Source organism: Hibiscus syriacus, unplaced genomic scaffold (assembly GCF_006381635.1).
Source record: "Hibiscus syriacus cultivar Baekdansim isolate YM2019G1 unplaced genomic scaffold, ASM638163v2 tig00111092_pilon, whole genome shotgun sequence".
Classification (NCBI taxonomy): domain Eukaryota; kingdom Viridiplantae; phylum Streptophyta; class Magnoliopsida; order Malvales; family Malvaceae; genus Hibiscus; species Hibiscus syriacus.
In genome coordinates this window covers 756573-828509 of record NW_024062979.1, presented here as the reverse complement: position 1 = coordinate 828509, position 71937 = coordinate 756573, and the positions used below count along the sequence as shown (strand labels likewise).

At 35.3% G+C, this 71937-nt stretch overlaps 3 protein-coding genes and 1 pseudogene across 6 annotated transcripts; 2 read left to right on the top strand and 2 right to left on the bottom strand.

The window, feature by feature from the left end:
• The first annotated feature begins 2543 nt into the window (after window positions 1–2543).
• On the top strand, window positions 2544–16105 carry LOC120152498 (kinesin-like protein KIN-12C). Its single transcript, XM_039164709.1, has 34 exons — window positions 2544–3082; window positions 3566–3721; window positions 3831–3914; window positions 4241–4360; window positions 4445–4558; window positions 4647–4739; window positions 4853–5013; window positions 5088–5162; window positions 5965–6052; window positions 6142–6200; window positions 6305–6368; window positions 6472–6537; window positions 6613–6774; window positions 6862–6966; window positions 7106–7341; window positions 7411–7480; window positions 7558–7611; window positions 7710–7768; window positions 8051–8117; window positions 8206–8265; window positions 8787–10716; window positions 10804–10865; window positions 11010–12323; window positions 12401–12508; window positions 12762–12922; window positions 13008–13095; window positions 13223–13297; window positions 14004–14243; window positions 14519–14617; window positions 14705–14779; window positions 14867–14925; window positions 15114–15225; window positions 15650–15754; window positions 15837–16105. The coding sequence occupies exons 1-34, from the start codon at window positions 2579–2581 to the stop codon at window positions 15948–15950; spliced, it is 6939 nt and encodes a 2312-aa protein (XP_039020640.1). The 5' UTR covers window positions 2544–2578; the 3' UTR covers window positions 15951–16105.
• A 5336-nt stretch (window positions 16106–21441) lies between these two features.
• On the top strand, window positions 21442–41822 carry LOC120152492 (protein GFS12-like). 2 transcript variants are annotated; one of them, XM_039164698.1, is made up of 16 exons: window positions 21442–21771; window positions 21889–23961; window positions 24130–24457; window positions 24542–24757; window positions 24873–24945; window positions 25036–25241; window positions 25334–25396; window positions 32920–33128; window positions 33212–33323; window positions 33450–33971; window positions 34453–34763; window positions 39974–40217; window positions 40302–40375; window positions 40502–40634; window positions 41289–41631; window positions 41731–41822. In XM_039164698.1, exons 1-15 carry the CDS (start codon window positions 21548–21550, stop codon window positions 41436–41438), a joined length of 4938 nt encoding a protein of 1645 aa, XP_039020629.1. In that variant the 5' UTR covers window positions 21442–21547; the 3' UTR covers window positions 41439–41631; window positions 41731–41822. The 2 variants fall into 2 exon arrangements, with proteins under 2 accessions (XP_039020629.1, XP_039020630.1); XM_039164699.1 differs by having other exon boundaries at window positions 21443–21771; window positions 21892–23961.
• Window positions 41823–42391: 569 nt separating this feature from the next.
• LOC120152493 (CBL-interacting serine/threonine-protein kinase 1-like) lies at window positions 42392–69696 on the bottom strand. 3 transcript variants are annotated; one of them, XM_039164700.1, is made up of 14 exons: window positions 69683–69696; window positions 54201–54210; window positions 49494–49709; window positions 49299–49361; window positions 44903–44974; window positions 44700–44807; window positions 44447–44527; window positions 44174–44353; window positions 43866–44081; window positions 43668–43769; window positions 43372–43488; window positions 42723–42785; window positions 42567–42641; window positions 42392–42486 (listed from the first exon to the last, which is right to left on the bottom strand). In XM_039164700.1, exons 3-14 carry the CDS (start codon window positions 49692–49694, stop codon window positions 42418–42420), a joined length of 1347 nt encoding a protein of 448 aa, XP_039020631.1. In that variant the 5' UTR covers window positions 49695–49709; window positions 54201–54210; window positions 69683–69696; the 3' UTR covers window positions 42392–42417. The 3 variants fall into 3 exon arrangements, with proteins under 3 accessions (XP_039020631.1, XP_039020632.1, XP_039020633.1); XM_039164701.1 differs by lacking the exon at window positions 44700–44807 and having other exon boundaries at window positions 42393–42486; XM_039164702.1 differs by lacking the exons at window positions 44700–44807; window positions 44903–44974 and having other exon boundaries at window positions 42393–42486.
• Window positions 50013–71624, bottom strand: LOC120152521 (annotated as a pseudogene).
• Window positions 71625–71937: the final 313 nt, after the last annotated feature.

The window sequence follows — 71937 nt, the reverse complement described above, 5'->3', positions numbered from 1 at the left end:
CAAAGAAATAATTTGTTCCTTACAACCCATAAAATGAAAAATGAAATAAAAGCACAAGGATAGAGAAAACTCCTAACACGTGTTCTACTGCGATCTCTCTTGGGCCACCGTGAACCACCTTAGCAAGCTAGCTTCTCTCGAACGCTTAGCTTGCTACCCCCTTGAAGCTTTTATATAGAGGACACAACGAAGAAGATGAAAAGGGGAAGAAAAATGAATGCTTTGATAGCTGTTTTTCACTCTTGCCTTCTTTACCCTTTTCCCAAAAAGACTTTCTCTTAATTCTAGGATATCCTTATCTATTTATACTAGGGGAATGACCTAGGGTTTTGTGCCAAAATTCCCTTTATACCCTAGTGTTATTCCCTTCACGAGAGGGGGTGTAATGATGATTGTGGTCCTCAAACGTAGCTGGCAGGAGGGGACCATGTGTAGGCTGGCTTTTCATAAAAAAATCTTCAGCTCTCTTTTATCCTTTTTTGCTTACAGAAATGCTATCCAGACTGCTACAACAATTTTTCGATGCTTCATCAATCCAATATGCTACAGAAAATCCCTTTGCTCTCCTCTGCTTTCAATCACCTACACATCAACAAACAAACACAACCTTCCCCATTAAATATCACAAAATAAAATGATGCATCATAATAGTTGTACCACATGCAATTATATGATCCTAAATGCATCTATATGAACCTAAATGAGTCTTAAGACAACCAGTAACCTAAGTGAAAAGGCATATAATATAGTCTTTTTAATGGGGTTATCATAATTCATTAAACACCCTTAGTTATAAAAGATATCTTTTAAACCCCCTTAAAGGTTAGCAAATGGAATATTGTCATAAGACCCATAAAACGTATTCATATTGAACATGTACATTACATGTAGATCATACTAGATATTTATAAATATATAGAGTTCATACAAAACCTTTTAATACTTAATATGTCTTGGTCAAATAGTTTGGAGGCTATAGTATTTTTTAAAAAAATTGAAGTTCAATTAAAAGTTTCAAAAGAATGAGGATTTAATTAATTATAAAAAATTGAAAGTTTTAATGAGAATTTAGAAAAATAGGAGATTTGATTACAAATATCAAAACATTTTGAAGGGCATATTATAAATTTTCCAAATTCTTGAGGACGGGACCTAATCCTTATTAGGCTCCGCCCGTAGATGATGATGGGATGACCCACTTGTTTCATCTAACAAAATAACCTCTGTTAATTAATTTAAATCCTTTATGAGTTTAATGCCGTAAATTAACTCAATATTAATTTAGATTAGAAAACTAAATAAACAAAGTATATTATAGGTATTTATGCCTTCATTTTTAAGGTAACATTAACGGCTAACAGAATTCGACTTGACTCAGAAAAATTATTTTTTTAACTCGATATTAATAATTCCAGTTGGGTTGTAAAATATAACTCGAGTAACTCAACTTTTTTTAATAATTAGTTGATTGATTATCAAATTCGAATCGAGTTCCTCACTATGTATGATATATATATATCACATATGAAGAAATATATATGTATATCGTATGTAGTTATAGAAAATCATTTAAATTGAAATCAAATAGTATCATAACATTATAAATATTAAAATTAAATTTAAACAGAAACTCGAATGATTCAAATCGACTAAAAAAATTAAATAAAGTATGAGCTATAAAGTAAAACTTGTCAACTCGAATAACTCAAAATTTATTTATTCAACTTTACTTGACCAAATTGTACAATTCTTTTATCACTTGACTCGAATAGCTAAATTTTTTTAAAAATAAAGCTTGAACTATAAAAAAACTACTTAAAATTATACAATTATTTACTGTAACTATATATTTTCAAAAGATAACTTTTAGCACTTTGAATTTTACAATATTTTTTAACTTGATCCCTATTTTGTTTTGTTAATGCTAATACTTATATTTTTGATTCAATTTTAATTGTTTTAATGATGTGTGTAATATAGCATTACTTTGAAGTTTCGAGGACTAACATGAGAATAACTACCAAAATCACATATAATAGGATTATAACAAAGTTTATAGATTAAATCGAAGAAATGAAGTTAAAAGACTTGTTTCACCTAAAAAAAACTTCGATTTTTGACATCACTACTTGTAAAGAATTATTTTTTAGTATCTAATTACACTAAATCAAAGAATAAGGATTAAATTGTAAGATTTAGTATAGTATAGGGACACTAATTAGAGCGTTTGATTTTGATGATGAGAGGGTGGCCCATATGGACCCATTAGGCACAAATAAACAATGTTTGAATCCAAAGCCCACCAAAGTCTTTTTCAGAATCCATAAATTTTGAAACTTTGATTTTGTTTTTATCTGTCATTTCCCGAAGAAGAAGGTATTTTTTTTTCCAATTTCAAAAACGAGCGGGCCTTATTTTAAGCTCAGGCGGAGAAGCGTAGTCTCATTCAAACCCAGAGCTGTCAATTCTTCTTCTTCTTCTTCTTCTTCTTCTTCTTCTTCTTCTTCTTCTTTTTCCCCTTTTTGAGTGATTAAATCCTTTTTTTTAATTGGGTCTTCCACGTTTCAACATTCTAGCAATGTCCAGAGAGATTTCCAGCTTTGGGTTCGTCTCCAAAAACGCAAACGAGAACGAGTTCGAGACCTCCTCGAGTTCAGCTCATTTCCCTCCTCCCAGAACCCCGCTGAACTCAATCCCAGATCCATCTCAATACCAGAAAGAATCCCGGAATCAATATGAACACGATGTTGTCGATTCCAGGGACAAATCGGATACCACCAGAGCACTTCTTAGAACCCCCAAGCTTACGACTCTCCGTGGGAAGCTGCATTCAGAGTCTAACTCCGCTCAGAATACTCCAGCAAGGGCTACTCATCGGTTTTCGCTCGGTGGCGCCGGAGCTGGACCTTGTGTTGCAGGTAAAGCTAGTCAACTTCTGGGAGGAAGAAGTGGATTGAGCTCCACTTCATCTTTAAAGGTTCAGAGAGGGGTTTCGATGACCGATGATTCTAGTCTCTCGGTTGAAGCTCCGCATTTCGAGCTCATCGAGGATCCTTCCTTTTGGAGAGATCGCAATGTGCAGGTATTTGTGCATGCATTTAAGGCTGAGTAAGGAAACTGAGAAAACCCAAAAATTGATTTGAACAACATTGTGTAATTCAATTCGGTTTAGATTTTTCATTTTGTTGTTCGATTTCTGTTCGGTTTAAACATTAATTTTATAATTCAGTTCAATTTCAGTTTTATTTTTATTTTTTTATATATATTTCAACTTGTATGGTTACACTTGATTGAAGTATGTTTTATGGATGTTGACTGTTGAGTTTGAAAAATAGTGATAGTTAATAACCATAAAATTGAATCGAAACGAAATGAATATTATGATTTTTATGCCATTCGGTTTCGGTTTCAATTTTAGAAATATCTCACAGGATAGTTCCGTTCATTTTTTTATCAAAAAACCAAACCGAACCAACTGAATACACCCCTACATGCAATCATGCATTTAATTGTCGTTCTATTTGGGAGTTACAATTCCCATTTCTTTACTGATCTCGACTTTCAGGTGTTGATAAGGATTCGGCCACTGAGTACGACGGAGATGGTTTCACAAGGGTACGGCCGGTGTTTGAAGCAAGAGAGTGCACAGACTTTACTGTGGCTTGGACATGCCGAGACCAGATTTACCTTTGACCATGTAGCTTGCGAGACCATATCGCAGGTTCCATTTTAACATGAGAACTAGTAATATCGTTTCGGTAGTTAAAAGGAGAATTATGTATAATTTGCATGTAGAGTTATGTTGGATATTTGCTTGAAACTTGGTGTAGGAAAAGCTTTTCAGAGTAGTTGGATTACCCATGGTGGAGAACTGCATGTCTGGGTATAATAGCTGTATGTTCGCTTATGGTCAGGTAAGTAATGCTGTTTCGCTCTCTCATTTTTTGAATTAAAAGGCTTTTGCATACCCCAAATTAATACGTTGAATGAATATGACTTATATCGTAAATAAATACCTAAAGTTTGTCATTTTGTTCTAAAAAGTTGACACTGGCATTAATTAAAGGATAGTTTATGTACTTAAATGAAAAAAGTGTATTTTATGTACCTATTTTAACCAAAAAATAATTTAGGTACCTATTTTGACCAAAATGATAACTTTAGGTACTTAAATGAAACAGATTATAGACATTAGGAACTTATTTGTAACATAAGGCATTCCAAAACTTTTTACCTGCAGACTGGTAGCGGCAAAACGTATACTATGATGGGTGACATTTATGAGGTGGAAGGTCAGCTCAGTGAAGATTGTGGACTAGCACCCCGTATATTTGAATATTTATTTTCGAGGATTAGAATGGTGAGAATGTTATTCCTCATTCTGTTAAAAGTACTTTATGTTTATACTTTTGTGGGAAATATTTATTCAAGTTTGTATATGTAGGAAGAAGAGAGCAGGAAGGAAGAGAAGTTGAGATTCAGTTGTAAATGTTCCTTTCTAGAAATATATAATGAGCAAATAACGGATCTTCTGGACCCCTCATCAACTAATATGCAAGTAATTGAAATGTTTCCTTTTTGTTCATGTTTGGTAATCCACATATATTACACCATAGTAGGTCATAAAACTGATTTCCCTGCTGTAGCTCAGAGAAGACTTGAAGAAAGGTGTATATGTGGAAAATCTTATGGAGTATAATGTGCGGAATGTTGATGATGTTCTCAAGCTTCTGTTGCAGGTAATAATGACATATAAATAGTAAAAAATATTCTACTTCTTTACTATTTGCCTAATATACTGGTTATAGAGAGTGAAAATAATTGCTCCAACTTTTGATTTCGTTACACACAGGGTGCTTCAAACAGAAGAATGGCAGCAACCAACATGAACATTGAGAGCAGCCGATCCCATAGTGTTTTCACTTGTATCATTGAAAGCCATTGGGAAAAGGACTCTATGACTCACTTCAGATTTGCAAGGTTAAATTTAGTGGATTTAGCGGGTTCTGAAAGGTAATGTGCTCGTGGAATCATTTTTTTTCAGTTGATCTGTTTTGAAAGCCAAAATAATTACCTTTAAAATTTAGGCAGAAGAGCTCGGGTGCAGAAGGAGATCGTCTGAAAGAAGCAGCAAACATAAACAAATCTTTGTCAACTCTTGGGTAATTAACCTTATTTTTTTTACTCAGTGTAGTTTCCCTGAAGATATTGCAACTCCCTATCATGTTTGTTGCAATATATTCCATGCAATGCAATGGTATCTTTTCTATGTTCTTATTTCATTCTCGGTTATTTTGGTGAATGTGAAATGCATCACATTATGTCTCTTCTGCTGCCAGTGGGCAGTTTCAAACCAGCTTTCTGGTCGAGTTTCTTTTGATATGGCTCTTGGGCTAGATGTCAGCCCCTCGTTTGTGTTAATATCTTTACACTCTTTCTACCTCACTTCCAGATTGAAAACAGTAAATATTCATGGATATCTTTATACAATGCAATCTAGCAAGAGTCATTGTGCACCCAAAGTGATCTATAAAAAACATAGAACTATAGTTTCCTTTAGGGATGGTTTAGACTTTCACTGGTTGGCATTTTCTTGACTTTCGTTTTGATTGCCAAGTTATTTTAAATGTAAGGTAGACAGCTAGGAAGCACTGAAGCTTCTCTCAAGCATAAAATGCACAGAAGTTATCTCTTGTAGAGGGTTGATCAATGAGTATCTCTAAACGAGCTAGTGGATTTGATCAATGAGTATCTCTAAACAAGCTAGTGGATTTGATCTTAATGATAAAAGTATACGTGGAATGAACGCCTAATTTGAGTATAATATGGTACTCATGATGGACAAACCATATGCTCAAACTAAATCCAGAAGTTCTGTTTTGTATATTTACTTTTAATGCAATCTAAAAAGAAGGTTTATGTGCAATGTATTTACTTTTCGCTCTGCTGCTTTCACCATTTTAGCCTTGTAATAATGTCTTTGGTGGATATGGCACATGGAAAACATAGACATGTTCCGTACAGAGATTCTCGGCTGACATTTCTGCTTCAGGTTAGATAATGCAAACTCTCAACTGAAAATAGCTCCATTGTCTTGGTAGCTTGCTTAAAGTTTTCAACTAACCATGATATGGGAAGCAGGATTCCCTAGGCGGAAACTCAAAAACCACAATAATTGCAAATGTCAGCCCATCAATTTGGTCTGTTCAACAATTAATTATTCTTTGTGACATCATAAACTTTTTGTTGTGACCCTTTTTGTTTTTCTTCTTCTAATGTAACTTGATTCTTTTGTTTTTTGCAGTGCTGCAAATGAAACTCTAAGCACACTGAAGTTTGGTCAGCGTGCTAAACTTATTCAAAATAATGTATGTACTTTCGATGCTTGGAGCTTCATAAATCAAAATTGCTTATGCCTATTGATGTCTTACAAATTGTTGAAGGTCTTATTACCTTTTCATTTTTTTCCAGGCTAAAGTGAATGAAGATGCTTCAGGTGATGTTAATGCACTACAGCGACAAATCGAACAATTAAAGGTATGTGCTAGTCACAGTTTGCTTCTTCCTCCACATTCCAAAATTGTAAATCTGAATTGTTTACCATCTCAATAGAGCCAACTGTCCTCATTGTTGAAGCATCATAATTTCCCAGAATCTCCAAACAGCCTTGTGCCAAGCTGTGAAGAACTGAGCAAGGGAGACTACTCAAGAAAAAATGAATACACTGGTGAAGTGGTTGCAGATTGTAGGATACAAAACATCAGCAATACCAAGGTCACCTTTTATGGTCATTTTGTTTACTTATTTTGTAAGGGTGATATGGGAATTTTATAATTAATCATTGGTAGTAAAGTCTAGCAGATGCGACTCATGGAGGCTACTTTGGCTGGTTCCTTAAGGAGAGAAAAGATGGCAGAAACTGCAACCCTGAAATTAGAGGCAGAAATTGAGCAAATGAAACACTTGGTATGTCTTATCCTAAGGATCAATTCTTAATTCTTTATACGGGATGGTCTCCAAGAATTCTTTTATCAGTTCTGGTAAAGTAGTAATATAAACAACTGTTTATACGGGGTTACCAAACAGTCGAAATCCTTTCTTGCAGGTTTGCCAAAAGGAAGAAGATGTTCAACGTACTAAAATGATGCTTAGGTTTCGGGAGGAGAAGATAAAAAATTATGAATTGTTGTCAACTGGCCTAATATCAACTGAGGAGTACCTCATGGAGGAAAACCAAGCTTTGAAGGCAGAAATTGAATTGCTTCGGACAAAGATTGACAGAAATCCGGAATTGACACGTTTTGCTTTAGAGAATATTAGACTTCTTGAACAGCTGCAAACGTAAACATCTTATTCTCACTCTATTACCTCTCTTGATTCCAGTGACTAAATTTGCGTATTTTATGCCAGATTTCAAAAATATTATGAGCAAGGAGAGCGAGAAACATTGCTGGGTGAAATTTCGGAACTGCAGGACCAGGTTTGGGGAGTGCAATTTTGTTGAAAATTTGATTTTTGGCTTGTTATAACAGACTGAAGCTTTTTCTTGATATGCAGCTTCATGAAGTTCTTGAAGGAAAGAATAGATTATCCTCTAGATATGAGAATCAGGTTGGCATGCACAATCATATTATTTATGTCATGAATAGTACTATCTGATCTGTACTTTACCTTTGATAAATTCCAAACTGATGACGTGTGAATTTCAGAATGGGAACACTGTGAAGGAGTTGGAAGATTGCAGGAACATGAATTCAAAATTGATGAGGTATTTAATAAATCAATGATCTTTATATTCCTAGGTGTTGCTTGTTGGCTTTCAGTACTATTTAACTTTTAATGACTATCAGGGGTATAGTTGTATCAGCCTTTTATATGACTTATCCAAGGAGGATCAATTGTCCTTTATCTACAGATTTAACAATTTTTTCTTTCTTTTTACACTAATGAATTAAGCGCTGGCCTAGAATACAGCTTTAATTTGTCATTTCTTTGAAGAAATATTTCCTACTCTGTTGTATGGAATCTCATTACAGGTTTTTGTCTTCAGGGAAGTAGAAGAGTTACAAGTGGAACTGAGAAAATACTTGAACTGTAGTCATGTAGAATTTGATTCTGTAAGAAAAACTATGAACTAGTGAATGAAGGGGTGTGATAGGTTAATCTATGTCCTTAAGTAGCTTATACAAGTTCTGTCCTTTATAGGTTACTGATTCACCATCCAAGGATCATGGTGAACGTAGGCAAGCGGACAAATATTCATTGGTAAGAAAAAATCAACTTGTCTGTTGCTCCCTGTTAATTTATTAATGACATTTTATGTAGTAATGGGTATCCTGCTGTTGTATTTATATTCTGTTTCCTTCAGTGATTAAGGATACTGATACAGTAGATGCATTAAAGAGAAAGAACATTTTAGGTTTTGTGTAAAGGCAGTCTATACTCCGATGTAGAAGCATCCACCAACATGAAAAACAAAATTATATATTGTTTTAATCTAAGAAAAAAAATCGAGGGAGAGGGAAAGAACAAAAGAGGTAATGCAAGAGAAATCTGATTTTTTAGTTAGGACATTACAATAGTTCAAATAAACTGAGTTTTTGATTTCTAATAGGACTTTTCTGCTAAATATAAAATTCTATCTAGAGATAGAATTTACAAAGACTACTAAAACTTATCCTTTCTTATCATGTAAGACTCCTAAACAACAAATGAGACTTCTACACGGCTGATTCTGACAATAAGTAACAATCTTTTTCACTTTTCTAATGGAAACTATCTTACAGGTTGATACCATATCAGCCCATAGTGACTCTGGAGATGAGATAGCATCCTATTCCCAAAATAATGATCTGGGTTTAGAGAACCAAAATCAGCAGAATACAAGTGTTGCTTCAGTTGTGCAGCATAGGGCCACTCAAGAGTTGATGGTTGCAAGATTGTTAATTAAGGAAAGGGAAACTGAGCACATGCATCTACTCAAAGAGCTGCAACATCTCCAGGAAGAGAACAGAAGGTACATGGGAATCATTAGCAATGAAGACAAGCTGGAAAGTGAATCTGTTCATAAACTTAAAATTCATTGCCTTGAGCAAGATCAATTAGCATCTAAAAAGGAAGGCCTGGTCATTAAGAGTGAAATCATTGATGCAAAGGATTTACGTGACAAGTTGGATAGATTAACTAAGGACCTGGAGAAAGCCAAATTACTTAACTGTCAATATCAACAGGTTCAAGCATCACAGTTATCTTGCCAGCATGAAGCTGATTTAGTCCGTGAACAGGTTGAAATGGAAACAGCTAGGACAATCCTTCAATTGCAGGAAGAGGTTGTTGCGCTTCAGTTAGAATTTGATGAGAAACTAGCTTCCATTACTCAAGAAAATACGAGGCTAAGAGATACAATCACAGCTAAAGAGGAAGAAATAAAGTCAATTTGTATTGATTGGGAAAGGGCAACTTTAGAACTCACTAGCTTCCTTCTAGATGGTTCTAAATCCCTCAAAGGTGCCTCTCGGCTGGTAGAAAACATTGCTTGTTTGTTTCCTCAAATTAATGTTTGGGTTGGTGAAAATGTTGAGAGGGCTGCAAGAGTTTGCATTGAAAAAGAAGAACGAATTCTACTTCTGCAGAGAAGCTTGGAAGACGCACAGAGAATGATAGTGGAAATGGAGATGAAGTTAAGTTCCTTGAAGGGAGCAACAATTGCTTTTAATGAATTTAAGGAATCAGATGTTGATGTGAAAGCAGATGAGGTAGCTAGTTCAAGAATCTTTCCCAATGATGAGACAGATTTGGAAGTTCTGGCAAATGAACTCAAACATAAGGAGGATCAGCTTATCCTAGCAGAAAAACGAGCTAATGCTGCTTTCTTTATTGCAAAATGGCTTGTAGATTGCAACAAGGTTCCTTGTAGAGATCATGCTGAGATGGACATCCCAGACTTAAACCTAACCACTTCTGAGGGAATGCAAAGTGATGTAATGGATGGGATGATGGCTCATATGAAGTTTCTGACAACAGATAATCTTAAGGCCCAAGTGGAGTTGGCAAAGTTAGTAATACTAGAGTCTAAGAATGTTATCAATACATTTTATGAAGATGCAGAGGTCCATTTATCTGCCTTCCAAACAGACATTCTCGAAGCCTCTTCAGTTTACAAGGTTTTTCTTCAGGATCTGCTGAGAGAAGTTCTTGAAACGAGGAGTAAAATTTTTGAACTAAAAGAGAACTGTAAACGTTTTCAGACTTCTAGAATCAAAATGCAATCAGTGGAGGCAGCTAAGTCTTTGAAGTGTCACCTTCTGCATCAAATAAAAGATGAAATTGTTGAGGCAAATCAAAGTCTTAAATCAATTAAAGATTGCATTAAAACAAAAGCTAGTATGCATGCCCACCTGCCAAATGGTGAAGACGTGATTGAAAAGTACAGTTGGAGTTCTATTTCAACTTCAAGCTCTGATTATTCAACTGAAAGTATTGCTTCTGAAAATGATTTGATTGGATCACACTGCTCCATGAAGGCAACTGAGGTGGTGCATGATACAAAATCTGAAGAAGTCTCACCTGAATCTGATTCAGGACCCTCAGAAAGTTCAGGAACATTTGGCCTAAGAAATGAGTTGTGGAATGCATTGGGTGTTTTCCAGAAATTATACGTTTTGTTAACCACAATCCTTAATGAGAGAGATATTGGAGAACATTCGCATACTGAAGGTACAAATTTAGATGGATTTTATGTTTGTAAAAGAAAAACTACATGAAATATATATGAAATTAAACTAAATAACTTATTGATGGCAGAGCTTCCTTCTTTGGGGTTGACAATGGAGATTGATAAAGCAGAATCCCAGAATACTATAGAGGTATGCATTAACTCTAGATTTATTTTTGTTCCGGTGGGAGGATTGGTGTATATTAAACGTCTTCATATGATAACTAAAATCATATTTAGTTATAACACGAGAAAGACTGACCTTTAATTTGAGGCAATATTCTCTGATATGCAGGAACTTTCTGATGAGACCAGTCCTGCCAAACGTGTTTTTAAAAAATTCGAGGAGGCCCACGCAACCATGAAGGAAGCTGATTATACATTAAATGCATTGATGAAAGAAAATGAAAACGCACAAGTTTTGAATACTATGTGGAGGCAAGCAAGTGAAGAAATGATGGTAGATAAATCAAACTTGATCGATGAACTTGAAAAGCTCAGGTATTCAATAAGCTTGAAAGAAAGAGAGAATGAATTGCTGCAGGATCAAATACGTTGTACTCTGATTGAAACAGCCGAATCAATATCTTTGCTTGAAGGGTGTTTCCAACAAATGCAACGACAAACTGAGGATAAGTTTAAGGTTTTATACTCTGATGTCTTATCTATTAGTCAGGAGGTGCTCTTCACTATTTGCAACTCAAGATCATCACTAGAAAATATTTGCTTTGAGATGATACAGAAAGAATTTTCATTATTTGTTTTGTATCACTGCCATTTTGGAGACTTCATCCACAAAACTTTAAGTTTCAGCAGCGAATTATGTTCTCGTCCATTGCACAGACCAGAACTCCACTCTGTTGCAAATACTTCTATAAGGATTCACTCCATCAGTCAAGGTGAAAATGAGGTTTATCATAAGAAAAGTACAGTGGGTGAGGATGAAAGCAAGCAACTCAAACATTTAGAAGATGGAGGCCAAGATCTCTCACATGATGATTTGATAGATGAAAATTTCTCTCTGAAGAAAGAATTGAAAAGGAAAGAAGTTTTGTTGGAGGGTTTACTTTTTGATCTTCACTTGTTGCAAGAAGCAACTTCCGATAACCAGGAAATCAAAGATGAAAGTGAAAAGCTGACTGTGGGTTTGAAGCAAGTTTGCCATGAACTAGAGATGAAAGCAAATCAAGTTGATGACTTGTTAATTCAGCACAGGAAACTTGAAAATCGTCTAAGTGATGCTGAAAATGCTCTGTTAATATCAAATTCCAATCTGGAGCAGGCTAAAGAAAAAATAAATTCTCTCTTAGATGAAAATGATGAGATGAGAATTCTTTTAAAAGACCTCTATCACAAGAAAGCCAAGGCTGAAGAAGGACTGGAAGAACAGAAGGAGGTGGTGAAAGGATTGGAAAAAGAAATTCTTAATTTGAATTATTCATTGGAAAAAGATTTACTGTCAGTGGTTGAAGGCATTGAAGAGGACTTAAGAAAGGTCACTAGTGAGAGAGATGAGCTCTGTGAAGAAAGTTTCTGTCTAAATGATCAGCTTGAGATGGTCCGTGCGATGGCTGATGAAAATGAAGCCATTGCAGTTGAAGCTCGCCAGGTACATATCGGTTTATTCTTTTATCAAATAATGTCAGCCGTGTTCCTTGTACTAAATTTGGATTTCCTTTGTTGTAGGCGTCAGAAGCAAGTAAAATATATGCTGAACAAAAGGAGGAGGAGGTCAAGATTCTTGAGCATTCTGTTGAGGAACTTGAATCTACTGTAAATGTCTTGGAGAAAAAGGTTAGGAATTTGAAATTTTAATATTTCTATGAACTGGCATTGCTGAACTGATGGAGATCAGATATGGTCAAGTATTTTCTTTTCTTTTTTTTTTGATAAGAATTTCAGGCCTGTCAAGTATTTTCTTTTCCTTGATGGAAAAAATGTAACTTGGCTTTGAAATAATTGTGTTCCTTCAGAGCTTTCTGCTGTCTTGATTACTAAATTATCTTTCCCTATTGTAACTGAAAGGTCTGACTTGTATTAATCCTAGGTTTATGAATTGGATGAGGAGGTAGAGAGACATCGGTTCATCAGAATTTCATTAGAGCATGAACTCCAATTTCTTCGAGATAGATTGTCAAAAGTAGATAACTTCGTAGACACGCATTCAGTCAACTCAAATGCTGAACAAACTGAAGATCATTTTTCTAGGTCAAGACCACTATATACTTTCTTATTAGAATTTCTGGTTTCTTCTGCTTCTCTTTTGGGTATTCAGAAAGAGGTTTCAATGCAGGCAAATGCACAATAGATTGCTACTGCTCCATGAGGCACGTGATCAAATAAGGATCCTAGAGAGGGAAAGAGAAGAGCTGAGGGTGGAGGTTGATTCCTAATTTTCTTCCTATTGACTGCATTCCAATTTGTATAGGCTTTTGAAAAGTAGAACATGTTATTACAATATTATCTCCTTTTCTTGTATTTTAGTGAACTTTTTCAATTGCATTGTAGATCAAACAATGCAAAGAGTACATCTCGGAACTTGTACTACATTCTGAAGCCCAAGCATTTCAGTACCAGCAGAAGGTATCACTTATACTCTTCACTATGAACACTAGTAGGTTTACAAATTGTATTTGAGCCTATGTTACTCAGACGCTGGTGTTAGTGTCGGATACGGGTATGGTTAGATTTTTCTAAGTTCTTCAACGTAGTTGGAGGATCCTTGGAGGTCATATCTCCATGTATCATATCCGAAACGGGTACTTTAAGAACAATGAAGAGTCAGAGCAACATAGTTTGTGCCATTTTGTATTATACATAAGATTCTGAGTGAACTCCTTAGGTAATTAGTTCTGTGAGATTTTAAAGGGTTCTCTTTGGAGCTTTCATTACTTAATAGCATAATACTCGGGTAATTTGGAAATGCCATAGCCTAAATTTGTCACTCTCTACCCATTGGAAAGAAAAGGATTACAAACCTTTAAAGGGGCAGGATACTTTTTCAACTATTTGACTGCAGTCACAACGCTCAAAATGTGAAATTGTTCTTTCATTCTTATCCGTTTATGACTTTAACATCCTATCATGCATAAGAGTTTCCATTAAAATATTCCTTAACCAAAAAAGAAATGTTGCCTCATTTACTTAGAGAACAAAACGGTAATAAAGATTCCTATTTTGTTAAACTTGTTATAGACATTGCTCCTCTCTACTTTCCAAATTATAGACTTTGTCTTCCATGTCAAACTTGTTATAGTACACGTCTTTTTCACCCCTCCTTTTTGAACAGTACAAAACCTTGGAGGCCATGATTCATGAAATAAAAACAGATTTGCCTACTTCAACCTCTACGGTATCAACATTGGACAAAAATGAGAAGACCTCAACAAGAAGCAGGGGTTCAAGCTCACCATTCCGGTGCATTTCAAGTTTGGTACAACAAATGAGTTCAGAGAAGGATCAAGAATTGTCAAATGCCCGGCTTCGTATAGAGGAACTGGAAGCATTGTCAGCTAGTCGACAGAAAGAGGTATAGATGTTTCTCATTTATTTCCTTTTAACGAGACTTTCTGAACCTATCATTAGAATATAGTGAGGAGTAATAGATTTAAGTTCTACTTTAACCTCGCAAGCAGAGTTTTATTGTGTCTGAAAGAGGTCTACTCGTTACTTTTCTATCATATCTTTCCATCTCTTACCATGTGAAACTAGCAGCTAAGCCCACTTGCATACATCTTTCTCTGCTGGTAGTTGGATTACTTGTGACTAATCATGAAGTTTCTAACTCATTCTATACTGGATCAGATATATATGCTAAACACTAGGCTAGCTGCAGCAGAAAGCATGACCCATGATGTCATCAGGGATTTACTTGGCGTCAAATTGGACATGACTAATTATGCTGTAAGATTCTGATTATTCCCCCATTAAAACATGAATACTTTCAGGCAAATTACTTATTTAAGCATTATATTTGCCTGCGTGTTCCAGAACTTAATAGACCAACAACAGGTTCAAGACCTTTTGAAGGAGGCCAATCGGCAAGCAGAAGAGTTCCTTGCAAAGGTTTGCATGATTAAACTTGAAAGTATTCATCTTGATTTATCTGAATATACTTAATGGCCTAATGTGCATATCGTTTCATTTTTTTAGGAGCAAGAAATTCTCAAATTAAGAAAGCAGGTTACTGATTTCATGGAGGAAAAAGAGAGGTTAGACCCATTTCTTTTCGTTGGTTCAATAAGAATCTTAAATTTATTTCTGCCAATGTAATGTGGGTCCTTACCCTTTAAAATGTTAGAATCTGAATCCAGACTCAGAATAAATAATCAAGTTTTATGTGTCAAAGAACTAATTATCTTCATCGCATCGTCTCTTAATGGGTATTTGTGCACTGCAGTTGCTTGTGTGAAATAAATAAGAAAGATGCAGATATACTCACTGCACAAGTGGCATTAGAGCAGATGCAACAGCGAGATCAGTTGCTTTCTGCACAGAATGAAATGTTAAAGGTAATTTCAGTCAAATTATGATTCTTATCGACTTTGGGATTTAGTCCCTGTACTTTTAATCTAGCTTAATCTAATCATCCTACTATCACTAAAATTACATTAGTTCAAATCACCACCCTTAAAAATACTCCGCTAGTTGGCTAATGTGTATTTTTTTGAAAATGTTCAACTCACGAGGTTGATCTAGATTTGTTTAGGTGATAAAATGATAGAAAATAACAATTTTGAAAACCATGTTTTTGAATGAAATAAAAGGAATTTCGGGTTTCGAATTTGTGAAGCACAACATCAATAATGGTAAGATGATCAAATTATGTAAAATTAATCTATAGGGATTAAATCTAAAGTTAAGGACGAAAATCATCATTATACCTAGTAATTTCTCATGCTGTTTAAGTTATTAATCATGTTTCTGCTCATACAGATGGATAAGAGCAATCTGATAAAGAGGGTTGCGGAACTCGATGAGTTGATAAAAACATATGAAGGAACAACATCAAGTAAAGAGAAGCACATAAGGCAGATTAAGGTTTGAGATTTTATGTGGACTTTAGAAGCTTTGTTAGGAGCTAGAGAAGCAATATTCTCAAGTTGTTTTGTTGTTGAAACAGGAGAATGGAGGTGTGAATATGGGGAGAAGGCTTGTTTCTCAAGTCGGTAGAAGCAGTAGTACCGGCCGTGTTCAACTGCACGGCGGGCAAGGGTTCGAAGCTAAATACAGTTAAGTTTGTTGGTATTATGAGATGATTATGATCAAGAATTGAATTGGTGGAGAGTTGCATTGTGTTCATTCTTTCTATCCTTGGAAATCCAGGGAGAGAGCGATTTGTGTAAAGTGAGTGAAGCCTCTGATTTATTATTGTGTAAATAAATTTTACTTTGGCTTGGTCTATGCATAATAGAGCAAAAAACGCTTTGGTTTGCTTTCCTTATTTCTTGTCTCTGCATCAAAAGGTTTGATTTGTTGAATATTTCGATATGAATGAAGGGTTTCAAAAAAAATTTAGGTTAAACTACCTATTTAGTCACCCACCTATTATTTATTTTTAAAATTGTACCTAACGTTATGCTTTTGTTCTATTTTGATCATTTTTTAATGATGATGTTGATATGTCATCATAGGGTAATGCAATGTCAACATTGAAAAGAAAAAAAATCGCATATGTATTACCGTTAATTTTTTAACGAAGGGTAATGATCTTTTCATATTAACAAATAGTTCATATTGAAGCACTCAATTTTTTTTAAAAAAAAATCAGTTAAATCTTAATTTTGAGAAATAAAAAAAATCAAAGGAATAATAATATTTTACAATATCTATAACTATAAATATAAATAAGTTAGTTTTACAGAAAATATTTTTCTTATTTTTGTAGTATTTAATTAACGAAAAACGTTTCTTTTTCTTTTTGGTATTTGATTGATGTAAAACGTTTTTTAATGTAATGTAAATTTCTGGATTTTTTTTCGGTTCTTTTATTATTTTTAAACTACTTTCATTTCTTATTTTTTTAAATTATTTGCTTAATTTTTTTACCTCAAAGTAAACACACAAAATAATATTATTTATTGTTTTTATAAAAATATTGCTATTAAATTATTAATAATAACTAATATTTAATATTAATTTCATATTATTTCAATATATATATTGATTTTTAAACTATTTTGAAACGCATTTATTAATAATTGATTATTTTAATAATATAATTGATTATTATTAAAATATAAATAATTAATATAAGAGTTAACTACATGATTGATCATTTCATGTTTATGTTTTGTCTACTTTTTCTTACTAATTTCAAAAAACATAATATTTGTTCACTTTTATTTTTATTTTATTAAGATGTGGTCACCATGAGTTAAATGTCGTCTTTAACAGTTAACAAATTAGGTGACATGACAATCAAATATTTTGGTATAATTAAATATTTGATCCTTACTATCTACATTTTCTCTCAATTTAGTCATTATTTTAATAAATTTAATCCTCCAATTGAGTGATGCCACATGTCGTGCCATGTGTATAAAAACTTAACTTAAATTCATAATATTATTTATATATTAACTTTAAAAAAAATTATATTAACTTATTAAATATATTTTTATTAAATACTTAACTTTAAATTAATAATATGTTATATATATTCACATGTGGTATCATTTGATTGGAGGTTTAAATTTATTTTTATTTATTATAAGTATGACTAAATTGAGAGAATATATAAATAACATAGATCAAATGAGTGATTATACCAAAATATTTGACAGTCATGTTACCTAATTTGTTAAATGTTAACGACAATTAACCCGTGGTGATTACATCTTAATTAAATAAAAAAGAAAATGACCATAACTTAATTAAATAAAAACAAAAGAAACTATATATTATATTTTGTGAAGTCAGTGAGGAAAAGTGTACAAAACACAAATATAAGTGATCAATCATATAGTTAACCCTTAATATAATCAATACTCGTCCCACTAAATGTCTATCTTTTGTTTTTTTAAAATTGTCTCATTCAAAATATCCTATTAGAAAAGTCAACAAGTAATAACACTTATGTAACATCCCAAACTAGGGGTTAGTGGCTAAATTGTAAAGTTTAAGAATTTGATGAATTAAGTAGAAGAATGGAATAATTCGATGATTTATTTGGAAATAATTCCTAAAAGTTGTTAGTAATTATTAAAGTAGATGAAGGGCAAAATGGTCATTGAACAAAGATAATATTAAATATTAATAAATGGGTATTATAATATATGAGAGGTATGATTGAAGAGATAAGTTTTAGACTTATCTTCTTCATCTTCATCTTCTCTCAAACGTGAAGAGCCAGCTTGCAAAGGTGAGTTTCTTTGTTAGTTGGTTATTTGCTAAATTTATGGTTGGGTTTTGATCATTAGATAATAACTAAGCTTAAGGAAAGCTTAGGTTATCTTAAGATTGAAAGATAAAGAAGTTATGAAAGATTAAAGAAAATGGGTTTTTAAAGGAAATTTTGGAAAAGAGTTAATAAGAGATTTTTAAGATGGAATTTGACTTGTCATCAAGAAGAATAAGAGATTTATGAAGTTAGAAAAGATTTATAACAAATTTGAAAGTTTAGTAAGATTCTTAATTTTAATAATCTTGATGAAATATGGAAGATAAATATGATTTATATGGACATAAGTTGGTTTCAATAATGATAGTTGAGTTTAAAGTCATAATAGGGGATTAAAATAGAAGAATTGAATGAAGAATTGATGAATTTCGGGCTTGAAATGTAATTTCTGGACAAGGTGCATCGATGCACATTCATAAGTGCATCGATGCATTCCTTTAAAAGAAAGAACATCGAATGCCTTTGATGCATCGATGCATAGCTAATGCATCGATGCATCCTTTTAAAATAAAAACATCGAATGCATTTTATGCACCGATGCACAAGTAGTGCATCGATGCATACCTTCATTGAAAGAGGAAATGGGCTTTTCTCTTAGCCTAAGAAGTGACAGTTTAGAATATATCAATTGGAATATTGATATGAATCTGTGTATTGTTATGTAGAGATAGAAAGTGATCCGTTTCAGGACAATTGAGGAATTAGAATCGAATCAAAGCAAAGCTAAGGTGAGTGCAATTTATTTTGTACTTATTTTATTGAATTAACATTGGCTTGTGATGAGCCAGTGATGGAGTTACTATGGTAAGAAGTAACTTTTAAATTGTTATGTGATTACCATGTATGCATTAATACATAGAAATAGATGGATGCTATGTTATATGATTTATATGCTTAAGTGAAAATGCAACATATAATATATGTTATTTGACATGACATGCATGGTTACATGAAAGAAAGCTATGTGACTACATGTATATGTGAAAGAAGCTATAAGCTTATATGCACATGTAATATACGTGATATGAATTACATGAAATGATTTACATGAATACATGTATATATATAATACATGTGATATGATATGAGATATATGGTTACACATACATGTGATATATGACAGAAGAGAAAGAACAAGTGATACGAAATGTATAAATAAATGCCCATAGTATATGATACGAGAGCTATAGGTATAGTTGGCATGCCAAGAGTCGAGGGTTTTACCTATGTCTTTCGAGACATATGGACAGTATACCTATGTTCTAAGGAACATATGGACAGTTTACCTAGGTTATTTGGGACCTATGGACAGTTGCCGAGGTTCTTTATGACCTCTGGATAGTTACCGGGGTCTGTGTGACCTCTGGATAGGTCCTTCGGGACATTTATACGAGCTGTGGTGACATCATTAGTGCACAACCTCAATGTACTCACATACCTCTATTCTCAATAATATACATGGGCAATGAAATTGAAAGACAAATGAAAGTGAAAGTGATAAAAGAAGGTAAGTTGCATGTGTGCATGACCTGATTGTATATTGTTATCATACCATAGATTCATGCATATTGATATGTAGTGATTCAATGATATGAATGCACATACATGAATTATATGTGTTATATGATGAGTATATGGTAAGTGGAAAAGATTATTGATAGTGTTTGTATATGTATGTCTTTTATTTATATGAAATGATATATGGTTATATTATATGTTTTATATGCCTCACTAAGTCTATGACTTAGCGTGTAAGTGATTTACACGTAGGTACCAAGAACGAGAAGTGAAAGAATAGAAGTGGCAAAGACAGTATCACTACTAAAAGATCAGATCAGAAGTATTTGACAAAGTATGTATTTGATTATGTATAAAGTGTTGGCATGTAATAAGTCATTAAGTACGAGCACTCTGATCAAGTCTGTATTTTGTTTTAAATAAAGTTTTAAATTTCCCGGGATTTTTCTTAAGAGTCAAGATTTGAAAAGTCAATGTGACACGTCGGACTCGTATCCGGGTTGGGTACGGGTTGGGGGTGTTACAACTTATATTTCCTTTTTTAGCATGAACCAAGCGACCTAGGTGTTAAATGAATTATTTTTATTTCTTGAGGTCTCGGTTTCGAGCAAAAAAAAATGCTAGGGGGTGTGACCGTTGATACTGCCTTATATTTAGTAATTACCCTAGATTAATTAAAAAAATTCCTTTATCTCTCTTATATGTCTCACACTTATACACCTATTAAATGAAATCAATCATATTTTAGTAGGGTGGCAATCTGGTAGGAAAAAATTAAAAATTGTGGAAACCCGAATCGACGGGATGAGAAAAGTTTTATCCCTGAAGCTCAAATGGGGATAGGGAAAGTTTTATCCTTGAAACTCAAATGGGGATGGGGACGAAGATTGCTATATCCGAACCGTGGAGATCCCGAAAAATAATATTAACGATCCCCAATATTTTACAAAAATAATTGTGGGTATCCTCGAAAAATATCTGTGAGATTACACATTGCCACTGTTACATCTCAAAAGAACTAAAATTAAAGTTTAGATCTATTCATTTTTAATATACATTGATTTGTTGAAATTAAAAATGGTTAAGATTGTACATATAAATTAGATGTTAGATGAATATAAACTTTTATATTATAGATAGAGACCAATTTGAGACAATCTAATATATCTTACAAGTTTTAGGTATTGTATTGATTTAAAAAATGTTTGTTTATTTTTTGAGATGATGATTAACCGAAACTCGTAGGGATTCGTAATGGATGTGTATGGAGACAAAAAAAATCTCCGAAATATATAATAGGGATTCCCAAAACCGTACCTGCAAGTATTGGGGACGAAATGGATAATGAAAAACCGTCTCCGTCTCATTCCATTGCTATCTCTATATTTTAGGGATAATTTTATCATTTTTTGATTAAATATATATCCTAAAATTATGTGAATAATAATTAAAAGACACACATTATGAGACTAATTAAGTAATACTTTTTATTTTAATAAAATATATTAATTTAAATAGATTTTATTTATAAAAGTATAAAACATATTTTAATAATATTATTAACATAAATAATATTAATTATATTATTTTAATATTTTAAAAAAATGTTAATTTTTATAATAAATAGTATATTATTTATTACATTCTATAATTATAATAAACAATTTTTATAATTACAATACAATAGATGAAACACAATCTAAAATGCAAATCAGAGTGTAATACAGGGGCTTTACGGTGTTTCTCATACATGCATCGAGTTAGGATGTTAAAACTCGGAATAAAATCAAATTCTAAACTCGGTAAACTTGAATTGTGGAAGCAAGCTACTGTTCTCAAGTAATCGGAATTCACAGCAAAGATTAGTTGAAGAAGAAACGGAAAACGATAATGAAAGGTTAGAGTTAGATTTGATGATGGAAGAAGGAAAGGAAATGTGCTTCGAGTGCCTCGAACGCCGAATCAAGTTGGATTGGTCGGATCAGCTGCAGTTTTGCTATGGCATCTCCGATTCTCCTCTCCCCTTTGGCTCCTCCGCCGTGGTTCAATTCTCCCCTACCAATCCTTCAGCTCCACCCTCGCAATTCATTTTATCGTACCTTCCCACTCACACACACCATTGCTTCTCCAAATACATGTAAGTTCATCTATATTCTCGCGCTATTTGGTTTTCCCCCTTGTGTCTTTGCTTAATTTCTGCATGATGTAAAAATTTAGAAGCTGTTTCAATTTTGTGCCCTTTTTGCCTTTGTAGCAGTAATCAATGTACTTTGCCGAATGGAGAAGAAACGGAGATGGGTTCTGAATCTGGCACTGGCAGCACTTGTCTATCGGATTCTTTAATGGGATATGAATGTTGTGCTTGTAACCATTGTGGTAAATTCTCTAGCTTGAGAACAATTACTGCTCTGGCCCCTCTTGCTCATGTTGGCATTTCTTATTGTTCTACTTTTCAAGAGCTTGCTTCTAGTTTCCTGTCTGGGACTTTGGAAGATCATATAGTGTCCTCGCTTAATCTTCTTGTTCAAGGAAAAGCTGCTGGGAGAGACGGTGTTAATTATTTGCATCTCCTTGGGGTTCCTTCATTTGATGAGAACAGCATCCCAGGCTGCCTCAGGCATCCCAACATAGCTCCCGTTCTTGGGTTATTGAAAACACATGACTATATAAATTTATTGCTCCCAAAAACTCCATATAATTTGGAGAATATTCTTCATTACAGCTCAACTGCCTTGAAGTCCGACTGGCATATGAGGTTTTTGATGTACCAGCTGCTGTCTGCCCTTACTTATTTGCATGGATTAGGAGTTTTCCATGGTAATCTATGCCCATCCAATGTGATGCTCACTGATTCAGGCTGGGCTTGGCTGCGCATTTGGGATAGCACTATGTTAGGATTCAATTTATGTTTCAAACATGGGAAATCCAACAATAGCTGTATCCCTTCTAAGGTAGGTTGTTGCATAGAAGATTGTTTGTCTCAAGGATTATATGCTGATTTGAAGCTCTCCCCACCTTTAGATTGGAATTCTCAATTCAATAGATGGTGGAGGGGAGAGCTGAGTAATTTTGAGTATTTGCTTTTCTTAAACAAACTAGTTGGGAGAAGGTGGGGGGATCACACCTTTCATCCAGTAATGCCATGGGTAATAGATTTTAGCACAAAACCAAGTGAGAACTCTGATTCCGGGTGGCGGGATTTAAGTAAGAGTAAATGGAGGTTGGCAAAAGGTGATGAGCAGTTGGATTTCACCTATTCAACATCTGAAGTTCCTCATCATGTCTCAGATGAGTGTCTATCAGAATTAGCTGTTTGCAGCTATAAAGCGAGAAGGTTGCCTTTAAGTGTCCTGCGGATGGCTGTTCGCTCTGTCTATGAACCTAATGAATACCCTTCAACTATGCAAAGACTTTATCAATGGACACCCGATGAGTGCATCCCTGAATTTTACTGTGATCCGCGAATATTTTACTCTCAACATTCTGGTATGACTGATCTGGCTGTTCCATCATGGGCTGGTACACCTGAAGAGTTCATTAAATTGCACCGAAAGGCTTTAGAGAGCAACCGAGTCTCACGTCAAATCCATCATTGGATTGATATAAACTTTGGATTTAAAATGTCTGGGCCAGCAGCTGTTGCCGCAAAGAATGTTATGCTGTCTTCATCAGAGCCCACAAAGCCAAGGTCAATTGGACGTCGCCAACTCTTTACTAAACCACACCCTACACGTCAAGTTGTCATACAAGAAGCACGTGATAGCACAAAAGAGTCAGTTGTTGGTCGGGACCAAGCACATAAAATAGACAATGAGAAATCATTTGTCTATAAAACCTCCTGTTTACAAGAATTGGAAGAAGCATCTATATTTTCTGAACATGCCCGGCATTTGAGTCCGCTCTATTTCCATGATCAGGAAAACCTTATGAAGCAAAGCTCTTATTTCAAAGAGACTCAAAGCAAGAATTTGGAGAAAAGTGCACCAAATCCACATGATATTAGCAATTACTTTGGTTTTCTATCTGATGTTGATTTAAATTATCTCCTTGAGCATATTGATATACAGGATGAAGATTCCACAGGATATCAAGAGCTATTGCTTTGGAGGCAGAAATCATGTCTATCAAAGACTTCCTCCAAAGAGGTCGGAGAGGACATATTTTCTGTAGGTTGTCTGTTAGCTGAACTTTACTTGAGGAAGCCACTTTTTTGTTCAAGTTCATTAGCCACATACTTGGAAGGTGGTGTTTTTCCTGCATTGATGCAGGAGCTTCCTTCTCATGTTAAAGTACTAGTTGAAGCTTGCATTGAGAAGGACTGGACAAGGTGCTTTTTTTTGTTTTTTACATTTCCTTTGATATAGTCTTATTGAATTTATTTTATTATGCTTTTATTGATTCTTTTTACATCATTCTATTAATTTCCTTGGGCCTTTGCATCAACTATATCCATTATATAACTATTTTTTTTAAATTTGAAAATCACAATAACTAGGCGGCCATCTGCCAAAAGCCTATTGGAATCTCCATTTTTTCCTTCGACTGTGAAGTCGGTCTACTTGTTTACTGCCCCACTTCAAATTCTGGCAACAGATGGATCCCGACTTCAATATGCGGCAAATTTTGCAAAGCAAGGGGCACTAAAAACAATGGGAACTCTCGCAGCTGAAATGTGTGCGCCATACTGTTTACCACTTGCTTCAACTCCTCTATCTGATGCTGAAGCTGAAAGCGCTTACATACTGTTGAAAGAATTCATAAAATGTTTGACCCCAAAATCTGTGAAGGCATTAGTTTTGCCTGTTATCCAGAAGATTCTGCAGGCTAGTTACAAACTTTGTTCTTCTGTGCTGCTTCTATATTAAACTAAATATTTGGCTCCATGCAGATTAACTTGTTTATTTCAGACCACAGGTTATTCTCATTTGAAGGTTTCTCTTCTTCAAGACTCATTTGTTCGAGAGATATGGAACCAAATTGGTAAACAAACATATTTGGAAACAATACATCCTTCGGTCATATCAAATCTATATATTTCTCCTCACAAGAGTTCAGCAGCTGCTGCTTCTGTTCTGCTTATTTGCTCGAGTGAAGAGCTTGGTGTGCCTATTACTGTTCATCAGGTTAACCTCTTTCTATTGTTCTTGGTTTTGTCGGTAAGGAAATACATTTGGCCATAGGGTTTTGTGGGTTCCGGTTCTCTTTCTGATTATAACAACCTCTTGATTCTTAATGTAGACGATCCTGCCTCTGATTCACTGCTTTGGGAAGGGACTATGCCCTGATGGAATTGATGTGCTGGTCAGGATTGGTAGTTACTGTTCATTGGGTTTTCTGACTGATATTTGTCCTGGAGATGGCATGTTTACTATAGTACTTATGTCTTTCTTTCACTTTTCAGGTGGTCTTTTGGGAGAGACCTTTATTCTCAAACAGATGCTACCACTGCTTAAACACGTTGCTCATTCTTGTATTGACGTTTCTTCTATGAATAAGCCTGAGCCTATGCATAGTTGGAGTAGTTCAGCACTTGTTGATTGTCTAATGACATTGGATGGTCTTGTAGCTTTCTTACCAAGGGAAGCGATTGTAAAAGACCTGATTGAGGTATGCACTTGGTTCTCAAGTCACTTTTTTCTGCGCTTTATATTCAACATTGGATGGTGTTACTATTAAATGCATCTCCTATTATCATGCAGGATAAGAGGTGTGTACATGCTCTGGTTCTTATGCAAACAAATTTAGAGATCACAGTGCTTCAGGTGCTTAAAAATTTTGATTTTCTTTTAACTTCCGTGCAGTTAATCATACTTCAGTATTGAAGAATCATACATGATTACACATAACAAAAGGGTTATATGTGGTAGGGGATATGGTTTATTATCTTTTAACAACTAATGTTATGATTTTATCATTTTTGTCAAGGTAAATGTGAAGTTTGTGTCTCTATACTGAAGCATCATGGATTTACATTCTCATTATGAATCTACATGAAAGCACATTCTTCTATTCACCTCCAAGTAATGGGCCAGTCTATGCTTGCACAATTTCTCTTTTGGTTGCCTTGTCATTTTGGAAGCATGTGTGGATGTCTTAGAATCTGTAATAAGTCTTAATTGATTAGCAGGGAGAAGAAATAAAGCTTATTACCTCTTTTATTTGTAGCTAATTGGCAGGAAAAAGCTTTGTGCTGCTTTTGTTCTTATTGTTTACTATTATCTATCTAGAAAATTAAGGGAGCACATTCCTCTGCACTCAAGAGATGTACAGCAGTGCATGATACTGGAGCAGCTCCCTAGTTCATTTTCCTTTTAATTGAATAATTCCGTTTTTTTTTTCTCCCATAGGCCCCTAAAATCATGAGAGAGAGTGTCAGAGAGAAAGCGGGAGAGAGGGAGGTTTTCAGTTGGTCAGTCTTCCGGCGAAGATTGGACGGTTTTCGTTGATAATCTGAGTAAGAGGGTAACTTGGAAAACACTTAAGGAAATTTTTCAACAACAGGGGAGTGTTGTACGTGTTTACATCCCGAACAATTCTAACAAGCTGAATTATAGAAATTACACGTTTGCTTTCGTCCAGTTTGCAAAGGAGGAGGGGTTGATGAAGGCGTTAGCAAATGTTAATGGTATTTGGATAGATGGCAAGAAGATCTAGGTAGGAGTTGCCAAGTACCAGAAGCAGAGACTCAAGCAGGCTGTTAGAAGCAATGGCAGAAGGGAAGAAGATAAGTGGAATAAGGATGTGTCTCGGAGTAGAAGAGCTGGATCAGAGTCTTACAGCCGACTGAGAGATGAGAGATCTTACAAGGATGCGTTAGCATCTTTGGACGGAAGGAGGGAAGGTCCGGCGTCAAAAGAGATTCGAGAGGGTCATATAGTTAAGGAAGTAGGAGTGAGGAATTTGTGGGAAATGCATATCCCCTCAGACGAATATGATTGGGTGAAAAGATCATTAACTGGGATCATCAAATCCCACTTGGATGTAGAGATAGTAGTGAAGGGGCTGGCTAGTGAAGGGATCAAGGTCAAGGGAGCTAAATGGGGATATACTTGGAATTCTTGCATCTTAATCTTTGGTTCGAAGGAAGAGTTCAAGGAGGTGTGGTCGAGCAAAAGAGAGGAAGTGTCCTTTTGGTTTGATTGGCTTGATCCACTTATGAGTGTAGATGGAGTTCCGATGGCATTCTGTTCGGTGGAGTTGGTTGGAACCCCCTTACTATGTTGTAATGTACTTTTTTTGGAAAAGCTTGTCTCAAGGTGGGGGAAACTGGTGTGTTTCCATGAATCCACAATCAGAAGAGAGGATTTGGCGGTGGTAAGAGCTTTGTTGAGGGTGGCTAGTCCTTATGATATACAGGATACTGTCACATTGGGCTCATATGGGAGATCATACAAGGTAAAATTTAGTGTGGGTTCGGTCAATTCAAAACAGGAAAGTTTTTCTGCAGAAATTCTTACGGTGGCCGGAGATGGAGATGGAGAGTCTAGAGACGAAACTCCATCAGAGGAGAAAGAAGTACGGAGTTTAGGCGGAATAGGCAGCCCACAACTGCTACCCGAGGACTCTAGGAATTCAGTAGACAGATGGTTGGTAGGGGAAGCCCGTACAACAATAGCAGGCGGCAGTGGAAGTAAGCAATTAATGCTGCAGGAAGGAGAAGGTCAACATAGTGGTGCTAAGGTGTCAGGTTTTCCTGAAGAAGATTTGAATTTCAAAGAAGATTACCGGGGTCTTGGGCTAAGGAATGATTGTATTAATGAAGTTGATGAAGCCCAACAAGAGTACTTGAGTGAGCCCAATACAAATAATTATAGAATTTCGCCATCTGGGCCTGCTGTTAATTTATTAAAACTGGGCTATGGTAACCGTTTGGAGCATCGGGTGGAAATGGAAGGAGAGCAGCAACAATCTGGTTCGGATGAACCAAATTTACAGATTTGGGCTACTGTCTCGTCAGATTTAAACTCTAATTCGTTGCCTGATGGGTCCTCAGATAGAGGGCATTCAAATAATGCAATTGAGGAAAGGTCAGAGGAAGCTATTGTCAGGAATAAGGAAGTATGCAGTGCGGTTGCAAAAGAGGTAGAAAAGGAAATAAGGCCAGTTATTTTGAGTACTCACCAGGGGATAGGACTTAATAAGAAGTCTTTTGCAAAGGGTCTAAGGAGGTGGTGTCCTTTAGACCATTTATCCAAAAGCTTGCATTTCAGTAATACACCGTTGGGAAGGTGGAATAGAGGTTCTACTTCTAGAGTGTATAGAAGATCTAAAGATAGAAAGGTGTGGTTTAATACGAGCAGTGTAGGAGTTTTACAATCTTTGGAGTTGCAAGATCATAACAGCTCTTTAATCAGCCCTCTACTGAGCAATCAGTCTTGTCCTGCTATCTTGGAGGTAAGACATATGGGGGAGGAGGAGGTTGAAGACCACTTACAGTCTCCCCGGAGGATAAATGATGTTTCATCAGTTGGTCAATTTGATTCAGGGGCTAGGTTTGAGGCTAGAAGAAAAAGAAGGCTTCTGATCAGGGAAGCTCTGGATAGGGTCAGTTTTCATTCTTTGTCTTCTCCAAATTTCTCGGTATTTTTGGAAGAGGCTTTGGCTACATGGGAGGTTAGCAAAATACTGGGGATCTCATTCAAAAAAGGGAAGAAGGCATTCTTGGAAAAAATCATAAATTTTGAGGAGAATTTGGTGGAAAACAGGGAGGGGCTGGACCCGGGGGTTTAGTCTACCGATAGTTCTTATACCTTGAGTTTTTGGTTTTAGATTAGTCTTTATGACACAGATGAAGATTATTTCATGGAACGTAAGGGGTTTGGGAAAAAAAGAGAAATCTAGAGCTATATCAAATATGGTTAAGAAGTTTAAACCGTGCATCCTTCTCATTCAAGAAACAAAGCTGGAAAACTGCTCTCAGGCTCTTAGGAGAAGGTTAGGAGGTTGTATACTTAATGGTGGAAATTTTGTTCCAGCTGTGGGGTCAGCAGGTGGATTAATAGTCTTGTGGAATGATAACGTATTTGAAGTATCAAACTGCCATCTTAGCGGCAGATTCATTGCAGTTTTTGGGAAGTTTAAGAACTCAAGTGCAGAGTGTGTGATCATAAATGTGTATGGTCCTTCCGTTGATTCAGAAAAGGTAGAATTTTTTAGGGAGTTAATGGATTTTGTTGCTGCTCAAACCAGGTCAGTCTGTATTGGGGGTGATTTCAATGTGTACCTTGATCCGACTGAGAAATTGGGAAGGTCTCAAAATTGGCTATCTATTGATATCCTGAGAAATTTCCTGAATCAATCAAACTTAATTGATCTACCTATGATAGGGGGAAGGTTTACATGGTGTAATAACAGAGAAACTTCTACTTGGGTCAGACTCAACAGGTTTCTTATATCTGGGAATTTTCTGTTATGTTTTCCGAATGTTGTGCAGAGCTTATTACCTAGGTCTTTATCTGATCAAAATCCTGTCTCATTAGAGGAAAAATCAGTGGATTGGGGTCCTAAACCGTTCAGATATTTTAATTATCTTTTAGAGGAGAAAGGTTTCGAAGAGTTGGTTCAATCGTCCTTGGAAAATTGGAGGGGGAGTAAGAAGAGAAGGGGCTTCTTCAGTTTTTTACAAGGTACAAAAAAATCAATAAGAAACTGGTCTGGCGGTAAGTTTCATGGGATTTCTGAGTTTATTTCAGATTTGGAATTGAAGATCCATGATATTGAATTTAAGGCACAAGACGATGTTCTCTCCCAGCAGGAGTGGGATCAGTTGTCTCAGTTCAGAACGAATCTCTGGAGGCTGTATAGGGTTGAAGAAAGTATTTGGTTTCAGAAGTCAAGGACAAAATGGATAAAGGATGGGGATAGAAATACAAGATTCTTTCACCTATCTGCGTTAAACAGGAGCAAAAGAAACGAAATTACAAGTTTGAAGATCAATGGCTCTGTTGTTTCAGATCCGTATTTGATAAAATCACATATCGCGAACTACTTTAAGAATGCCTACAGCTACAAGTCTACTATGGAAGTGGACGTTTTATCTCTGGATTTCGCTAAGCTTACAGAAAGCCAATCTACAAAACTTGAGGATCAGTTCTCTGAACAGGAAATTTGGCAAGCGATAGCCTATTCAGATAGCTCTAAAGCTCCAGGTCCGGATGGCTTCACCATGGGCTTCTTCAAGAAATGTTGGCCGACTTTGAAGGAGCATGTTTTGAGATTTTTTCAGGATTTTTATTTGGGCAGGGTTTGGAAACATGGGGTTAATCATGCGTTTATTACGCTCATTCCAAAGAAACTTAATTCGGATAGTGTGGAGGACTTTAGACCAATTAGTCTTGTGGGTAGTCTTTACAAGATTCTCTCTAAAGTGTTATCTAAGAGACTGAGCTGCTGTGTAGGAGATATTATTAGTCAATCTCAGCTCGCCTTTATACCAGGGAGAGCTGTTGGATTGTGCCTTCATTGCGAATGAGGGAATTGATTATTGGAGAAAACAAGGGTTGCGAGGGGTTGTACTAAAAGTTGACTTTCGTAGAGCCTACGATTCTGTGGAATGGTCTATTTTATTTAGAGCGATGATAGAGATGGGTTTTGGTAACAGATGGTCTTCGTGGATTTCTCAATGTCTTTCAACAGCTTCGATTTCAATTCTTGTGAATGGGTCTCCTTCGGATGAGTTTCCTATGGCTAAAGGTTTACGACAAGGTTGTAGTCTCTCTCCATTATTGTTTAACATTGTGGGCGAGTTGCTTCGTTTGATGCTTTCTAAAGCAGTGGACAAGGGTCTGTTCCAGGGGTTTATAATAGGGAAAACTGATAATACTACTAAGTTGTCTCATCTTCAGTTCGCTGACGACTTAATCATTTTTTGCCAAGCTTCGATTACTCAGCTCAAGAACGTTAAAAGAGTGTTGAGGATATTTAGTATCATGGCAGGTCTGCATTTAAATTTGGTTAAGAGTAAGCTTTTTGGAATTAACATGGAGGAAGATGAATTAACAGACTGGGCATCACAAGTGGGTTGCTCAGTAGGTTCCTTTCTAACAGAATATTTGGGTCTTCCCCTGGGTGCCAAGAAGAATTCAGAGGCTCTATGGGATCCAGTTTTTGGGAACTTTAGTGCCAAACTTGCTGGGTGGAAAGCTTCATGTCTGTCATTGGCCGGTAGAACAGTTTTATTAAAGTCGGTGTTATCCTCCTTACCAATTTTTTTCTTATCTTTGTTTAAAATGCCATGCAAAATTGGTAAGAAGTTAAACTCGTTAATGGCCAATTTCCTATGGGGTGATAAAGAGGAAAAGAGGAGAATCCACTGGGTGAACTGGAGTTCGGTCTGCAGACCATTAAATTGTGGTGGATTAGGTGTTCTTGATTTGAACCTCACTAATCGGGTTCTACTAGGCAAGTGGGTGTGGAAATTTGCCAATGACAAAAATTCCCTTTGGAAAGGCGTGTTGTGCAGCAAACATAAGGTCAGCCGCAATTCAATGTCTATTAGGGAGGTATCTCATCCTCAATCATCTTGGATTTGGAGAGGAATAGCTAATAACTATTTGAAGAATGATTCGGTAGGAGATTGTCTCAGGTCAAATTCGAAATTAAAAGTAGGAAATGGCAAGTCTATTTCTTTTTGGAATGACGTTTGGGCAGAAGAGTGTTCTCTGAAATTCCTTTTCCCAAGAATTTTTGTGCTGTCTCCTAATAAAGAGGGGAAAGTTGAGGAGTTTGGCAGCTTCGAATCGAGTGGTTGGGTGTGGAATGTCTAGACTAGGAGAAATTTGTGTGATTGGGAATTGGTCCAATGGTTGGAGTTGATGTCTAAGTTGAAGGATATTCAACTTTCAGAACTTTTGGATGATTTTTTATCGTGGACCGCTAGTGGAGATGGATTGTTCTCAATTAAATCTTGTAGAAATACTCTTGGTAATATGTCTAGGGGTACTGCTATGTGGACGAAAGGGGTTTGGCTGGGCTTTGCACCACCTCGGGTGGAAGCTTTCCTTTGGCAGCTTGCTCACCAGAAAGTAGCAGTCAAAGTTGAGTTGGTTAAGAGAGGTTTACCCCCTAGGGGATGATATTCTGTGTCCATTTTGTAAGAAACAGGAGGAATCTGTGCAGCATCTATTCATCACTTGTAATGTTGTTTGGGAACTATGGAATAAAGTAGCTAGTTTCTGGGATATTGCTATGGTTCTACCACAAGATCCTCCTTCTCTTCTTTGTTCTTGGGGTGAGTTGAGGGCGAAATCTACGATTTGGAAGTTTATTCCGGGAGTCATCTTTTGGTCTATATGGAAACATAGGAACGCAATGGTGTTCGAAGGAATTCTTTTAGACAGAGTGTCACTGTTCTTCATTGTTAGATTCAGGCTTGCTAAATGGTTCCATGCCAAATTTCCGGGTATTAATATACAAGAGGATGTGCTGATTGGTAATCCATCTCTTGCAGATGGTGTTTCATCTTGTAATGTTAAAGATCGTATTGTCTTTCGGTGGTTACCCCCCAGTAGACTTCCTAAAGATGAATGTCGATGGAGTTGTTAGGCAGAACGATTCGGGTGGAGGTATCGGAGGCTTATTAAGAGATTGGAATGGTTGCACTCTTTTGATTTTCTCAGAGAGTATTGGTCAAGCAATCCCCCCACTTGCTGAATTAAAATCTATAAAAAGAGGCATGTATATTTTTTTGTCTTCTCGGTGGGCTTCAGTTGGTAGGTTGATCATTGAAAGTGATTGCTCGTCTGCAGTGGAATGGATTCAGTCCCCGGCTCTGGCACCTATTTTTTTCTCGCCTATTGTTTATCAGATTTCGAGTCTTTTCTGTGAAAAGGTTCATTCAGTAAGGTTGATTCCAAGGGAGTGTAATGGAGAGGCAGATAGCTTAGCAAAGAAAGGGATAGGTTGATTGTAAGTGTCTATTTGTGGTTTTCTTGACTAAGTGTGTAGGTTTTTATGTTGGGAGGAGTGTTTAAGTCTTTTGTCAAGCAATTTAGTGTTATTTTTAACTGTTATGTAACTTTCAATATTAATAAAAGTTCCAAGGCACTCTTTTCCTCCTTCCTATGATTAACGACCTTTCTTCAAGGTCTTTAAATTAAGAAGGGGGTTTTTAACGAGGTCTTTCATTCCTATAAAAAAAAAATTTGTCTTATTGTTTACTTTATGTTTGATAACATTTTTTTTATTCTAGACCTAGTTGTATGCATCTGTTTACTTCTATGTCATGCATCACAAATTACAGCTAGGTATTCGAAGATTTTGTAATTTCACATGGTGTACCGTTCAGGTTGCAGCTACAACCTTAATGGCAATTTGTCAGCGAATTGGACCAGAGTTTACAGCATTGCATGTCTTGCCACAACTTAAGGTGCTTTTTGACGAGCTGGCCTTCTCACAAGAAGGTTTCAATGGATCTAAATCTCTCGGTAAAAGCTTGAAGGCTTCAAAATCAAAAGTTGATGGAGAGTTTCAAATAGAGAGCCGCATGGATCTTGTGTGGGTGATTATCTGTTCTCAACAGTTAGAAGCCAGGTTGGCATGAAGCACTTACCTCATCACTTTTTCTTTCATGAATGCAGATTGCTTCTATATCCTTCTTTTTGTTCTCTGCTTGGCATAGAGAAACTTCGTCAGTGTTGTACTACATGGTTGCTTCTTGAGCAATTTCTTCTACGGTTTCACAATTGGAAGGTATGTAGGATTTGCTTTAAAAGAGTGGTGTGGTTCTCTCTTTTTTTATTTGATGATTCAACTCAATTGCTAGACAAAGCACACGTTTTTTTTTCATGTCATATTTCTGAAAATGTTATTGTTCAGTCAGAGTATACAGGGGAAACATCCCGAAGTGGTCTTGAGAATGTAGTTGCTAAAGTGCCTTTATTGAGCAAGGGGCCAACATCTGATTACAGTCCTGCTAAACTGTTACTTAATGGGGTTGGCTGGTCAATTCCGCAATCACAGGGAATTAGAAGCTCTAAAAACTTGATGCCTCAGAGACGTTTGGCCAATGCTCATCAGAGTTCTGTTCAAACACATGAATCAGCTTCAAACCATATCAAGAGTGAACCCTGGTTTTGGTTCCCTGTTCCAGCTGCTAGCTGGGATGGTTCTGACCTCCTTGGACGCTTTGGGGGTCCTAAAGATGAATTTCCATGGAAGATAAGAGCATCTGTTTTATCCTCGGTTCATGCACATCAAGGGGCCTTGAGATCTTTAGCAGTTTGCCAAGATGAGAATACAGTTTTCACTGCAGGCATTGGTCCCGGGTTCAAAGGAACTGTTCAGAAATGGGATTTGGCAAGAATAAACTGTGTATCTGGATATTACGGACATGAGGAGGTTGGCTATTCTGTAATTATGTTAGATGTTATGTTTATGAACTCGGATATGCTCTGTTATTTCTATTATCATGTTGACATTAAGTTCTTATGATTGATATATTTTATGTGTTACTATAAGTTAGAGGGGATAAAGAATGCATAGGTTTAGATATTGCGGCAAGAACATACTATTTTGCTAAATATCTACTTTAAGATATGCAATATACTGCTTTCTTGTCTAGTTATGCCATGATATGAACGTAATTTATTAATCTGTTAGGTTATTCTCTCTTTGGATATGATGCGTTTAGTATTGCATAGTGACCATTTTCTGATGAGTCATATTCATCTAGCAGTTGATGAACAAGCTGAAGAGACAAAGTTCTTATTTACATTTTTGTCCATATTCTTTGGCTAAGCTTGGATTTTCAATCCCAGTCTGATATTTGTTAGCTTAGTGTGGTTATTCTGATTTCTCTAATTGCTTATGGAACTATCAGGTTGTAAATGACATATGCATCTTGTCAATGAGCGGAAGAATAGCATCTTGTGATGGAACAGTGCATGTTTGGGATAGCCAATCAGGGAAGCTAATAACAGTATTCTCAGAACCATCCATGGATTCCCTGCATCTTGTGAGCCCTTCAGCTTATTCAACAAAGATCAGTGCTGATCATGTTGATATGTCGAATTCAAACAAATCTTCAAGTGGGGTACTTGGTAGTCCGTTTGATGAAAGCTTGTACACGTGTATGCATTATCTAGAGCTTGTTGAAAAGCTCATGGTCGGTACGGGAAATGGTTCTCTCAGGTAGCTACTTACAAATAAGAGACATTCAATTGTTAAATTCAGCTTATTTATGTAAATAATCTTGTTGTAGTGCCCTTTATTTTGCGTATTACTACTGACAAAAGCCATGAATTTTACTGTAATTCACTCTTATTGATCGTGTAGGAAACTTACAATTATATATACAAGCCTAGGCCTTATCTTAGATAACTTCTAAACTAGGTAAGAGTCTAATTCTAGTAATAAAAACAATCCCTTAGGAGTAATATAATTTTTAAGGCACTCTTCCTCCCTCTACTGATTAAGGAGCTTATTATCAAGCTCCGTTAATCAAGGAGGAGGTTTTTAATGAGGCCTGTTATTCCTATAAAAAGAAAACAATCCCTTAGATTTAGGGATACTAACTAAATAGAATATTTACAAATCCAACTCAATCTCCTTAACTTAGGTAACTAATCTCTGACACTCCCCCATCACGTTGGGAGCATGGATATCGTCCATCCTCAGCTTGCCTGTTAACTTCTAAAAATACTTTCCAGGTAGACCCTTGGTAAGTATGTTTGCAACTTGATCTCCAATGGTCACATAGGGAGTACAGATCAGGCCACTGTCAAGTTTCTCTTTTCTGAAATGTCTATCCACTTCAACATGTTTTGTTCTGTCATGTTGAATTGGATTATTAGCAATGTTGGTTGCTGACTTGTTATCACAGTAGAGTTTCATTGGTCCATTCCACTTTACCTTCAAGTCTTCTAAAATAATCTTCAGCCATAATAACTCACAAATTCCCAATGCCATAGCTTGAAATTCTGCTTCTGCACTTGATCTAGCCTCCATATTTTGTTTTTTTCTTCTCCAAGTAACTAAGTTTCCTCCAAAGAAAGTGCAGTAGCCGGAGGTTGTCCTTCTATCAATTATGGATCATGCATAATCTGCATCCGTGTATGCTTCCAAGCTTGTGATTGACTTCTATAGGAGTTTCTGCTTGTTTACATCCTAGTTTTCCAGTTTCCTTCAACAAGTTCAAAGTATACTTCTGCTAAGATATGAAAATCCCTTGCTGTGAGTGAGCCACCTCAATACCAAGGAAGTATTTTAATCTTCCAAGGTCCTTCACTTCAAACTCTTTTATAAGACACTTCTTTAAATTACCAATTCCTTCATAATCATTACCTGCAACAATTATATCATCCACATACACCAACAATGCAATTACTCCCCCTGAAGGAGAGTATTTCACAAACAGAGTATGATCACCTTGACTCTATTTGAAGCCTTGTTTTACCATTACTTTAGTAAATCTCCCAAACCAAGCTCTTAGGGATTGTTTTAGTTCATAAAGAGCTTTTTTCAATTCACACACTGCCTGTCCTGTATTCGAACCAAATCCGGGTGGAATATCCATATAAACTTTTTTAAGGTCCCCATGCAAGAAGACATTCTTGATGTCAAGCTGCTGCAAATTCCATCCCTGAATAGCTGCTAAGGACAGTAGGATCCTCACTGTGTTCACCTTTGCAACAGGAGCAAAAGTTTGAAGTTAGTCAATTTCATAGGTTTAAGAGTACCCCTTTGCCACCAATCTTGCTTTGTACCTTTCTAGAGAACCATCTGACTTATGCTTGACTGTAAATACCCATTTGCATCCCATTGCTTTTTTCTCGTCTGGCAGCTTCACTAAATCTCATGTCTTATTCTTCTCTAGCGCCTCCATTTCCTCTTTCATAGCCTTTTTTCAGTTCTCATTTTCTAATGCCTCAGATGCTAGTAAAGGTTTTTTGATTGGGGGATATGTTTTTGTAGGTCATAAACATATAAGTAGTATGTTTGGTGGTGCAGGTTCTTTTTCCTTTTCTAATAGTAATGGGAAATTCAAAATCAGAAGCAAATATAATATTTTCAGCATCACTTTGTTCAGAAGGAGTTTCAGTGTATCTCAAATTGTATAGGAGCAGGAACAGGAAAAGGGGATGATTGAATATGCATAGATGCCTTCTTCCTCGAATAGACCCTTAGGGGACAAGTAGTGTCCTGAATATTGGGTTGTGGTGTATTAGTGTTTGGCTGAGGAGTAGAAGTTTGAGGAGTATTAGGTTCTGAGTGGGGAGAGGATGGAGTAGAAGCAAGCTGTGTTTCTGTAGAATGTATAGGTGTAGGTGTAGGAAGATCAACAAGGGGCTGAAGTAAAAACAAATCTACATCCTTATCTTCCCTAAATGATATATCCCCTGAAGATAAGGAACTGTAAAATAACTCTCTTTTTCCACAAAAGTGACATCAGCAGAAGTGTAGTATTTTCTTGTAGGAGGGTGGTAGCACTTGTAGCCCTTTTGAGTGGTGGAACACCCAATAAAAATGCATTTCAGTGCCCTTGGATCAAGTTTCCCTCGACCTTGAAAATGAATGTGAACAAAAGCAACACACTCAAATACCCTTGGTTATAGGTTAAGAGATAGGCTGAAATTTGGAAAGAACTTTGTATGGGTTTGAAGGGGACTTTGGGATTCAGGGACTTTAGTGGGTAGTCTGTAAGTGGCAGTTAACACAGTGTTCCTCAGTACCTTTTAGGGACGTTGTTTTGAAATAAAAGGGCTCTAGTTATGGCAATAAGATGTTCATTCTTCCTTTCTGCTACCCCATTCTGTTGGGGAGTAGCTACACAAGAGGACTCATGTATAATACCTCTTTCTAAGAAATAAGGAGATAGGACTTGATTAAAGTAGTCATTGGCATTGTCTGATCTGATTCGTTTTATTTCAGCCCCAAACTGAGTCTTGATCATGGTGTAAAAGGTTTTAAAAGTTGAGGTAGCATCATACTTTTGTTTTAGTAGATAAATCCAAGTAACCCTAGTACAATCGTCTATTAAAGACACAAAACATCTAGCCCCAGTTATGTTAGAAAATAGTGGAAGGCCCCCAAACATCACTGTGAATAAGGGTAAAGGGATCGTTGGTCCATTTATTACTTGTTAGAAAAAATGAACGTTTATGCTTTGCAAATTCACAAACTTCACAATGAAATTCTTCAACATTTAAGGAATTACACAATGAGAGAAACATAGTTTCTAAGATTAAAGACAAAACATCTAGCCCCAGTTATGTTAGAAATAGTGGAAGGCCCCCAAACATCACTGTGAATAAGGGTAAAGGGATCGTTGGTCCATTTATTACTTGTTAGAAAAAATGAACGTTTATGCTTTGCAAATTCACAAACTTCACAATGAAATTCTTCAACATTTAAGGAATTACACAATGAGAGAAACATAGTTTCTAAGATTAAAGACAAAAAACATCTAGCCCCAGTTATGTTAGAAATAGTGGAAGGCCCCCAAACATCACTGTGAATAAGGGTAAAGGAGACCGTTGGTCCGTTTATTACTCGTTAGAAAAAATGAACGTTTATGCTTCGCAAATTCACAAACTTCACAATGAAATTCTTCAACATTTAAGGAATTACACAATGAGAGACAGTTTCTAAGAGTTTAAAAGGTGGGTGACCAAGGCGAAAGTGATGTAGCCAGTATTGGTCTTTATTGGTTGTAGATTCGGATAAAAAAGACGATGGTTGAGTATTCAAAACTCTAGCTGGTTCACTAAGGTCTTTAAGGTAGTATAGGCCATTCATTTTCCTAGCACGCCAATAATCCTCTTCGTTTCTTGCTCCTGAAAAATACATTGTATATGATGAAATAAAACACTGCATTTAGTGTCTTTGATAAGCTTAGGAATAGAGATAAGACTAGTAAATAGTTTTGACACATGTATGACATTTTTAAGCAATAGGGTTTTACTGATGGTAATATCTCCTTGGCCAACAACCGTTACCATAGTACCATCTGCAACTGTGATCTTCTTGTTGCTAGGGTAGGGTATGTAGGTGAGGAATTTTAGTGATAAATTAGTCATGTGATCAGTGGCTCCTGAGTCAGGTAGGTATGTGGGTAGATGATTCCAAGGCATTAGAAGTCTGAGAAGAGGAAGAACATATACCTGAGAAAACTAGATTGCATGTACCTGTAGAGGATGATTTTTCTAAGGATTCCTGTAGGTTCTTCAATTTTTCTACTTTTTCCCGGTTGAATTCAACAGATTGTTCTTCAAACTCCTTAGCCACATGTTTAGTTGCATAAGCTCTGCTTTGTCCTCTTGCTGAGTCTCCTTTCTCTGTAAAATTCTTATTTGCAGTATGAGGTTTTCCATGTAACCTCCATCACTTCTCTTTGGTGTGGCGAGGTTTTTTGCAGTAAATACACCATAAGGAGTCCTTGTTAACCGTCCTTGTTCCTTTTGATCTGCCTTCAATATTCTGTTGCTCCAGACGATTTGGTCCTTCAGAAACAACCCTAGTAACCAAGGCTGAACTTTCTACTTGATTGTTTTCAACCACCATCACTCCTCTTCTTCCTTCTTCATCACGAATGATAGCAATAGTTTCATTTAGTGAGGGCAGTTCATCTTTTCCTATAATCTGGACCCTCTTTAGAATTGTTGCATCCTCAATGCATTTCATCTGAATGCATTGATAATGGTCCATTTCCTGCCACAGATTCTATAGCATATTAGAATACTCTGTAATCGATTTGCTTCCTTTTTTAGTGACTGAAATCTTGCTCTTGATTTTGTAAATATGAAAAGCATCTCGAACCTTCGAATAAGTTTGTTTTACAACCTCCCATATCTCCTGGGCTGCTCCAAGAAACATGCAGGTGTCACTAATTTCAGGCACCATTGAATTCTACAACCAAGACATAACCAATGAGTCTTGTTCATCCCAAGCCTCAAATCTATGATCTCATTCCTTAGGACCCGTTTCGAAGAGATGACTAAGTTTACCTCTCCCTTTTAGAAAAGTCCGAACCTATTGTGACCACTTAAGGTAGTTTTTTTTGTTCAATCTATATGCGGCTTGTATGTTTTGTAAGTCACTTATCAAATTAGGGTGACTTCCCTCACCCATTGTGCCTCCTGGAACAGCTTATGTACTATTGTAATCACCCGTATCGTCTATATTTTGTTGATCAGGTGTCATACTCTCTTAAGAAATAATAACTAAGAAAAAAACGCTCAACAAGAAGATTAAGACCCAAAAACAAGTAGCTCTGATACCATGACAAAAGGCATGGATTTTACTGTAATTCACTCTTATTGAACGTGTAGGAAACTTACAATTATATATACAAGCCTAGGCCTTATCTTAGGTAATTTATCTCTGACAACTACATGCGACAGATTTATTGATGTTTCTCAAGGTCGAAAGCTTCATTTATGGAAGGGTGAATTCAGTGAATCTGCTTTTCCTTCTCTTGTCTCTGCCATATGCTCATGTGGGTCTGACAAAGAGAGAGGGAATGGAGCTTCCGCTTCACCAAGTTGGATTGCAGCCGGATTAAGTTCAGGTCACTGTCGACTATTTGATGTGAGGAGTGGATGCGTTATTGCTTGTTGGAGGGCTCATGATGGATATGTCACTAAGGTATATGCTTAATTCACCGAATTATAGGAACAAAAGAACTTAAACTTGAAATGTGGCTACAGTAATACATTTACATATGTGCAGCTGGCTGCCCCAGAAGATCATCTACTAGTTTCTAGCTCTCTTGACCGGACTTTGAAGATTTGGGACTTAAGAAGGTAATCATTGAAATTGAAATCTAATGTGTTAACTATTGAAATAACTGTAAGGTTTCATTAGAAATATTTTGCAATTGGGTTGATATCCTTGTATATTTTGTTTGCTTCCCTAATTGTTTCTCGTAGAAACTTGCCGACGCCCGTCACTTTCAAGGGACATACTGATGGAGTATCCAGTTTCTCGGTGTGGAGGCAGGATGTTATTTCAATATCCAAAAATAAGATTGGACTTTCCTCGTTAGCTAGATCTGCTGATGAAGTACGTAAACAACACTATACTTTCTCATTCAATTTGCATAAGCTTTTGATGTTATTTGCACTGGTAGTGGATGCCTCCTCTTTGCGATATGAATCACCACGAGTAACCATTTTTATCAATCTCCTTATTTGGTGCATATATATGTATATATATACATGGGATAAGATCTAATTACTCAATGCAAATTTTTTTTAGTTTTACATAGATTTAGGACTGTCGGATGAGTGAAAATAGACAACTTAGATCAACAGTAGAAAATGAGAAGGTATTCACGAAAAAAAAACGAGTTAATCTCAACCATCTATATTCATTCATCTAACGGTCTTAAATCTGTGTAACTTAAAAAGTTTCACATTGTGTAAGTGGATCTTAACTATATATATATATATGTACACACACATATAAATAGGTTAACTTCCACTTTTACATTTTTAGGATCGTTTAATGAGTAGAAGCAGAGGGTTGAGATTATCTCTTTTTTTTTTGCAGTGAATGTAATCTCATTTTCTACTGTTAATTTCAGCAATCTATTTCCACTCATCCAACAATCTTAAAAAGATGTAAAACTAAAAAGTTTTACACTAAACAAATCTCTCTCTATGTGTTTATGTAAAAGAAAGTTTTCCCAAAATGACAGTGAAAAACATTTGGCAGGACGAGCAACATCGAATTATACCTCAGAAACTGTATACATCAGATCATGGAGGTCGGAATATGTCGGTGCTGTCAAGTATAAGTATAATACCCTTCTCGAGACTGTTTCTAGTCGGGACTGAAGATGGTTATCTCAGAATCTGTTGTTAGATGGGAGATGAGATGAATCATCATTGATTGTAGTTTTGTGCAATGCAACGAGGAAAGTTCATTCAAAATGATTCTCTTCCCCCCCCCCCCCCCGGAAATATACGGTCTCAGCTCTGAATAGAAGTCCAAATTGTTCCATGTTAGGAATAGGAGCACATGTGTAGTACCCATCTTTGCTGTCTTTATCTGAATGGTAAGTTCATATTTTTTTTTCTGAATTTCCATGATTATTCCAAATTCTTGCTACATTACCCATCTTTGCTTTATTAAACAAATTCTCTTGCTGTTGCAGATATGCAATATTTATAATACCAAGGGACGGACAAGCATTATCTTATTTTAAAGGGTCGAATTTTAGAATGGAAGAACTTTTAAAATTTTAAGGGATGAAAATAGATTTTCAATAAAACATACATAGGAAAAAAATTATGAAACATATGATAATTTTAAATTTTGACTGCCTCCCTCGATCAAAGGAATAGTTCCCATAAGTGCCTTCTTTGCATCAAGTCTTTGGTGAGCACTTAATTGTGTTAAGACTGAACTTGTTTCATGTGTGATATATGGTATGAATCGTCTTGTGTAATCAGTCACTTCTGTCGGTCACAAACGCAAGCATATTGCTTGAAAACCAAAATAGAAGACAAGCAGGCAGATCTCTTTTGGAAAATGAATGCTTCCCTTTTTGCTTACATCATGATATTCTAATTAGGTTAAAAAATACTTTTTCACACAAAATATTGTTTTTGGAATATATATGATAGCATGGAGAGTTCAACCTAATTTGATTATTTAAAATTTATTAATCGATTAATAAATAAATGAAACATAAAATCCCTATACATAAATAAAATTCTGCTTCCTCGACATATAAACATATTATTTTGAATCTATGTTTTCTTGAGAAAAATAATCTATAGCATAAAATAAGTAACCTACTTATTCATACCGGAATTCCCTGAATCAATCGACCAATTAATCAAGCTTCTGTGGACACCAGGGCATGGCCTTGAGGAATTCCCAAGTCATTTGCCAGCTTTGTACACAACTGCAATTGTATGTATCACATTTTAATTTTTGGATTAAATTGATAAGATCAGTGAACTAAGCGGTAGAAATTAATTGTACCTGTCTATAAATTGTAGGATCACCATGTGATTTTCTTAGTTCAACTACATACAATGAAGGGCTTATCTCAAACACCTGACATACATAGTTAATCACCATTAAACCTGGATAGAGTGATCACAACAGATTTGCTCATATTCTAACAAAGGAGTTTACCTCGGCTGCAACTGAAAGACTGCCGAGACGTTTTTGGCCTCTGGGTTCTTGTGTTGCTTTCAGCTAAACAAAGCAACATTCAAGATCTTTAGTTATTGTTGTCATTACTATGAAGCATATATACCAAGGCATAATGTTAAAAATGCCCCTATTATTTAATTGCGTAGTCACTTTCGTTCATATTCTTTTTTTAGAGCACTTTGGTCTCCCGATGTTTTATTTTGGAACAAAATGTCCCCTAGTTAGATGAAAATCATTGGTTGATTAACAGTCAACATTTGTCGCTAATGTGAGACCGTCACGTTACCACTTTCGACATGTGGCATGTACCCCATCATCACTATCGACACATGATGTGACACATCATCAATTGTGATACATGATATGTGTCGCATTATCACTTTGGACACGCGATAGTTTCTCATCAGCGGCATATGTTGATCATTAATCAACTAATGATTTACATACCGTCAGAGAACATTTTACCTCAAAATGAAGTGTTGGAGGCCGGAGTACTTTAAAAATTTGGAACCAAAGTAATAGACGTTAGGGGTGAATTTTGACATTATGTCATATACCAAATCCTCTTTGTTCTTATGAAACTGACGAAAACGCATTGGGAAAGTAGTGAGTGCATCAAGCAACAAACCTTCCCGTTTCTCATTTGGACTCGAAATCCCATCTCTGTAACCGTGTCCTGGATCCTTGCAAGCAAATCATTACCCGAGAGATTGGATGTAAATCTGATCTTCCTTTCAGAGACATCCTGCAATCGCATAGTTGGAAAAGTTGGGTGATCAAAATTATAAAACAATGAAACAAAAGTGACTACAAATGTAATTTACTCTAAATTCAATGACCGTAAATGTTATTGCTAGATAAAATTCCCCATCATCAAAATTAAAGTTCAATGAACTGTAAAAAGTTTTTTAATTTCGGGCTTACCTCCTTCTCAAAGAACCCAGAAAGGTCTAGGCATGAAGACATTCCTATCAACTGGAAAGCATTAATAAAAGAGGGTGATTCTTGACTCCTCCCATCACACCCCTTCATCAAAATAGTGTTTCTCTCCGTCATGTTCCAAATTTGCAAAAAACAGGACTCATCCAAGATTTAAGAATAAAAAATGTTTGGAGCTCATACCACTTCACACATCGAGAAGGCTTCGTCATCAATGTATATATCTTCGTCGTCATCGTCGTCGGGTATTGCAGGAGTATAGTCTTGCTTGAACCATCCATCTTCCTTGATACCCGCCATTGTTATCCTGGTTTCAGGGTTTGGATCAAGTATCCTTCTTATCATGTTCCGAGCTCCAGGTGATAACCATTTTGGAATCGGAGGATCCCCTTTGAAAATCTGAAATCCAAATCTCTCAACATAATTGTTCATTGGAGTTGCTAAGAAAAATATACATATATATTTAAGCCCAAAGTAAGCATTGGGAATACCTTTTGATACAGAACTGCAAGATTTCTATCATCAAAAGGGAGATATCCTGTGAGAATTACATATAGGATGACCCCGCATGACCATATGTCTGAAGTGGCACCATCGTATCCTCTATTTGCCAGAATCTCTGGTGCAACGTAGTTTGGACTTCCACATGTTGTGTGTAGTAAGCCGTCCTCCTGGAAATTCAAAATAGAGTTATTTCAAAAGGACTTTTCTTTTTATAAAAAAGATGGGTTATTTTCTTGTTTAGAATAAAGCACTTCATGTACCCTAATATGTTGAGGCAATGCACTGAGACCAAAATCAGATATCTTTATGTTCCCTTTTGCATCAATCAGAACATTTTCCAGCTGAAATATATAAAGAAAGAGAGAGAAAAAACAGATTTTAGCCTAATAACACTATTGGTGATGGAAAGAAGAGAGGAGAAGACAAAACCTCATAGCCTAATAACATGTAACTTTTTTTATTTATTGATTTAACCAATCAAATACATGATATGCTTAGAGGTGATGAAAGGACCTTAAGATCCCTGTGGAAAATGCCTTTGTTGTGACAGTAACTAACACCATCAATTAACTGCTGGAAGAAATGCCTTCCGTCAGCATCTGAAAGCTTCCCTTTGGATGCCTGTTTATTTGATACAAAACAGATAAGCAAAAACAAAGCAGTGTAACTAATTTAACATTACTGCAGCACCAAAGTAATTTCAAGCAAGCCCTTACAATTCTGACAAACAGTTCCCCTCCAGTAGCGTACTCTAGGACCATGTAAATCTTGGTTTTGCTTGCCAATAACTGCATGTTTATTATAAGCAAAGGCATCATTCGAGCAGTTCACTGTAGTCTGTAGCTGATATAGACTTGATAAAATGAAAATCAACAACTCTATAATCATATGATTATAATTATCATAATAAACAATACATGTGTATTTAAAAAACGAACTAAATAAATAAATAAACCAGTTTTTGTATTAACTTTGTTATGAAATTTCTATCGGTATTAGATAATGTATTGACATTCATTCTTAAAGTTCTATCTTCATTACAACTATTTACTTTTAGCATAATTTTACTGCCCGAGAGTCATATTTTAATAAAAACCATACAACTCAATTTAAAATACATGTATAGATTTGTTGTTGTGAAATGGCAAAGGAAGGACTTGAATAAAAATGACAGCACTAGAGACAGGTGCATGTTTTTATATTAAGGGGTGAGCTTTTAAAATTAGGAGGGAATAAACTTATAAAATTTAAAGGAACGAAAATATAAAAAAAATATATAAAATATATAATAATTTTAAAATTTTCTCAACTGCCCCATCCCTCGACACCATCATGGAAACGCTTATCACGGCTAATATTGGTGGGCGCAGATATATATAATTACCGGGGCTCGCCACCTTTCAGCCCTTGAATATGTGATTGTAGCTAGTCCCCAGTTGGCGGGCGATTTGCCCAGTTGGCAAGTATTTATATGATTTGATAGTAGCTTTGGGAATTTCGCGGAAAAATACCTAAAAAGGTGTGGATGTATAAGATACAGCAGTCTTAATATATTATTAAAGAAAAATATTATCAAAAATATTAATATTCTTTTAATATTTTCGGTAAAATATTATCTAAAATATTATTTTTTCTATCAGAAATATTAATATTGGGCACTACCTAAAATATTAGTTTTTCTACCGAAAATTAAGTAGCGAAATTAACATTTTCGGTAAGAAAATAATATTTTAGGTAATGCTTTACCGGAAATGTTAAAAAAATATTAACATTTTCAGCAGAGTCTTTCCTTAGCCGTATATTAAAGCTATCGTACAACAAAACTATCCAAAAAGGTGTTTTCCTTTTTTATTCTGATTTATCTTATTTTAATTACTAACTTTAAAAAATATTTAGTCACTTATGTTATCGACTGTCTTATTTTGATCAGTAAATCATTAATTACCATTAATTTGATGATGTGGTAAGTTAACAAAAAAGAAGTTAATTTCAAATAAAAAAAAGTTAATTTCAAATTTGACATTTGAACTTTTAGAATTTATTTTTTTCACCATCTTCCGAAAAAAATAAACCAACTTATCCCGAAAAATTTCTCTCCTCTATTACTAGACGTCACCGTTGCTATTGTCGATACTGCCATCTTCATCCATCGCACGTCCCATATCCAAACCCCAACGCCTTTGCACCTTCACCCTTCGTAGCCTTATAAAGGGTGCAGGGGGTGTGAATTTATAAGGGAGGGCATACAAGCGCACATGTGGCAAATTAAAGGGCATGGGTGTTCAATTGACCAATGCTACTACAGTGTCTAGGTCTACCAAGACTCGGGTGGTGGCTTAATTGATTCTAGATGTGAGGGCAGTCAGCATTGTTCCGAGAGGTTTCAATCGAATTCGAGTTAAGCAATAGAGAGAGATAATGCCTAAGGGGACGATTGATGGGGGTTATGACTAGGGCATCTTGCATGATGTGATCTAGTGAAGAGATGGTTTGTGCTTTGAACGAGAGAGAACATTGAGGGGTTCGTGATACTTGATGACAGTCGATGAGTTTTAAAATGGCAGGAAAGTGAGGTCTGACTGACGAAGACGACGGTTTGGGATTTTGGTTATTTAAGTGACCAACGAGGTTAGTTGATAAAGTCAATGGCTTGAGGTTGAAAACCAAGGGGTTTCTAGAAAAATAAAAGATGACAGCGTAAACATGGAGAGCACAAAAAGACTAGGTTTTCTTCGTTTCAGGCTCTTGTAAAAGATGGGGGAAATGCGATGGCTGAGTACTTGCAACAACAATGATAACAAGCTTAGGATTAGAGCTTGGATTAGAGAATTAAGATTTTTTAGGGAGTGCGAAAAATAAAATTTTGAAAGTTTTAAGGGTTAAATTTGAATTTAGATTTTTTTTGTTAATGTATCAGGCTATCAAACTAACATAAATTAACATAAATTAAAGCTAGTTAATAATTAAGTGATTAAAATAAGACAAATCAATAATATAAGTGACAAAATTTTCCCTTTATCAAAATTGATGACCAAAGTAAAACATACAGAAAAGGAAAACTATTCACCTATGTAGTTTATAAAAAAAGATGAAATTTTGAAGAAAAAAATTAGGAATTAGATTTTTTTAAATTTACAGTTCTATTTAATATCAAACGTTAACAATTTTGATATTTCTATCGTTTGAACTCAGACTTCAAAAAACAACAACAATTCATTTAATAACGAGGTCCCTTATCCAATCGGGTTCTATATTTTTCAATTGTAAGAAATGGGCCCCACTTGACAACTGGTCAGTGGGCATTCATAAATTGAGAAGCTCAAAAAGGTGGTTTGGTTTGGTGGTGTTAACATGGGAAGGCTTGCCGCTTGGGTATTCCCTCCCCCAGGGAATGACTTCTGGGCAATTCATGGTAGGCAAAATAGGTAATAATAAACAGCCAACAGACCGGCCAAGATTTATGCCTCTTGGGAGGCTCAGCGGGGACACGTATTTCACGTGCCAGACCTAAAAGCGAATCGCAAGAATAGTTATATTGACCCTAAATTTGGTAATGGCCACAAACGACATACACGTTTGGGGCCCTCGGGTGTGTAGTAGATGAGAAAAATTAATACCCCACAGTAATAATGATGATGTAACAGTTTGTGGTGAATGGGTGACGACTGGTCCAATTTGATACCCGTTACAGTTTGCTGAGGCTTTCCAATTTCTAATCAGGTTGTAGCTGTCGTTGTAAAGGCATTTATGTATGATATGGTATATGATATGATGGCTAATTGGCTAGGTTAAATGCTGCTGAAGTGGATTAAGAGACTAAAGGCCAGGCACCGAAAATATCCAATCAAACTAGGGATGTGTAAAAATATCCGACCCGATTAATCCGATCCATCAACTTGAATTTAAAAAAATCGGATAATTTTTTTTAAAAAAATTACCAACCGGGTCAGATACCCGGTCCGATATTTCCCAGGTCGAGCCTGGATCACAAAATTGAGTTTTTCCAGATACTCCCTTAAGTATATATATAATGAATTATTAGATTTTGTATTTCGAACTTTTAAACTTTATGCTCAGATGTTGGAATATGTAATTCTAAGTTTTGAATATTTAAATTTATGTATATATTTTTAAAATTAATAATTTGAAAAAAAAAAATCGGGTACCCGCAACATTCATATGGACACGGACCGAGAAATCACTGGCCTGGATATCTGAATTTGCACACCCCTAAATCAAACCATTTAAGCATAAAATTAACTAAGAATTCCTTTTTTTTAAAAAAAAAAACATATTTGCAAAAGGTCAAATGATAAAAATGAATCAAAAGTGCTTATTCTGTTGCAAGAATAAAAATAGTTTAAAAAAATGAATGGGTTGCACTTATTTTTAGTTTTCTCAATTGAAACATAAAACCAAATTCAATAAGATAATTAAATACATAGTGCTACTAATAGACCGACTGCAGGATATATATATATATATATATATATATATATATACAAAGGAATATTATTGTAATTACTTTTAAATATAAAGGAATATTATTGTAATTACTTTTAAATATGTAAGTGATAACTATATTATTATTTGAGATGGATCAAACATATTAGACTTGAATCTAACTTGACATTATCCTTGAAAACCAACCCGGCTTAAATCTAGTTCTTCTAAAAAAAATAAACTTATAAAATTATATCATATCAAATCAAAATTAATTATATATACAATATTTTTGTCAATTCGAGTTGAGTGTGATATTTTATCTCAAATTTCGGGTGAGATAAAACCTCACTACATCTAAACTGAATCGAATTACAGATAAAATGATATAATACTTAAATTAAATTTAAGTGATAAAAAATTCAACATGAACCATATCCATTCCTATTCACGGATGTGGAACCATACAAATTAGTCATAAAAGGGGTGGGGGCGTAATATTATTTTATTTTTTAAAAATTATATTATATTTTTATCTTCCCTGTATTTGATAGAGAATTTGGGGTTCAAATATCATATATGGATCGCAGAGGTATAATTAAATTAATTTGCATGAACCAAACAACACCAATAATTACTAAGAAACGGTAACAAAAGTAAAAGACTCACCTCATGTAAGCGAACCACGTTAGGATGTTTGAGGAGTTTCAAAGTGGCGATTTCTCTCTTTATCTGTGCAATTGGAGATTGAGATTTTTTTTGTTTCCGAATTTTGAATCCGAAATTTCCTTGAATTTACAGAAGAAACAGAAACCAAACAACAACAAAAATAGAATCAGTAGTTTGGTAAGAAACTAAAAGAACCTGATCGGCTATGTTGAGTTGAATGAGCCTAGACTTTTCAAGGATCTTGACGGCGAAAGGGAGGCCGGAATGGAGATTCTTAGCCAATTTAACTTTGCCGAAATTCCCTTCCCCGAGATTCCTCCCCAACTCGTAATTCCCCAACTGCAAAATCCCTTTCTTCTTCTTGTTATTCTTCTCCTCTGTTCTCTCGATGCCCATTCACAATTGTTATCTCTGTAAATGAATCGAAATCTAAATAAAATTCCACAAGATCTGCGCCTCACTGTATGTAATTTTCTGGTAAAAATAATGTAGCTTAGAGTAGAGAAGGCTTAAAAGAGAAGATAAATGGAGGAGAGAAGAGTTTGTACGCGAAAATGTTTTCGTAACTCAAGAAACCGTTTAAATGGACCTTTTTAATGCCAACTTGGATTTAAGTGTTCTAATTCTTGTTTCGGTCCTTTTACTATATCCAAATGTGGGAATTAGTCCCAGTATCTTTTATTTCACATAATTCATAATCTTTATTGCCGGAACCTATTGAGCGACCTCGGTGGTAAAAGGAGTATTATTTTCTCTAGAGTTTTTAAGTTCAAGCAGTTGCGTCTGCATAATGTACGTTATCAACGGCTAAGAAAGATTTTGAAAAATATTACCTTACAATCACCCTAACTATTCAAAAAATAATAATATCTATTTTTGCAACTTCTTTAATCGAACTCGAGCTCAACACGAGGCTTTAACGAGTTGAGTTTTTTTATAACTTTTTAGTAGTTATCTTAAAAAATTATTTCTTTCAAAAAATTACTAACTTACTAATAGATAATAAAATAGACGATAAATTACTAATCTATTAATTTCTAATAAATAATTAAAAATACTAAATACTAAATTAATAATTAATAATTATTATTTTATTCCACCCAAAAATCAAACACTAATTGTTATTTTAATGTATTTATGGATTGTTATTTTCATGTTAAGATTTTGAATTTGTTTCATACACTCTTTTAATAACTTTTTGTTTATATTTATTAATTTATGCTTATATTAAGTTTTTATCTATATAGTATTAGTAGATTTTACTTATAGTTAAAAAATAAAATAAAAAATTTGGTGAGCTTAACAAGCAATGAGGCGAGCAACTAGAGATGCCAATCAGTCGGGTTAGGGTCGAGTTTTTGGTCAATCCGACCCGATCCAAAAATATGCAACCTCCACCCGAACCGACCCAACCCGAAAATTGTATACCCTCCACACGACTTGACCCGACCCGAAAAATATATACCCTCTACTCGACTCCGACCCGAATTTTTATAGTATAAATCTGACTCGGCCCGATATCAAATAAGGACTTAATTTAAAAAAATTAAAAATTAAGGAAATTATTTTATTATCCTCGGGTCGGAGTTTTTCACCCTCCACCCGACCCGATCTCACTCCTTAAGAAATCCAACCCGATTCGACCCAAACCTGAATTTTTTAAGAAAAAAACCGACCTTATTGGGTCGGAAGCCATCGGATTCGGGTTAAACTTCCATCTTTACGAGCAACGAGCTTAATGAACAAAGAGTCGAGCAATAAATTTTCTTAATGAGCACAAGTTGAGCAAAATTTTAATGAGCTTAACGAACAACAATTTTTTTTTAAAGAGCGCAAGTCGAGTAAAAATTTAACGAGCTTAACGAGTAACGAGTCGAGTCCAACAATAAATTTTTTTAACGAGCATGAGTCAAATTTTGCCCAACTCGGGGTCGACTCGCTCGATAAGGAACCCTAGTATGTAGAGTGTGTTCGAGAAAGATACTAAATATATACTACCTTATAATCATCTATTTCATACAATTAAAAAAATATTTTCCAAGACATAATAAAAGTAATATCAACACGATGGGTTAGGATGAATATTTATTTATTTTTTTAATCTGCGTCAAAATTTTAATTGGAATGTTGTCAATTTCTTTTTAGAGGGATAATTTTTTTAGATATTTAAACTAACTAGTAAGTAGTAAGAGTGGTTAAAGTAAAATATAAGGACTAATTCCTCATTTGAGTGGAATAGAAGGATCAAAATCAAAATATGGCCAGTTTTAAGATAAAGATAGTAATCCCAATAGGCAAGCCCACCATTTAATAACTTGCCCAGACTGCAGGTTTTATACTAATAATTTCATTCATACTTATCCCAATTATTTGGGATTTTCATCAATCTATTTACTAAATAATTCATACTTACTAATACCATACTCTTTTATTACTACTATTGTTATTGTTATCATCGTTGGAGAAAAATATTATTTGTTCCATAATTTTCGTTTCCAACGTATAATTTTGCTGTAGTCATTACCTTATATGATTTAAGGTGAAGTGGATAAATGATTCTCTATGATATTGTTTTATTAAATTTCTCGACTATTAAAAGTTATAAAATGATTCTTCGACTATAGAACGTTGCTTTGTTAAGTCGTTTGACTATTAAAAGATACAAAATGACCACTCAACTATTCATTATATTTCAAACTCATCATTTTAGTTAAAAAATTAACAGTTGTCTAAGTTGGACGTTAACATGATGACCATGATATGATAGTCGTTTGAGATTTTGGGATCAAATTTTATCATATCACCGTTAATTTTTTAACATAAAAGGACACGTTTGGAACATAATAAATAGTCGAGAGTAATCATTTTATAACTTTTAATAATCGAGAAACTCAACAAAACACTCCATAATCAGAAGACCATTTTGTAACTTTTAATAGTCAAGAGACTTGATAAAACAATACCCTATAATCGATGAACTATTTATGTACTTTACCCTATAATTTACTACTCACTTTTGAAAAAGAAATGGGTTTGCAAAATCAAATTCTTTTATTTGTATATGAAATAAATTTTTTCTTAAATTTTATTTTGAAAGTAAGAACTTTTATATATATATATATATATATATATGACGTCACATTTTTTCTTGTTTATTTGTGTTGTGCATATATTAATTTAATATTTTGGAAATATTATGTTTATATTATAATTGGGTTCAGGATATTATATATTTATAAAAAAGTATGATAAGTTGACAGCTTTCTTCTTGTGTACAGCCATGGGTTTCCGGAAAATGTTGTCATCAGGAAGAATAAGAGTGAGTACGTTTATTCATCCGCTTTTAACTTACCTGAGAACACAACCAGGAAACTATGGAGACATCACTTCTGTGCATCGCTGCGGTGAATGCTTCATCATATTTCTTCTCGGCTATCTTTCTTCCTAACTCTTTCATTGGATCCATATGTGCCTCCGGCTGATACTTGTGAGGCAGATAAACAAGAATAGTGACTAATATATACAGAAGAATACATTAGTCCTTGCATCAAATATTTTCTTCTTCCTTTCTTTTTACAGAGTTCTGGGGAGAGAACATGCGAACATACCATCTCGTGCAGATGAGCCAACGGTCCATTACTCGATTGTGTCACCAAGGGATTTCCTGCATTAGAGTTGGCACCTGAAGCTGCCATAGCTATAAGTTTTTGTTGCCCATTTGCCAATTCTCCACTTAAAGTTTGTGTGATTGAAGCTGCAGAATTAATAGCATCCTGCAAATAGAAAGCAGGTGATCTTAAAAGACCTGGTTTGTACCACAGCCAAGTCTATAATACACATACATAAAAAGCTGCCTTTGTGAATTACATCATATTGGACCATTAAAACTGGCCGCCGACAGCCGTATAATCAATCATCCACACTGAAGTTCTTGGGAACAAACAAGTCTATTACCCTAAAACCCAATACTTCAGATAATATCAAAGGCTATCGTTCTATGGATCAATTCTGTGCACGTCGGTGTAAAAGCACCGGGCTATGATACTATATTCTTAGAAATCTCCCATTCAAGCACAAATCCTAAATATCTACCTTCAGAACTTATCTTGGTAGTTTACAAGGTTAATCAGGCAACCAGATTTTGCAGAAAAAATGTTCGGCTAAAGCCACTACTATCACCGTCTAAGACTAAATTATGCATCATCAGTCAATCCACAGATATCAGCAGACAGTAATAAGACTGTCCTGCAACTTATCCTAGAAAAGAAATTAAGTCAAACAACTTATCATAGACTGGTAAAGACCACAAAAGATGAGAAGAATGTTCAATTAAACTTGTTGATAGTTATGCTACTAAGAAAGCTCATTTTTGACACATTAAAGTGGGAACTAAGTCATCATCCAAGTAACCAACGAATTGTCACCGATCTACCATACCTGTAGAGCAGCGACAACGGGAGAATGTGATTTTTCAAATTGCTGCCGTTCAGCCGCGGTGTGTTCTCTTAGCCCTTTTTGAAATATTACATCAATTTGCTCATACATGGATTTGCAGGACATCTCAAATGCTGGAATAACACAAGTGTCCAAGCTAGACCTCAGTACATCCTGCGGACAAATCCAGCATTTCTCTAATCAGCAGAACATTCTGTGAGTTCAAATGGAAGATATACGACATACATTCCAACCAAAAAGGTCAACAAAATTTCAACAGGGAGGATAAGCAATAGAGGGGATATCTACAAAAGATTGAATTTAGAGACATAAAATACAATGAGAAATAACTAGCAAATTTTGGACATTCATCTGAGGGGTTCTAAAGCTAAAGAGTTATCTACTGGAAACATGAGGCAGATAGCTATTCCTCACCACACCCCCCAATACAAAAAACAAAATAAAAACCCAAAAAAATCTTCTATCAACTTTAAATTCAGAGCAGTTTAAGTTCAACCACCTGTGTCAACATAAAGTAGAGGGGAAATAGGAACAAATATTTCACGTGAAATAGAATTTAGTGTTTCTACCAATCATAAGCGAAGCTTATCCATTAAGAAGGGTACAACTCTGCAATTGAATTTGGTGATGCTGGACAATACATGTAACTGCATTTTACAATAAAAGTAAAAAGCCATATGAAAGGTTGTGAATTTCATTTAGAAATGCCCATGAAACATTTGAATGCTTTTTTGTCAAAGAAGAATACATTCACCAATCTAACCGATCTAAATCCATACAAATGAACCTTAATCATCTAGAAATAAATTATCTTTCCTTATCAAGCTCCAAATAGGGAAAGAGAAAATGCATGGGAAGGTTCAAATGAATACAGAGAAAAAACAACTGACATAAGTACAAAATGTGGATGCATGAACAATAAATTACCTGAAGTGCTTGCTTTCCAGAAATTTGAAATTGTGCTTGGATTTGTCGGGCCAATGTCACTTCAAGTTTTGAACTGACCGACTTCGCGAAATGATTCACTGTCTTCTCTCCAACTCCTTTCTGGAAATTACCCAATTACAACCCCCATAATATAACTGCTATAGTTTTAGTGGCATAAGGGAATTGTATACCACATTTTTCTACATTTAGAGGAGAAAATTCACTAGCATAAAACGAAGATGCTTGATGAAAGAAGGCTACCACAGCAACATATAGTGTAGGAACATTTGAGGCATCACCAAATTTTACTCAGAAACAAAGTAAAAGATAGGCCAAGATAGAAGGAACCTTTTCAGCATCTCTTAAATAATACGATCAGCTCTGTTGAAGACTAGTTAAATTACTATTTAACATTTGTGATCCCGAAAAGAACCATATAGTGTTTAGTATTTTTTTTTATTTAATTCACCAGTTTCATCAAATTCAAGAGAAAACAATACATTGAATATAAAATTTTTCCTATGAATATCACATTGACATTGACCAGTTCCAAGAGGCAGCTGTTAACATTATACTGGTGCATCAATCCAAATAAATGAACACCACTCATATACAATACCAAACAATCTGATATGTCACCACAATTTATTCTTTCTTTGTTTACCTGGAACGACTCTGTAATGGCAGAAAATATACTTTTCTCCAGAGTGGGAACAATAGCCCGAGCCACAACAGGGCCAAACTGCAGCTGTTTCCTTTAAGGATTTCTCAAACATGGCTGGCAAATCCTTATTAATACAGTTTGTGACCAAATTTGTTATTTGCTGCATGCGGTCTCTTTCTAACTTCTCTTGTCTTGCATTTTCATCTTGGAAACGAGCCCACAAAGCATCTGTATTTGCCTTTATAGCTTTCTCAATGCTCCTGACCAAGGATGCTTCCAGTCTTTTCCCTTCTTTGTTAAACTGAGCAGAGACAATTGCATTCATCTGCTTCTGCACGCTATGGGACTGCATGGTGCAACAAAATCATTATATTAAGAAGATTATATCACAAGAGTTAGCGTGCGCGCGCACACACATATAAACACAAGTGATTCTTCAACTTTTTTCCTAGAAGAAACAATACTTTCTTCAAAAGGTTGTCTAGCATTTTAAAAAAAAAAGACCTGCTGAAGCATTTCCTGCATGGCTAGCAATTGGGGGAAAGTAGCATCAGTTGACAAAGCCCTGGAACAGCACCCTGGTTCATTAGATGAATTTATAGAATTTTATGGGCTCGCTGAAGGGGAAGATTGGATAGATACTTGAGAAGTTTTCTTCTTCTTTTTCCCTTTAGAAGAAGCAGGAGACAGGGAAACGGCAACGGCAGTGTCTGTTTCACCAACCTTTGGAGAGGAATCTTTAATCAGATTGTGGTCATCTCCATCTCCAGCATTACTCAGTCCATCTACTTGAACTGAAACACCAATAGGATTAGCTTGTTGAGCTCCCTCAACACCATAACTTTCTACACAAAATTCTCTGGCTGTCTGAATGCCAAGATCCGATGCCTGAGAGTAGAAGACCTTTTCTTTGTTATCTGTAACAATAGTATGAGAGCCTTGTTGATATTTGGTTTCATTAGTTTGAGAAAATCTTGTCTCACCAAGAACTTCATCATCTACCTCTATTCTTTCAGCATCATTCTTTACTACATCTTGGACTGTTGTCTCCCCCTAATTGATAACCTGACTAACCTGAGCATTATCTGTCGATGAAGATAAGTTAGACAATATCTCAGATGGTGTTACCAGATGGGTTGAATGTTTGAACACTGCACGAGGATCAGGAACAGATGAAATGCCATTCTGGGCAACATCTTCACCTTTCTGCAAGTGATCACCTGAGTAGGGCATTTCAACCATATTCTCCTGGACCATATCTACTTTGTGGCCAACAGAATGATCAAGTGTTGAGTCGTTAACATGATCAGAACCTGATGGACTTCTAAAACCAGAAGATTTTCGAGACAACCTTGGAGTTAATGGAAGTGGAGGTGATGCAGTGTGTGTATTTTCGGCACTACTACCAGGCAGCAAAGTACTTGGCTTACTTTCCGTACCAGACACAACACTCTCGGATATGAAACAAACCTCAGAAGAAGCTGATTTTTTAGGATGGCTCAACATGGGAGCACTTCCATAGCTGCTGGAGCTTATATATGACACTGAAATTGAGGAGCTTAGAGTATTTTCAGTTGGTTTATTTCCACGAGATAATTCCAAAGAAGAATCAGAGTTCATGCCATCATAAACATGAGCAACATTGGAATCTGTTTAATCCAGGTTTGTGTTTTCCAGGAGTGGTGGCAGGCATTGAGACAAGTCCAAAGAATATTGCTGAATAGCATGTGTTTGAACGCAGTAGACTTGGACAGTAGATTCTCCACCTGGCAAACTATCACCTGTTCCAATGAAACTCAATATAGGCATTGTGACAGTGAATTCAGCTATATAATCTATGCAGGTTGTGTTAGGAAATAAACCGAGAACGGGTAATTTCCCTACAACCAGATTAGTGAGAATGCGAAATAAAAGCGGAAAAATAATACCCGAAATTGATAACGGAGTTCAGCCAATTATGCCTACGTCTTCGGACTGTTGCAGATCTTTTACTAAGAGAGAAAATTTACAGGTGTTTACAAAACACTCATTACTCACAAGAAAACTCTCTAGTATTGGGAGAAAGAAATGATTTTGGATGATTTTGAAACTAAATGAGCTAGGGTATTTATAGTTGAAGCTTAGGGACTAATCTTTGAAAATATCCTAAAGTGCAATGACTAAAGTGCACTTTACCCATTACCTAAATTCAAAATCCTTGCCAAACTTTGACAAAAATGTTAGCAGCCAGTTGCTGCCACTTTTCTTGACTAACTTTTCAACAATCTCCACTTGAAGACTGATTTTAATATGTCTTCACACCTCGATCAATGCAACAGCATTTCTGGTCTTGTTATTCTAGCATGCCAACTGAAGCTGAACACAACTTCAGTTTGTCCGTAGTCATCGTCTTTGTTAACATGTCTGCCGGATTTTGGGCTCCACTGATCTTTTCAAGTTTCAAAATCCCATCTTCTAGAAGAGACCGGATAAAATGATATCACAATTGTATGTGTTTCATCCTGGAATGAAAAGACGGATTCTTTGCTAGATGGATAGCACTTTGACTGTCACAATACAAGACATTGTTTTCTTGTTTCTTGCCTAACTCTTCCAAGAAACTTTGGAGCTAGACCATCTCCTTGCTGGCTTCCGTAACAGCGACATATTCTGCTTCAGTTGTGGAGAGAGCAACTATCTTCTGTAGTTGAGAAACCCAACTCACTGCAGTACCTCCTAGAGTATAGAAATACCCTGTAGTGCTCTTTCTGATGTCAACATTTCCAACTAAGTCAGCATCTACATAGCCTGTCAGTATCGTATCTCCACCTTTGAAACAAAGTACTTTGTTTGTAGTACCCAGCAGATATCTGAGGATCCATTTGACAGCTTCCCAGTGTACTTTGCCCAGATTATTCATATACTTGCTAACAGCTCCCACTGCTTGAGCAATATCTGGTCTGGTACAAACCATGGCATACATAAGACTTCCAATTGCTGAGGCATACGTCACCTTCACTATATGTACACATTCTTCCTCCGTCTTTGGTGATTGTTCTTTGGAGAGTCTAAAATGAACACCTAAAGGTGTACTTACTGGTTTAGCATCTTGCATGTTGAACCTGGAAAGTACTTTGTTGATGTACTCAGCCTGTGATAACATCAAAGTCTCTGACTTTATATCTCTCTTGATCCTCATCCCAAGAATCTGCTTTGCAGCGCCCAGATCTTTCATTGCAAACTGCTTCAACAATTTTTGCTTCAAGTTTATAATCTCTTGCACGTCTGAACCTGCAACAAGCATGTCACCAACATACAACAATAAAATAATGAAGTTGTTGTCAAACTTCTTGATGTAGTAGCAATGATCTGCTTGGCATCTGGTAAAACCACTGCTACTCATGAAGCTATCGAAATTCTTGTACCACTGTCTATGAGCTTGTTTTAAACCATACAAGCTCTTCTTCAACCTGCATACCAGGTTTTTCTTGCTTGCCTTTATGAAGCCTTCTGGATGCCTTATATATATTTCCTCATCCAAATCATCATGAAGGAAAGCTGTCTTCACATCTAACTACTCAAGATATAGATTCTCTTCAACTACAATTTTCAACACCAGCCTGATTGTAGACAGTTTCACGACTGGATAGAAAATTTCATTGTAGTCAATACTTTATTTTTACTGAAAACCTTTGACAACCAATCTTGCTTTGTAGTGTTTACTCCCATCGTGCTCTTCTTTGATCGTGTAAATTCACTTGTTGTGGAACGCTTTCTTGCCTGTTGGTAATTCAGTTAATTCTCACGTCTGATTTGACATAAGCGAGTCCATCTCATCTTTCATAAAAGACTCCCACTTGACTAAATCCTCCACATGCATTGCTTCATCATAGCACTCTAGTTCACCATTGTCAGCCAGCAACAAATAGTGCAAAGAAGGCGAATAACGCTGGGTTAGTTTAGGAGTCTCAGTTCTAGTGTGTTTGGTTCTTCTTGAACTGCTTTAGGACTGATCTGAAAATCATTTCCAGAAATCTCCTCGAACTTAGAAAATTCCTTTGTTTCAACTTCAGTGTTGGAGCTGCTTGATTCTATGGTTGACCTGTATTTGTACATCACATTTTCATTGAAAATGACATCTCTGCTTTTGATGATCTTTCAATTTTCGTAATCCCAAAACCGATAACCGAACTCATCACCACCATAACCAACAAAGACACATTTGTTGGACTTGCCATCAAGTTTACTTCTTTCAGCAGAATTTATGTGTACATAAGAAAAACAACCAAACACTCTTAAGTGTGAAAGGTTTATTTCTTTCTTGCTCCAAGCTTCCTCTGGTATTCCACCATCCAAGGGAACTGAAGGTCCACGGTTAATCAGGTAGGCTGCAGTGTTGATAGCTTCAGCTCATAGCAATTTGGGCAATCCGACATGTATCCTCATGCTTCTGGCACGTTCATTCAGAGTTCTGTTCATGCGCTCTGCTACGCCATTCTACTGCAGTGTCATGGGAACTGTTGTCTCCATCTTGATCTCATTATTTGCGTAGAAATCTTTGAATCTACTATTTCTGTACTCTCCTCCATTGTCAGACCTTAACCGCTTGACTTTCAAACCAGTCTCATTTTCCACCATGGCCTTCTATTTTCTGAAGGTATCAAAGACTTCTGATTTTTTCTTCATAAAATAAACCCACGCCTTCCTTGTTGAATCATCGATGAAGGTGACATAATATAGTGAGCCTGCAAGAGATGAAACTGGAGATGATCCCCATACATCAGTATGAACCAACTCTAACTTTTCTGCCTTGGGTGTCTTGCCAATCTTTGCAAAACTGACTTTCTTTTGTTTGCCAAATATGCAATCCTCGTATAGTCCGACATCTACATTATTTAGATCCGGTAATTTCCCTTTTGACAAAAGTGTCTTCATCCCTTTCTCGCTAATATGGCCAAGCCTTTGGTGTCATAGGTTTGATTTTCCATCAGCATCTGCTACTACAATGATATTCTCTAAATTTGAGGTTATATAGAGAGTATCAGTCTTCTTACCACGAGCAATGACGAGTGCTCCTTTGGTAATCTTCCATTCACAGCTTGAAAAGGTTGTGTTATATCCTACTCCATCAAGCTGTCATACAGAAATCAAATTTCTTTTGAGGCCAGGAATATGTCTCACTCCTTTTAGCGTCCAGGTGGTCTGGTTTGACAACTTTAATCGGATGTCTCCTTTTCCGACGATCTTCAAGGTTTCATCATCAGCTATATGAACCTTCCCAAAATCACCACTGACATAGTTTTTCATGATTTCTTGGCATGGGGTAGAGTGGAAAGATTCCCCTGAATCGAAGATCCATGATTCAATCGGGCTGTTGACGCTTAGAATCATGGCATCACCTATCTCCTCTGTCACGTTGGCTTCCTGTGCGATGGTATCTTTCTTCAGTGCTCGACAATCTCTTTTAAAATGATCATTCTTGCCACAATTATAACAAGTAAAATCTTGCTTTCGCGTTCTTGATTTTCCCCTTCTGGATTTGGATCTGCCACGATTTGAATTTCTTTATGAAGTTCTCCCTCTAGACTCTGTGTGCAAGGCTGAGAAGGTTGATGCTTCACCCGATTCTCTCCGTTGAATTTCTTCACTTAGTATCAGATCCCGGACATCGTCAAATTTAAATTTACTATTTCCCGACAAGTTGCTAACTGCTGTAATAATAGCATTCCAACTGTCTGGTAGAGATGATAAGAGAATTAAAGCTCGAACTTCATCATCGAATTCAATTTCCAAGAAACTCAACTGGGTTGTAATTGTGTTGAGTTCATTTAGGTGTTGAGCCACTGATGCCCCTTCTGCCATCCGCAAATTGAATAATCGCCTCATCATATGAACTTTTTTTAAGGCTGATGGCTTCTCATACATACTAGAGAGAGCCACCATAAGACCCGCCTTGGTCTTTTCCTTTGCTACGTTGAAAGTAACATTTCGGGACAACGTAAGTCGGATAACTCCGAGGGCTTGTCTGTCGAGAAGAGTCCATTCTTCATTCTTCATGCCCTCTGGTTGCTTTCCTGAGAGATGTTGATATAGATTTTTCTGGTACAGAAAATCTTCAATCTACATCTTTCAAAAGCCAAAGTCCGCGCCATCGAACTTTTTAATTTTCACCTTCCCTTCGTCTGCAGCCATCGCTCCCACTCGAATCTGGCTTCGTTTGGATCGTTTCTGACAATTCTTGCGAACCACCGTGTATTAGAACACCTCCGTCGACAAATTCGTATCGTCGAATTTTTTTTACTATTAACAAAATTCACTATTCATGTGAATAATAATGAATAGTAACCTAACAAAAAATTGACAAAATTCACAACCAAAAGCTCTGATTACCAGTTGTTAGGAAATAAACCGAGTACGAGTAATTTTCCTATAACCAGATTAGTGAGAATGCGAAATAAAAGCAAAAAAATAATACTCGAAATTGATAACGGAGTTCAGCCAATTATGGCTACGTCACCATACTGCTGCAGATCTTTTACTAAGAGAGAAAATTTACAAGTGTTTACAAAATAATCACTACTCACAAGAGAGCTCTCTAGTATTGGGAGAAAGAAATGATTTTGGATGATTTTGAAACTAAATGAGCTAGGGTATTTATAGTAGAAGCTTAGGGACTAATATTTGAAAATACCCTAAAGTGCAATGACTAAAGTGCACTTTACCCATTACCTAAATTCAAAATCCTTGCCAAACTTTGATAAAAATGTTACCAGTCGGCTGCTGCCACTTTTCTTGACCAACTTTTCAACATGTTGCTGCTGGATTAGGCCCATAATCTATGTGTATAGCATATAGAGCATTCTTCTTGGCATTTGCGAGCAGAAGCATGCATGCTCGGGGCAGTGCCACAACTTGATTAAAGAAAGCATTGTCAACCTCAGACTCAGCAGAACACCTCAATTCCAATGTTTGGGTACACTGAATTGAAAAAAGGAAACATATTGAAATGAATAAATGAGAACTCACATGTTTACTCTGTGATGCGATTGGTTGGAGCAGTAGAGAGCCGCCGCCGATCAGGCAGTGATGATATTAACCCAATGGCAATCTGGCGCCCCACTATTTCTCTCTCTTTCTTCTTGTGCCACCCCTTAATCATCCTCCTTTTTATTTTATTTGTTTTTTTTCTTCCTTTTCCCTCCTCCTCCTTCGGATTGTCTCAAGAAGCTTCTTTATGGATTCATCATTCTTTCAATTTCATATGGTTAGGTAAATTAAAATTGGAACCAATTTATGAGGCCAATAATAATCATAGTGGTAAGTGTAGTAGTGTTCATGTGTAGACTACTAACATGCTCAATAACACACTTATTTTGAATATAAATATTATTTTAATTTAACCGGTTAAAGTAATTAAGGTAAACTACACACTTAGTATTTAAATTATTATTCATGATTCGTTTTAGTAACTAAACTTTTATTTTTTTTTCAAAATCATATTTAACATTTAGTTTTCATTTCATTTTAGTACCCGTCGTTAAAAAATTAATGCGTTTAGTACCTAAACTATCAGTTTTTATCCATTTTAGTACCTAAACTTTCAATTTTTTCCAAAACTTAACATTAAATTTTGAATGGAATACTAAAATGAAATAAAAACTAAAGTTTTTCACGACGGGGTAATAAAATGTGAAACAAAAACTAAACTTTTTATAGTTTTGAAAAATTCGAAGTTTAGGTAATAAAACATACAAAACTGATAGTTTATATATTAAATGTGTAATTTACCCAAATAATTATTCACTTTAATCATTTGAGCATTAATGTAACATCCGCAATACGGGATTAGTGACCAAATTGTAAAGTTTCAGAATTTGGTAACTAAAGTAGAAGAATGAAATAGTTCAATGATTATTGGATATATATGATAAAGGTTATTTAGTAATTATTAAAGGAAATAAAGGGAAAAAGGGTCAATTGACCAAGAAATAAATTAAAAATGGGATTGGTAAGGATAAATACACGTGGAAAGAGAGAGAATTCTCCAGAGTTATCTTCTCCTTTCTTCTTCTTCTTCACGTGGAAGCCAAGAGCAAAGGTAAGTTTGATTTAACTGTTGATTTCTTGGAAGTTTTAAGTTGGATTTGAGTTTTTGGGGGTTATATAAGCTTAAGGAAATCTTATATAAGTTTAAAACACCAAAGAGAGAGGATTAGAAAGGAATTTCTATGAAGGGTTTATAAATGAACTTTTATTATAAAAAGGTTTTTGAAGTTACAAGGATGAATTTGACTTGTCAAGGGTTTAATTAAGAAGTTAGAAGCAATAGAATTGATTTTGGAACATGTTGAAAATTTATTGTAATTCTTTAATTACATATGGAGAATAGGATTTTGATGTTAAAGAGGTGATTAATGAATATAAATGAGTTTGAATATGTGTATGTGAGTTGAGAACATGATAGGGGATGAAAGATGAAGAATTTGAGTTGATTTAAGTAGATTTTCGGGATTAAATTGAATTCTGAGCTATGTGCATCGATGCACATTCAAGGTGCACCGATGCATCAAGGGTAAATCTCTAGAAATTGTTCAGTGTGTATCGATGCACAGGAAGTGCATCGATGCACCTATTAAAATGGAAACATCGAATGGGATTTATGCACCGATGCATAAATAGTGCATCGATGCACCCGTCTAGGGATGCATCGATACATGGGGTAGTGCATCGATGCATGCCTCTATTAAAAGTTGAAAATAGCTTTCTTTTTATCCTTTGGAGTGATAGTTTAGAATATATCAATTGGATACTGATATGTATCAATGTATGATTATGTAGATATCGAACATGAACAAGTTCTGGAACGATTATCAAGTTAAGATTCGATCGAAAGAAAAGAAATCATAAAAGTGGATCGAACTTAGTGAGGCCAAGGTGAGTACATCTTATTTTATAGAATGATATGAAAATTGGACTTGTGATAAGTCTATCTCCGATAGTTAAAGTGCATGAAGTCTTGATTATAGGTAGATAAATGACATGAAATATATGAATGTATATGTTTTGTATGTGCTATGTGAACATATGGTTATGAGATAAAATAGGTAATCATAGGAGAATAAGATAAAAGTAAATACATGAGAAGGCATAGCCATGTGACATGTGAATATACTTGAATAATACATGTTATGTGATATACTTGATGTATGAGAATCATATGAGAATAAGAGATGACAATGAGTTACATGTCATATGAACACAAGAGAAGTGTTATAAGCTACGTGACAGATGATTATGAAATCATATGAAAAGTGAAATGTACATGTGAATATGTGAAGTGATATGATTATAATGCCCATGTTATATGATACGAGAGCTATAGGTATAGTTGGCATGCCAAGAGTCGAGGGTCTACGCGGTCCTTGGGGACATACAGTAATCCTTCGGGATATTTCATAGTGGTCCTTCGGGACAAATCTCATAGCCCCTAGTGGGACCCCATACGAGCTATGGTGACAACATAGTGCACAACCTCAATAAACTCACATATCTACAGTTCTCACAGGTGCACATGGGCTAATAAGAGATAACATTGAATGTAATATATGTGATGTATATATGTGTTTTGTGATATGAATTATATGATATGATATATGTGTGTTAGTGATTATTGTATATGCTATAAGATATATGATATGAGCTTAATTGATCATATAAACAAGAGAATAGAAATATGAAAGGTGATAATATGATAATATGATAATGATATGAAAGAAGATAATTATATGTATATGTGGGTGTGATGCTTGTATGTGATATGTTAGTAGAAATTGTTCAAGCATGATTACGAGTTAGAGTTTTATTATATGTTTTATGCCTCACTAAGTCAACGACTTAGCGTGTGATTGTTTCACACGTAGGTTACAGAAGTGAGAAGAGTAAAGAGCTAAGAGGAGCAAGACAGATCAACATTTTCCTTACAAAGTTTCAAATCAGAAAATGGATGATTTAAATGTGTTTGGTTAATCTGAATATAGTTGGCATGTAATAATTGAGTGAGTTGTATAGGCTCTGATCGATTTTTGGTTATTTTGGTCAATTTATGTAAAGAAACAACTTTTATTTTAATGAAAGTTTTGAATTTTCTTTGAATTTTGTCAAGAGTCAAAGTTTGAAAAGTCAATGTGACACCTCAGACTCATATTCGGGTCGTATACGGGTTAAGGGTGTTACATTTAATGGTATCATAGCTAAGGTTTAGCCGATTCTAGGCTTAAACCGAAGTCAAATGAGGTTTAAAAATGTGTACATGCCAACTAAAAGTGAAAATTTCTGATCTGATAGTGTAAGGAGTATGTTGTCTTGCTAATAGAATAAGATTTGTAGGATATAGTAGAAATTTATTATAGAAATTATCGAAGAGAATCGATAGTTGCCAAATCTGATGGTGATAGCAATTCACCTACCCTGGCCAGGTAGGATGAAGAGCAGAAAACTCAGAAAGTGTCTTATAAGATTAAAGGTTGATTTCAGAAAGTTGAAATCATATCTGAATAATGATAGAAAGTTTTTCACAGTTTTGAATCGGAAAAGTGATATAGAGTAGTTTTATTATTTCATGGATAAGATAGAATATGGTGAACAAGTGTCACCATAAGAGCGTTAAAAGATCAAATGATGCAGTGAGAATTGGTAGAAGAGTTCAAGAATAAGTGTAGCAGTGACAAGCGTATAAAATGTATAAAGTCAGAGCTTATGAGTTCGAAACGAAGGGATAACATTGTGTATAAGAAAGAGTGTTTACATGATAAGGGTTTGTAGTTAAGACGAAAAGAGTTAGCGTTGACTAACCAGAGTACGTGATAAAAATGTACTGGAATTATAAGATTATAAGATATTGTCAGGATATGATAACCAAATATGAAATGGATTTGGATACAGTTATATATTTGGAACATGATAATGTGGTATAGTAAATAAAATAAGGATTTGTATATTTGAGTAAAGTTGAGGATTGATAAGAAGAGTTTGAGAATGTGTATATCGATGATCAGATTATAAGACAAAGGAAGTCAAAATGTTGAGTTTGAGCAACATAAATTTCAGGATGTATGAGAATAGATGTGAAATTGATAAGTTGAGTAAGCGAATTTTGAGATAATTTCGATTGGAAATGATGTATATGATTGGTAGAATAGGGCTTGTACCCTAGATTGAATAGAAGTTATTATCTAGCTCTCAGAGTAAAGGTGCTAGAGTTATAAGATTGGAGGAAAAGATAAAGTTGAGTTAATCAAATATGATATGAATCTGGATGTGGTTATGCATTTTAATCATACAGATATGATGTAGGCAAAGAGATAAGCATTGGTTTGTTTTAAAAAGTGGCTTTAAAGAAGAAAATACAAATACAAGAGATGATAAAGAATAAAGTTCTGTATAAGAAATAGGGATATCAAAGTTATGAGGATGCAAAGAAGATTGTTACACAAAGATGAGTATAGGTGATAAAACAAGAGTATATGAACATGAAAGAAAAAATATGATTTGTGTATAAGGAATAAATAGAGGAAGAATGGAATAAAGAAATGAAAGCGATTGAGTTAAAGGATCAGATACAATAAAGGTTATATGGAATGTAGATGATAATTTTGATATAGAAGTAAGAAAAGTGTGCAAGGTGATATGAATAGATTCTTTAAAAGTGTATGTTGAATCATATTTAAAGAAAGATTAATTAAATGAAGTAACATGAGAACTTTAGAAGATATGTTTCTATCAAGATGTCAAATGAAAATTCGAGGATGAATTTTCTTAAAAAGGAGGGGAGATTTGTAACATCCGTAATACCGAATTAGTGACCAAATTGTAAAGTTTCAGAATTTGGTGACTAAAGTAGAAGAATGAAATAGTTCAATGATTATTGGATATATATGATGAAGGTTATTTAGTAATTATTAAAGGAAATAAAGGGCAAAAGGGTCAATTGACCAAGAAATGAATTAAAAATGGGATTGGAAAGGATAAATACACGTGGAAAGGGAGAGAATTCTCCAGAGTTCTCTTCTCCTTTCTTCTTTTTCTTCACGTGGAAGCCAAGAGCAAAGGTAAGTTTGATTTAGCTGTTGATTTCTTGAAGGTTTTAAGTTAGATTTGAGTCTTTGGGGGTTATATAAGCTTAAGGAAAGCTTATATAAGTTTAAAACACCAAAGAGAGAGGATTAGAAAGGAATTTCTATGAAGGGTTTATAAATGAACTTTTATTATAAAAAGGTTTTTGAAGTTACAAGGATGAATTTGACTTGTCAAGGGTTTAATTAAGAAGTTAGAAGCAATAGAATTGATTTTGGAACATGTTGAAAATTTAGTGTAATTCTTTAATTATATATGGAGAATAGGATTTTAATGTTAAAGAGGTGATTAATGAATAGAAATGAGTTTGAATATGTGTATGTGAGTTGAGAACATGATAGGGGATGAAAGATGAAGCATTTGAATTGATTTGAGTAGATTTTCGGGATTAAATTGAATTCTGAGCTATGTGCATCGATGCACATTCAAGGTGCACTGATGCATCAAGGGTAAATCTCTAGAAATTGTTTAGTGTGTATCGATGCACAGGAAGTGCATTGATGCACCCATTAAAATGGAAACATCGAATGGGATTTATGCACCGATGCATAGATAGTGCATCGATGCACCCGTCTAGGGATGCATCGATACATGGGGTAGTGCATCGATGCATGCCTCTATTAAAAGTTGAAAATAGCTTTCTTTTTATCATTTGGAGTGATAGTTTAGAATATATCAATTAGATACTGATATGTATCAATGTATGATTATGTAGATATCGAACATGAACAAGTTCCAGAACGATTATCAAGTTAAGATTCGATCGAAAGAAAAGAAATCATAAAAGTGGATCGAACTTAGTGAGGCTAAGGTGAGGGCATCTTATTTTATAGAATGATATGGAAATTGGACTTGTGATAAGTCTATCTCCGATAGTTAAAGTGCATGAAGTCTTGATTATAGGTAGATAAATGACATGAAATATATGTATGTTTGATTTTATGAATGTATATGTTTTGTATGTGCTATGTGAACTTATGGTTATGAGATAAAATAGGTAATCATAGGAGAATAAGATAAAAGAAAATACATGAGAAGACATAGCCATGTGACATGTGAATATACTTGAATAATACATGTTATGTGATATACTTGATGTATGAGAATCATATGAGAATAAGAGATGACAATGAGTTACATGCCATATGAACACAAGAGAAGTGTTATAAGCTACGTGACAGATGATTATGAAATCATATGAAAAGTGAAATGTACATGTGAATATGTGAAGTGATATGAATATAATGCCCATGTTATATGATACGAGAGCTATAGGTATAGTTGGCATGCCAAGAGTCGAGGGTCTACGCGGTCCTTGGGGACATACAGTAATCCTTTAGGATATTTCATAGTGGTCATTCAGGACAAATCTCATAGCCCCTAGTGGGACCCCATACGAGCTGTGGTGACAACATAGTGCACAACCTCAATAGACTCACATATATACAGTTCTCACAGGTGCACATGAGCTAATAAGAGATAACATTGAATGTAATGTATGTGATGTATATATGTGTTTTGTGATATGAATTATATGATATGATATATGTGTTAGTGATTATTGTATATGCTATAAGATATATGATATGAGCTTAATTGATCATATAAACAAGAGAATAGAAATATGAAAGGTGATAATATGATAATGATATGAAAGAAGATAATTATATGTATATGTGGGTGTGATGCTTGTATGTGATATGTTAGTAGAAATTGTTCAAGCATGATTACGAGTTAGAGTTTTATTATATGTTTTATGCCTCACTAAGTCAACGACTTAGCGTGTGATTGTTTCACACATAGGTTACAGAAGTGAGAAGAGTAAAGAGCTAAGAGGAGCAAGACAGGTCAGCATTTTCCTTACAAAGTTTCAGATCAGAAAATAGATGATTTAAATGTGTTTGGTTAATCTGAATATAGTTGGCATATACTAATTGAGTGAGTTGTATAGGCTCTGATCGATTTTTGGTTATTTTGGTCAATTTATGTAAAGAAACAACTTTTATTTTAATGAAAGTTTTGAATTTTCTTTGAATTTGTTCAAGAGTCAAAGTTTGAAAAGTCAATGTGACACCTCAGACTCGTATTCGGGTTGAGGGTGTTACATTTAAAAATTGGCTTAAAGGCATGTGAAGCCACTTTAAAAAAAATAATGTGGGGCCTCATTCTATTTTTTTTCTCAATATTACCTCCAACTCGAAAAAAGAACTTAATGTGATCATTTGACCAATGTTTTCCATCATTGACCAACGGTTCTATTAATTCATGTTGTTATAAATTAGGTAAATTACACCATTCATCACTAAATTATTTTCTCTCTTATATATTTTTGTCACTAAACACTAAAAGTTTTCAATTATTTTCTCTCTTCTATTTTTGTCACTAAACTCTAAAAGTTTTGAATTTCGAAAACTCTAGAGACTTCAAGTATTAAGGCTATAGTTAACCCATTTTATTTTAAACACAAAACCATACCTCCCTTCTCTAAATCACATAGAGATGAGTATATGGACTAAGGCCCACAGGCTACCCGTATAACCCCCGACCCGTACGGATTTTGGACATCAAAAATTGAAATTCGTTTAAATTGCGGGTTTTTTTAGCCCGGACCGTTAAACCCGTGGGTTTAATGAGTATAACCGCGGGTAGCCCGCTTAATTTAAAATTTATAAAATTTTAGAAAAAAATAAACTTAAAAGAATTTTATAGAAAAAGAAAATAAATTACCTATAATTATAATGTTACTTATAACCATTGTAGTTCTTAAATTTATTAGGGTATTTGTCATAATTTTACTGCTGTATGATATTTTTTTCATTTACAATTTATCAAATTAGTCTTTATTTTAAAAAATAAAAATTAAAAGATTTATATATCATTTTAGTCTTATAAAATTTACATCATTATCATTTTGGTATTTAAAGTTTTTTATTTAATTTTGACATTTTTTTTCATGAAGTATGTTATCCATTTCGTTATTTAATTATAAAAAATCTCGTGATATTCTAATAATATATCACATGACATGTAATATTTGGATTAAAAATAAGAAAGAGAAGTAAAAGAAAAAATTAAAAACATACTTTTCAACTTTTAAAGAATTTTACAAAAGAAAATTTGTTAGATTTGTATAATGTTTGACTTTGTTGAATTTTTTCTATTTGAATTTCTGCCTGCAGACACTTCTGTATCTTCATATTATAGTAGTGAATAATCGTGTTTTATAAAAGTATAATATGATTATTGTTTTATTTATTTTTCAATTTGGTGATATAAGTGAATATTGTTTTTTTTTTAATTTAAGTTTAAGTAATTTTATCGTTATATATATATTAATGATTAAAAAATAAAAAAAATATTATTTATAATCATTTCCAGCTATTTAAAATAAAATTTAAATATTATTTGTTTGTTTGACAGTGCTACCTTCCTTTTCAAGTTACTAGATCATTTTTAAAGGTGTAGCAAGTTAGAATATTATTTTTTATTGCATTTAAATAGGGATGGCAACGGGCCGGGTATTGGTTCCCCCGACCCCGTCACCGTTTAAAAAACCCATACCCGTCATCGCTTAAAAAATTGTGGGAATTTAAACGGGGATCTCCATCGGGTAATCAGGAAAAACCGCGGGAAAACGGGTATCCCCGTTTAGTATAAACGGTTATTTAAACAGGTATAGGGCCGGGTATCGGGCCGGGTAATCGGGTAATCGGGGCGGAGATTACTAAATCCGTCCCCGTTTAACATAAACAGTTTTCCCCGTCCCCATTTAGCATAAACGATTTTCCCCGTCCCCGTTTAATTCGGTTTTCGGTTTTCCCTATCGGGTTCAGGTTTTTTTTGCCATCCTTACATTTAAAGCATTTAAAATTATTTTTATTTAACGAGCCGCGGGTAAGCCCGTTTAACCCGCGAGTTAAATGGACGAGTCGCGAGCCTTAGAATTTAAAACCGTATATGATAGTGGGTTTTTTAAACCGCTCCATTTAAACCTATACCGTCAAAACCCGCGAGCTAAACGGACGGATAAACCGTATACCCACCTCTAATATCACCCATGCCGCCATGCGGCGCCCCCATCTACCTCTTTTCCCTTTTTTCTTTGTTTCTTCACGCCACCGCTGCCCATCTCCCATTTCTCCCTGCCATTCCCGGTGGTTCAAGGACATCTACGTCGCTGGTCGTTACTCAAAAGCTTTGTGACACAACCGCAACCCTTGTCGTTGTCGTCGGTTCTTGTTTGGGTAAGAAATCCCGAGCCCGTCGTCGCCGTTCATGGCTGTTTTGGTCATCCGTCGAGGGCCGAGTCGACATGGTTGGTGTCTTGCAACCTTTTGTCATCCGTTTCGATCCTGGCAGCACCCCAGATGGTCACTGCCACCCCTCTATTAGCGTTTTAAGCCTCGATCGAGGCTGTCACCGTGGTCCACGTCGTCGATGGTCTAGTGGCCTACTGCTAAAGAACCGGTAACCCCTATTTCC

What these genes read in the sequence shown, in the direction of transcription:
- LOC120152498 (XM_039164709.1), top strand. Translation starts at nt 2,579, where the DNA reads ATGTCCAGAGAGATTTCCAGCTTTGGGTTCGTCTCCAAAAACGCAAAC. An exon ending in TTTCGGAACTGCAGGACCAG is followed by an intron (nt 7,481 to 7,557) that starts GTTTGGGGAGTG and finishes CTTGATATGCAG; the next exon opens with CTTCATGAAGTTCTTGAAGG. An exon ending in AGCACATAAGGCAGATTAAG is followed by an intron (nt 15,755 to 15,836) that starts GTTTGAGATTTT and finishes TTGTTGAAACAG; the next exon opens with GAGAATGGAGGTGTGAATAT.
- LOC120152492 (XM_039164698.1), top strand. Translation starts at nt 21,548, where the DNA reads ATGATGGAAGAAGGAAAGGAAATGTGCTTCGAGTGCCTCGAACGCCGA. An exon ending in GAGAGCCGCATGGATCTTGT is followed by an intron (nt 33,129 to 33,211) that starts GTGGGTGATTAT and finishes TCATGAATGCAG; the next exon opens with ATTGCTTCTATATCCTTCTT. An exon ending in TAGCTAGATCTGCTGATGAA is followed by an intron (nt 40,635 to 41,288) that starts GTACGTAAACAA and finishes AACATTTGGCAG; the next exon opens with GACGAGCAACATCGAATTAT.
- LOC120152493 (XM_039164700.1), bottom strand. Translation starts at nt 49,694, where the DNA reads ATGGGCATCGAGAGAACAGAGGAGAAGAATAACAAGAAGAAGAAAGGG. An exon ending in CTGGGTTCTTTGAGAAGGAG is followed by an intron (nt 43,489 to 43,667) that starts GTAAGCCCGAAA and finishes ATGCGATTGCAG; the next exon opens with GATGTCTCTGAAAGGAAGAT. An exon ending in ATCCTACAATTTATAGACAG is followed by an intron (nt 42,487 to 42,566) that starts GTACAATTAATT and finishes ATACAATTGCAG; the next exon opens with TTGTGTACAAAGCTGGCAAA.